Source organism: Solanum verrucosum, unplaced genomic scaffold (assembly GCF_900185275.1).
Source record: "Solanum verrucosum unplaced genomic scaffold, falcon-dt-bn FXZP01000268.1, whole genome shotgun sequence".
Lineage (NCBI taxonomy): Eukaryota > Viridiplantae > Streptophyta > Magnoliopsida > Solanales > Solanaceae > Solanum > Solanum verrucosum.
Window position 1 is genome coordinate 760,067 of NW_026019957.1, and position 54,061 is coordinate 814,127.

Genomic DNA, 54,061 nt, shown 5'->3' on the forward strand with positions numbered 1-54,061 from the left:
TTATTCGAGTATGTATGATTAAGATGGTAATACGTAAAATAAAAATAACATAATTTTGGAGAAGTTACACGATAGATCGGAGATGGTTGTCTAGCTAGGGTAGAGAGGCATGCACGTTGACGGATATTTATTTTTTGGCGTGAAATACTCATTCATTTTACATGATGTTTGAAATTAGAGTACTTCATAATTTGATATAATTTTTAATATTAAATTATTTGATTGTGAACATTTTTATAAAATGAATACATAAAATTTAAATTCTTGGTAGATTTATGTAAATATCTCTTTTTTAGGTTAACTATTTCTATTTTTAATATTGTGCAAATACAACACTTAGAAAATTGTCCTTCTTATTAACACTAGACTCAAGTCTAATAATGTTTACTCATATATTACTTAACCATGCATATAAAATATCAGATTGTCAACTAATGCTGGTAAATAATTTGTAAAAATTTAGATCGTGCCAAACTTTTTTTCTTAAAATTTTTCAATTTGTTCATGTGAAAATTTTTAAATTGTGATTTTAAAATTCATAAACTATAAAAAGAAATAAAGTAAGAATCATTTACTAAACAGTTCTCCAAAAAAGGAATAATTTGCGAAAATATCACTCAATTCTTACGAAATTAATTAAAGATGGGACCATTTCTAGTTCATCACTAGTGCGTTATTACCATATCGATTACGTACTAATTAATTAATTACTCTTTAGATTTTAAAATAATTGCTGTTTTAGCTTTTTAAATTTTCATTAAGAAAAATATAAATATAAAGTATCACTTACTAATTTGCTCGATTTATTAAATATTTTTTTAAAGTTAGTATTTCAATAAAAGGGTATAATTAAAAATAATTAGCAATTATTACCTTAATTTTCTGAAGAGAAAATTATTTTAATTTTTTTTTCCACTGAAATGACATTTATTTTGGAACGAAAAGAGTACAATTAAGCAGCCATATACTTCCAAAGGAAAAATGCTTTTTTAATTCTATGTTCTCTATTTCATGGAAATTTCTTCCCCACAAGAAAAAAATAATTGAGTCAAAAACAAAGTATTATAAATAGGTCATTCACTTCATGTCCATTCTATCAACTAACATTTCAAAGTCTCTTTAATTTGAACCAAAAAAAATAAAAACTCTCTATATTAGCAAATTAGCCACCAACAAAAAGAAATTTCCAAACCTGTTTTGATAATTTTTGAGTTTTATCAAGAAAAAAATGGGGTTAATTTCAGAAAATTATAACAAGAAACTTCTTTCAAAGATAGCCACAAATGATGGTCATGGAGAAAATTCAGCTTATTTTGATGGTTGGAAAGCTTATGAAAATGATCCATTTCATCCAACACAAAATCCTCATGGTGTTATTCAGATGGGTTTGGCTGAAAATCAGGTATGAGAAATTAATAATCCGTATCAGTTTGGGTGCACCTCAATTATTTTTATCGTAGATCTGATTTAATGTATCGGTAATTCTATCCAGTAAGACTTAGACAAATGATTAAAAGTTACCTAGAGCCTCTATATACCCTTTTCTTGATAACAGTTGTTCAGATCAATTTGCGTGCATCTGAATTGTTTCATCTGATACCAGATAATTCTATTCATCAAAATTTAGACATAACTAAAAAAAGAAAGAAATCATCTATAGTCTCTTTGAAGGGAGATGTAGCTTTTTGTTTTTATGAGTTGAACTGAATTCAGTATTTCAATAAGAAATATACACTACTAAAATATATAATGTGTTTAGGCTAAAAATATCTACGAGGTTGAACTCATCAAGTTTAAATCTAACGATTTGTGTTTTTTTTTTTTTTGCAGCTTTGTTTTGATTTAATTCAAGAATGGATAGTCAACAACCCAAAAGCCTCAATTTGTACCTATGAAGGAGTTCAAGATTTTCAAGATATTGCTATTTTCCAAGACTATCATGGCTTGCCAGAATTTAGAAAGGTATATATATATATATGATATAGGCAGAATTCAGTAATTTTGGTCTAAATATATGTGTTGACCAATCTACTAAATACGTACGTATAATAAATTGTAAACCTAGTGACATAAATTAAAAGAGGAATCATCAGAATCCATAAACGTTAAATTCTGAATCCGCTTGTTTTTCTTGGGAATTGTGCAGGCAGTTGCAAGATTCATGGAGAAAGTTAGAGGAGATAGAGTCACATTTGATCCAGAAAGAATAGTTATGAGTGGAGGAGCAACAGGAGCTCATGAAAGTTTGGCCTTTTGTTTGGCTGATCCTGGTGATGCATTTCTAGTTCCTACACCATATTATCCAGGGTAAGAATCCACTTTTTTTTTTTTTTATAAGAAAAAATATATTTAAAAAAAAAACATAATTTTTTCGATAAAAGATAACCGTTCATAATAAATGAAAACAATAACCTAATAAAATAACACCTGCCACATGTATCATCTACTACAATAAGTTAAACTACACTACTATACGATCAGATCACGTAAAAGGCAATTATATACCCTTAAAAAAATAATTTATGATGATAAGATTCTTTTCTTTAAATTAAACTTTAGTTTTCTGTTATATTGGTACCAAGTAAATTATTTAATTATTGGTGCGGGACATATATACAACTACTTGCAAGAAATTGAAAAAAAAAAAAGTAGTGATAACCTCAATAAGTTTGTGGCCATAAATGACAAATAACAAAAACAAAAAGACATATCATATCAACTTTCTATTAGATTGGACCATAATGAATTAATTATTATTTGTCCCCAATAGCAGCCATAATCAAAGGTGACACAAAAAATAAAAAAATGTCAAGATATATCTAGAGAAAGTTGACTTATTAATTAAATATTTCAAAGTCAAAATCAATGAATAGTCAAGTTGGAATAAATTTATAACTAATATAATTTTTATACTATGAATGTCTAAATAACAAAAATCAATCGTTAATTTTATTTAATAACGAATCGAGTACTATTTAACGACAAACTAATTAATTATTGTGTTGTATTGCAGATTTGATAGAGATTTGAGGTGGAGAACAGGAGTACAACTTTTTCCTGTTGTTTGTGAGAGTTTTAACAACTTCAAGGTAACAAAAGAAGCCTTAGAAGAAGCATATAAAAAAGCTCAAGAATCAAATATCAAAGTAAAAGGATTACTTATAAACAATCCATCAAATCCATTAGGTACAATTTTGGACAAGGAAACATTAAAAGACATACTTAGATTCATCAATGACAAAAACATACATCTAGTATGTGATGAAATCTATGCAGCAACCGCGTTTAGTCAACCTTCATTCATCAGTATATCAGAAGTCATGAATGATGTTGTTGGATGCAACGATGATTTAGTACATATAGTGTATAGTCTCTCAAAAGATCTAGGGTTCCCTGGATTTAGGGTTGGGATTATTTACTCGTACAATGATGTTGTTGTCAATATTGCACGTAAGATGTCAAGTTTTGGACTTGTTTCAACACAAACACAACGGTTAATTGCTTCCATGTTATCAGACACTATCTTTGTTGAAAATTTCATCGCGAAGAGCTCGATGAGATTGTTACAAAGACATGATTTGTTCACTAAAGGATTAGGACAAGTTGGAATTACAACATTGAAGAGTAATGCTGGCCTATTTATTTGGATGGATTTGAGAAGGTTTCTTGAAAATTCAACATTTGATGATGAATTGAAACTTTGGCATATAATTATTAATAAAGTGAAACTTAATGTTTCACCTGGTTGTTCATTTCATTGCTCAGAGCCAGGTTGGTTTAGGGTTTGTTTTGCTAATATGGATGATGCTACAATGAAAGTTGCATTGAAAAGAATTAGACATTTTGTCTACTTACAACCAAGTAAGGGAGTTGAAGTTGCAACAAAGAAACAATATTGTAGAACAAGGAGCAAACTTGAAATAAGTTTGTCATTTAGGAGATTGGATGATTTTATGAACTCTCCTCATTCACCTATGTCTTCTCCTATGGTCCAAGCAAGGAATTAATCGTGACGTTCAGATCAACTTGTCCAATTCAGGTTATATGGACATGTTGATTATTTCACTAAGTACCTGATTGTAAGTCTAGTTACATAACATAGAATGGAAGTTTAGAGTGATTCTTTGTATTCTTTTATTAAAAGTTTTTTTTTGCCTATAATATACTATGATTGCAAAGAAAAAAAAAAAAAAAAAACAATCAAGTTATAGGCTTTTATTATATTGTGAAATGTGAAATTCTTTATTTCTTGTGTTATTTTTTTCTGTATAGCTTTTTGTAAGTTGAGGAAACTCAATTTGTAACTTGAGTTCAAGAGGCAAATGCAGAGGATATATACCTATCAATTTTTTCAATAATAATTTCTCAGAGATTTTTTTTTCCTTATTTTGAGCGGAGAATTTAATAGAGACATTATTGTGAATACTCTGGTAAAGAAATTTAGATATTTTGTGCCTTTGGAGACTGTTTTGTCGTGTTACATCACTAACATATCTTTTTTGTTTTTATTTGATCCGAAGAATGGATTGGATCAAAACAACTTTTTTATCTAAGTCCTCTATGTCTGTATTAATTAATTTCAGACCTCATGAAATCTCCAAATTTAATTTTCCATTTTTGGTAGATTTTGTTGTTGTACCTATACTAATCTTATCAGTGGTGGACCCTAAATTTTCATTTTTCAGTCAAAAATAAGAGAAGCATACATAGTGAAAAAAACCTAGGATATTCAACATATAACATACTTCAACAACAACATATCAATGTAGTGTCATAATAATTCAGTCAAAAATAAAAGAAGCATACATGATAGATTTTACACAGACCTTACTCCTAATTCAGAGGTAGAGAGATTGTTTTATAATAGATCCCGACTAAAGAAAAACAGTTCAAAGCAGTCCTGAAAAAATAAGCAACAGAAATACAAAAAACAATAAATAATAACAAAAATAAGTAGAAGAGATAGTAACAGAAAATAAACTACAATAAAATAATATAATAAAATAATCGAGGAACATCCAACAACCAACAAATAGTAATAGAAATTGAAGAACAAGAACTTACAAAACAATACTACTACGACGAATATGAACTAACAACAATACAATGTACTACTATCACCTACTGACCTACTACCATAATCCATGTCTGATGATCCAGTACACCCTCATATCTTTACATCATGTCCTCGATAAGCTGAATTCATCAACATATAATATTATTCGCGAAACCATGCATGTTTCAAAGCAGCCTCAGCAATAATCCTTTTATTTGGATCATAAGTGAGAAATTTGTTCAAAAGATCAATTCCAGAATTAGACAATACAGTATATGTGAAGGATATTGATGGAAATCTCTTCCTTAATGAATAATTATGCTTTTTATTTACAAATTTAACTTTGTTTAATCCACAAAGTTTGGTAAATCCTGGCCATATTTTCTCATCTGGGGTTCCAAGAATTCCAAATATCTTATTAATTTGATCAATCTTCGATTTTCCATCGAAAATCGGTTTATTTGTTAGTAATTCAGCCATGATACAACCTATAGACCACATATTGATTGCATTCGAGTATTTTTTTCATACCCATTAATAGCTCGGGTGATCTGTACCACAAAGTAACAACTTCTTGAGTATAAGGTTTCAAGGGAGGACCACTTTGAGTACGTCGTGCTAATCCAAAATCAGCAATTTTCAACTCACATTTCTCATTTATAAGTAAATTTGAAGTCTTTAGGTCACGAGGAATAATCCAATTATCATGAAGGTATTTCACACCTTCCAAGAGTTGGAGCATAAGACATTTGATTTCCCTTTGACAGAATCGTCGTTTTTCTGTCAACACTTGCAAGTCGTTTTCCAAATATTCCATCACAATATAAAAAACGCAATTATTGAGTTTGGTTGTCGTAGTCCCTACGACGACTTCTTTAACATGTACAATTGAAGGGTGATGACAAGTGAGAAGAATTTCTATTTCCCTTAAAAATGTTAAACGAAACACTTTTTCCTCATCTTTTTTCAGTATCTTTAACTTTTTTAGTGCAACAAATTCTCCTGTCTTTTTTTCTCTAGCTTTGTAAACAACTCCATATGTACCTTCACCTATCTTGCTAAGCCTCTCAAATTCTTCTACACTTCTACAACGCTCAAACATGTTGTCTCGATTTAGCGACATACAAATTCAATAGCTAAACAGTAAAATTTGTTGCTAATAATTCTATTTCGCGGTTAAATGGCTATTTAGAAAAAAGATCGAAGAGGAAAGAAAATTTAATAGTCTCAAGGTAGCTATGTACGGTTAACATAGATAATTGGAATAGTTATAAGTAAATAATAAAAACCTACTTTGATAAGAAATAGGCAACCTAATTAGAATAGAATTAGATAAATTCCATAAATAAACTAGTAAATCCGAATCCTAAAATATTTAGGATTATTAATTACCCTTTTGAGTTTTTTTCTTTTATGAGGTGATGTAAATATAAAATAAAAATTGGTCACCTTAAAATACCATTTAAGTATTTAAAAAGGAAAATTACTAAATTGAAAAATAAGCACGTAATTTACTACAGTATAATATATATGTTAAATTTACATCAATAACACGTTTTTTTATATATCGTTAATGTATATATGTCAAATCTTTTCTTTTTTCTTTTAATAGTTTCCGATTTAAGGGTATGTTGTTGCAACATGGGAAAAATGATTTTCATGAAAAATATTTTCTGTTTAATATAATGTAAAAATGTTTTTGTATATATTTTATTATGTCTCACATATTCAACCATCCACCTGGTAAAAAAAATATTAATTAAAGAATAGCGACAAACTTATCCTATTTCGAATAGTTTAAAGACAAAATTGACCTATTTTTTCTTGTTTTTGGAGCAACCGTTAGTGAAAAGAGTAATTTTAAAGTTATTTTGTTTAGTTTCAGGGTATTTCTTAGCAAATAATAACAATAAAGGTTACTAACACGATCCATTTTGAATAGCTCAACTCGACTCTTGGGTATTTTCTTAAAATGGAACATCATATAAATTATAAATACTATAAAATAAGATTTGATGATATTCATGGAGATTTTGTGACTATTTCAACTATAACAAGTTCTACACAATTGAATCGAAATTGTCGATGTATATAAGTTAAGAGTATGAGTTAAATTGTTTTAACAAATAATACAAGCATATGAATTCTCCTCCATACTATAAACCCAATAGTGTTGTGTCATATTAGGATTATAGTTCTTGTAAAGCTTTACAAGTTCATCAACTTTTTCATTATGATCATTTTGCCCCCTTCATCTTTTTTTATTACACTTTCATCCATCTTCTTTTTTTTCTGGCTCTTTTGTTGGTCCTACTAATATTTCTGGATGCAATAATATTTTCTTCAATTTCCCCACAACTTGAACTAGATCAACATCTCCTATAACTGTTAATTTCTTCTCTTTTAGATCAATTGATAGAGTTTCAATTCCTGTAATGTCGTGACATAATCAAAATTTTCATTAAGGGGTTCAAAATATAAAGAAGTAAACATATGAACTAGTCAAATAAAATTTAATATCTACAAAAATATATATATATATATATATATATTATTTTAATGATCATATATAAATAATATAATTATTCATTGATGAGAGTTCGAATGAACCCCTAGCCTCAAGCTGGTTCTGCCCCTAATCCATGAATTGTTGAATCAGGTGCATTATTCTACATTACTTGGTTAAAATTAATGTGTATATAAAAACATACGTGTATATACAATAATTACTTATAATAGTAATTAAGTACCTGAGAGGGTGGAGACAGCTTTCATAGCCTTTTGTTTCCCTTTGTTATCATGCACCTCTAATTTCAAAGCAATTTTCTGCACAAAAAATAAAATCCTGAAAAATGCTGAAATAAATTGAAGGACAGAAATTTACAAAAGCAATAGTACGACTATTAATATGAACGAACAACAATACAATGTAGTATTGCCACCTATTGACCACCTACTACCCTAATCCATATGTCCGAGGATTCAGTAGACCCTTATATCTTTAGATAAATTCACCAACATATAATATTATTCACGAAACCATGCATGTTTCAAAGCAGCTTCGGCAGTAATCCTTTTATTTGGATCATAAGTGAGAAATCTGTTCAAAAGATCAAATCCAGAATTAGATAATACAGTATCAGTGAAGGATATTGAGGGAAATCTCTTCCTTAATGAATAATTATGCTTTTTGTTTACAAATTTAACTTTGTTTAATCCACAAAGTTTGGTAAATCCTGGCCATATTTTCTCATCTGGGGTTCCAAGAATTTCAAATATCTTATTAATTTGATCAATCTCCGATTTTCCATCGAAAATCGGTTTATTTGTTAGTAATTCAGCCATGATACAACCTATAGACCACATATCGATTGCATTGGAGTATTTTTTCATACCTATTAATAGATCGGGCGATCTGTACCACAAAGTAACAACCTCATGAGTATAAGGTTTCAAGGGATGACCACTTTGAATACGTCGTGCTAATCCGAAATCAGCAATTTTCAACTCACCTTTGTCATTTATAAGTAAATTCGAAGTTTTTAGATCACGATGAATAATCCAATTATCATGAAGGTATTTAACACCTTCTAAAAGTTGGACCATAAGAGATTTGACTTCCCTTTGACTGAATCGACGTGTCATTTTTTCTATTAACACTTGCAAGTCGTTTTCCAAGTATTCCATCACAATATAAAAAACGTCGTTATTGTGTTTGGTCGTCGTAGCCCCTACGACGACTTCTTTAACATATACAATTGAAGGGTGACGACAAGTGAGAAGAATGTTTATTTCCCTTATAAATGTTAAAGGAAATCCTTCTTCTTCATCTTTTTTCGATATCTTTAACTTTTTTAACGCAACAATTTCTCCCGTCTTTTTTTCTCTAGCTTTGTAAACAACTCCATATGTACCTTCACCAATCTTGTTAAGCCTCTCAAATTCTTCAACACTTCTACAACCTTGAACCATGTTAACAGGATTTAGCGATAGACAAATTCAAAGCTAAACAGTAAAATTCGTCGCTAATAATTCTATTTAGCAATAGATTTCTATTAGTTACGAGCAAATTAGAATAGTGAAAAAAATCGAGGGGGGAAGAAAATTTTAATAATCTCGTTGTAGGTATGTACAATTAACGTTAGAAAATTGGAATATTTATAAGTAATTACTAAAAACCTACTTTGATCAGAAATAGGACACCTAATTAGAATAGAATTAAATAATTTCCTTAAATAAACTAGTAAATCCGAATCCTAAAACATTTAGGATTACTAATTAACCGTAATTAGATTTAATTAAAAATAAGGAAATAATACCAAAAATAGTACGAAATATTAACGATACGTAATGATTAATTATCATCCGTTAAATACCCCTGGTGGAACGTTTAATTGGTGATTTTTTTTTCTTTTTGAGTTTTAATTTTTATAGGGTGATGTTAAAAAAATGGTTACCTTAAAAATAATTACTATTTTATAAGTAATTGTCCCATGATAATAAGTAAAATTACTAAACTGAAAAATAAGCACGTAGCCCACTATAGTAGGTTAAATTATAATGATTTAACACAATTTATTTATTTTTATATTGGTAATGTATATATGTCAAATCGTTTCCTTTTAATTGTATGTGGAAAAATATTTTAATGCAAAAAGTTTTCATATTTAGCATTAAAAATGTTTCTTATAAGTTATTATGTCTCACATATTTAAACCCCCACACCGAAGAAAAAAAAGAATAAGGGCAAATTATCCTATTTCGAACCGTTTAATAAGAGCAAAACTAATCTATTTTTTCTGATTTATTTGGAGCAAGCGTTAGTAAGAACTAAGAAGGGTATTTCATATTTGTAAGCTATTTTGCTTGTTTGTGGGTATTCTTGAGCAAAAAAGAATAACATTAAGAATATTTTAGAGAAGAAAACGTACTAAAAAATAAAACTGATCCATTTTGAATAATTCAGAGGTATATTATTTAACCTTTTTTCCCATTAATCTACTACAGAGAAAATGACATAAATAGTCTCTTAACTATAGGAGTAGGTCTAAAATGACCCCTTAACTATGCACTTAACGGATTTAGTCCTTTAACTACTCAAAAACTTATCAGCTTTGGTTTCTTAACTATACATTTACCGGTTTTAGTCCCTTAACTATACACTTATCGATTTTAGTCCTTTAACTACAAGCTTACCGATTTTAGTCCTTTAAGTATTTAAAAACTTATCAGATTTGATCTTTGTCCATTTTTTTAAATACAAATAGCTTAGGTTTATATTTACAAAATTCATGCCTCGAGAAATTAATTTTTTTAGCAATTTTTTCTGTTGTTTCTCTCTCTTCACTACGTTTTCTTCAAATTAACCTTATGCGAAGAACCTTAACCTCAACGATTTAAAATAAAATTCACGAGGAAAGAAAATATAAGTCATAATTTTATTCAAAAGAGGATAAAATGAAGCATATTTATTGGTACTAATGACTTGAATATGCTAAACTTTATTATAAAAAGAAAAAAATTACTACCCATTAAATTCAAAGTTTGTACTCCAACGACTTCATTGAACGGAATTTGTTTAATTTTTCAGAAATTGAAATTTATAAAATGGTAGATTTGCAATTTTTTTAATTCTTGTTAAAAATAGATCAATTTTATTATTCTATTCATTTTATTTTACGTAAAGAATTTGAGTAAATTAAATAAAATCCGCACTGATTAGCATATTCAAGTGCGGATTCAAGTCATTAACAACAATTATATGCTTAATTTTATCCTCCATTGAATAAACTTAGGACTTATATCTTCTTTCCTCATTAATTTTATTTTGAACCGTTGACGTTATTGTTCTTTTTATAAGAGTAGTTTGAAGAAAAAAGGCGGGGATAGAGAAAAAACTTTAAAAATGGGTTAAATATTTAATTTCACGAATATTTCCGTTAATATAAACCTAAGTTATTTGTATTAAAAAATGGACAAAGACCAAACCTGATAAGTTTTTGAATACTAATTAAAAGACTAAAATCGGTAAGTTTATAGTTAAGGGACTAAAACCGGTAAATGTATAGTTAAGGAACCAAAGCTGATAAGTTTTTGAATAGTTAAAGGACTAAATCCGTTAAGTGTATAGTTAAGAGACCATTTTAGACCTACTCCTATAGTTAAGGGACTATTTATGTCATCTTCTCCAATATATATGTAATGTTGGTTTTCGCTCTCGAAGACTTTCTTAAAAAAGGAACTTCATATTTACAAATATCATAGAATAAGATTTGATTCTATTCATGAAGATTTTGTAACTATTTCAAAAATAAAAATTCTGACTCAATTGAATCGAAATTGTCAGTATATATAAACTAAATCATTTCTAACAAATAATACAATCATTTGGATTCTCCTCCATACTATATAAACCCTGTAGCGTTGTGTCATATTAGGATTGTAGTTTTTGTAAAGCTTTACAAGTTCATCAACTTTTTCATTATGATCTTTTTTGCCCCGATCATCTTATTTCTTATTACACTTTCATCCTTCTTATTTTTTTTTAGCTCTTTTGCTGGTCTTACTAATAATATTCTGGATGCAATAATATTTTGGGGAAAATAAGCAAATACTCCATAAAAGCAAAATAATTATAAACATATACCTCTTTACATTCATACCCCACTAAATAATTACACTATACCCCCTTACTAATTTCGATTAACTGATACTAGATCAGTATCATATACTGTATTAGTATCATTAAGGCTGATAATTTCGCTTAACTGATACTAAATCTGAATCATATATTGTATTGGTATCATTAAGGCTGATAATTTCATTGAATTGATACTAAGACAGTATATATATATATATATATATATATATATATATATACTCTTTTAGTATCATTGACTAATGAGTAATTTCTTAACAAAAAACCTTAATGATACCACAACAATATACATATATCCTCTTATAGTATCATTGACTAATAAGTAATTTCTGAACTAAAAACTTTAATGATACCAATACAATATATATAAATGAAATTATCTACCTTAATGATATCAAAACAATATATAATACCGATTTAATATCAGTTAAATGAAAATTATCACCCTTAATGAATGGGGGGTATGAACTGTAATTATTTATGAGAAAATGGGTATTTCAAGAATTAGTTTGAATTTGGATATGAACTTGTAATTACTTTGAATTTTATGGCCCATTTATATAGTTTTCCCTAATATTTTCTTCAATTTCCCCACAATTTGAACTGGATCAACATCTCCAATTACTTTTAATTTCTTCCTTTTTAGATCAATTGATAGAGATTCAATCCCTGCTAGCAAAAAAAATCATTTGCCATCCATGTCTTGTTGAATAAGGTGTCACTTTACATCGCTTCGTTAAAATTAGTATGTGTATATACAAAAATATTTTTTAGAAAAAATAATGTGTATATAAATAGGGAAAATTGTATATAATAGCAAACTATTAATTCAAATTAAATGCTATAAATATAGTTTGATTTAATTGTACCCCATAGCAAACTATTGTTATTTAACCTCTCTCCTGGTGAATCTCGCTCGCCACTCGTGTATAAAGTGTGTTTGTGTTTGTATAAAGTGAGAGAAAATTGTATATATACATATATTTACGTTCCCCTCTCTCCCCTCTTCCAGATCTCGCTCGCCACTCTCCCAGATCTCGCTCTCTCACTCGTCTCTCTCACTTTATACAAAAACCGCAAATTGTATAAAATGCGTTTGTGTTTGTATAAAGCGAGAGAAAATTATATATATACATACATTTTCGTTCCTCTCTCTCCCCTCTCCTAGATCTCGCTCGCCACTCTCCCAGATCTCGCTCTCTCACTTCCCTCTCTCACTTTATACAAAAACGCAAATGTATAAAATGCGTGAAAATTGTATATATACATATATTTTCATTCTCCTCTCTCCTCTCTCCCAGATCTCACTCGCCACTCTCCCAGATCTCACTCACCACTCTCCCAGATCTCGCTCGCTCACTCGTCTCTCTCACTTTATACAATTGATCTTTTTGTATATGTATACCAAAGCAGATTATACAACTGCTTTCTTTTATATATGTATAGCGAAATATACATATTTATGTTTGCTATGGAGCGCAATTATGCAAAGTTTGCTATAGCATACAAATATGAATTTTGTGTTTGCTATATGTGAAAGTTGCTCATATAAATACAATAAGTTAACACTAGCTTAAAACTAATACAGAGTGTATGTGCATATCAATTTATTACATTATTATGAAGAGATCGAATTTACAAGTCGAATTGTTATAATAGATCGACATTATTTGCACAGAATTATGTGTATGACTTCTAAAATATGTCAAAAGGAAGAAGTGTTTGATTGTTGTGACAAGTATTTCCTCTCTACAAGTTTAATTTGTTCGAAAAAAATATACTTTTATGTATTATTAGTGTGGTACAAGTTTTTTTTTGGGAAACTAAGTAAATATCCCCATAAAAGCAAAATAATTATAAACATATACCCCTTTACATTCATACCCCACTAAATAATTATACTATATACCCCTTTCAACTAATTTCGCATAACTGATATTATATCAATATCATATATTGTATTGGTACCATTAAGACTGATAATTTTGCTTAATTGATACCATATATACTGTATTGATATCATTAAGATTTCTTGTTCAGAAATTACTCATTAGTCAATAATGGAAAAATCAAAATGAAAATTAGAGACTATAAAATATAAAGAAAACGATAAAAATATGTTCACAAATAGATCTTATTATCAATATGTAAACACAACATTAAGCACCAAATAGTCAATCTTAAAACCTCCATTTTAATATTGTGAAAATAATTGATTAATTTAAAATTTGAGACGATAAAATAGATTTTATTTCTACCTCGTAAAAATAAAAATTGTTTCCCATAATTCTCAACTCAAATAATAATATTATTAAACTTATCTTACAAAAATCTTTATCTTTAATTAAAAAATTTGCATTTTCATTCTTGAAAATGAAAATCTTTGATAAAAAGTGTTTCACTTATACTTTGCGGAGCCAGATTAACAAAAAAAAAAAATGTTTCTGATAACTCTCAACTCAAGTAATTTAAAAAATAAAATCTTTTACTCTATTTTTTATGCAATATATCTATTGCCATGTGTATTTGTATTTATATTTGTTGCCTAGTGTATTTGTATTTTGTATCATTGAATATACTTTGTATCAATTAGTACAATGAATACAATTTATATGTGAATAGGATATGTATCAATCAATATAATGAATACAATTGTATTAGTGAATATCACTTCGGTTGTACATTTTTATTTGTTACCATTTGTTGCTTTGAGAAAGTTATCATTTGTATATGTATATCGGCTGTTAATATTTGTATTTGTATTTTTGACGGTTAATATTTGTATTTGTATTGAAAAGAAAGGAGGAGGCGAGAAAGAAGGGGGCAAACAGAGGCAAGAGAGAAGAGAGAATTACTATTTATATTTGTATATTGACTGTTAACATTATATCAATGAATATCACTTTGATTTGTATACTTGTATTTATAAAATTTGTTGCCTTAAGAAAGTTATCTTTGTATTTGTATATTGACTGTCAATATTTGTATTTCTATTGTTGATAGTTACTATTTGTATCTGTACTGAGATAGAAGAGAGGAGGAGCAAAAAGAGGAGAGAGGCGAGGGAAAGAAGAAGAGAAGAGAGAGGAAATTGCTTTAAAATCTTAACTATGGTTACAAACTGTATTTTTTTCAAATTACAGTAGTGTACAACAAAAATACATATTATACGTTTTTTCTTTATCTTTTATCTGGGCAAAAGAGATTTATGATATGTTTTCTACTTTTAAATTCTATATCAATTGATTGTATGGAAAATAAAATTTTGTATTATTACCCCAACTCCAATGTTAAAAGAGAAGAAAAAGCTTGTGAAAGGACCAAAAGTATTATAATGTTATAAACATATAAAAGATTATCAATGTGTTATGTAAAAGAGTAAGGATGACTTTAATTCTTCCAAATATAAACATATATTTTAGATTTTTACTCTTATAATCACTATATTATTTTGTTAATTATGTTCAAATAAGATATTGATAATTTGACAATAACAATCAAATTAGGAGTTAATATTATTTTTGGTCCCTTAGTTATTGTTAAATTATGATATTAGTTCCTACGTCACCGATTGAACTTTCAATTAATTGAATTGTGTGCACTTTTATTCCTTGCTCATACCTATTACAAATTTATCAAAATTAGTAACTGTTCTATCACCTAACTATTCATGCTCCTGATTAAATTTGTATCATTACTTCATATTTTATGATAATACATATTTACAATATGCTAAATAAAAAACACATTTTCTACATGAATGTCACATTTTCGAGTAACAACAAAATAATCAAATCAATGTAATTTAATAAATTAATCTAAAGAAGGTGATATGTGTCCAGTGTTATTCCTGTCTATGAAGGCAAATAGACTGTCTTAGATAATCATACGACTTAAATAAAACATATTGAAATTAAGTACGAAAAATGACATACAATAATAAAGAAAATAATAAAAAATGAAACAACTACAACAACAATATATCTAGTGAAATCTCACAAACTGGAGTCTTGAGAGGATAGAGTGTTACACAGACTTTACCATTACCTCGTAGAAGTAGAGAGAGTGTTTCTAAAAAATCTTCGGCTCAAATAAATAATAAAAACGACAAATAATTTGATAATCGAAATTTTTAACAAAAAATCATTTCGATTTGTTAAGATAAAATATACAGAGTCATATATCACAATAACCAAAAGAATTACCAATAACATATAGACAAAAAAAAAAAAAAAAAACATTATTTCTCCATATTTTATTGAGACAAATAAGTTAGCCAATAAGAAAAGGGGGAAGTTTGACATTTTCTTCCAAGATTGAGGGCTAAAGTGGTCAATAAAAATGTTTTTAGGGTTAATTACGTTCATCTCTCTCAACCTCAAGTGCCAAAGTAGACGCCATTCACATCTCCAAAGAGTTTAATGGAAATCTCTCTCTCTATTTTCATGCAAATCTTTCTCTCTTGTTAAGAGGTAAAACAAAAAATTACTAAAATCCCATTTGAGTATTTATCAATTCTTGTTAAAAGAATTTCACATTGTCTCATGAATTTTCTTGAATTAACGTTGACCAAGTACTAGGTGATGAACCCATGTTGTTGTTTTTGCACTTTTATTGCTTCAGATTTTTATTTTTTTTAATCTTGATTAAGTGTTATTTGATTTTCTTATTGTTTTTTTTTGTTTTTATGTTGATTGGTATTCTTGATTAAGTTTGTTTTTTGGTTTTGTTTTATACCTGTGGTTACTTGATTACTACTACCTAATAGTTCAAAGAATTGAACTTTATCTGTTTAATTGGGAATGTAGGTTGAGTTTCATGGTTCTGTTAAGCAAATTTTCTTATGGGGTTTTTGTTTTAAGCTTAATTATGCTCCTGGTTTACTTGATTATCCCTTCTTGATATTCCAAAGATTGAAACTTTAGTTGTTATATTGGAAATGTAGCTTGATTTTCATGAGCCCGTATTTATTGTTTTTTCACTAGTCTTTTTCAAGTTTCAGAATAAGTTTTTTTTTTTTTATGTTGATTGGTATTCTTGATCAAGTGTTATTTTATTAGTCTTTTTTTGTTTTTGTTTTTGGCTTTGAACTTTCCCTGTTTGATTATGCCTGTATGTACTTGATTAGTGCTTCTTAATAGTCCAAAGATTTGAGCTTTATCTGTTTAATAGGGAATGTAGGTTGATTTTCATGGTCCCATTTAACAAATTTTCATCTGGGGTTTTTGTTTTTAGCTTAATTATGCTTTTGGTGACTTGATTATGGCTTCTTCACATTCCAAAGAATTAAATTTTATTTGTGCACCCAAAGGATGAGTCGAGGGTCTATCAGAAACCGTCTCTTTATCTCCATAAGATAGGGGAAAGGTATGCATACACTCTCCTCCCCAAACCTCACCTGAGGGATTATAGTGGCTATATTGTTTTTGTTGTTGTGCGATCAAGGGTGTGGCCTAGTGGTCAACGAAGTAGGCTGAGAACCATGAGGTCTTAGGTTCAATTCCGCAAAAACACTAGGTGATTTTCTTTCCATCTGTCTGAGCCTTGATGATGGACAGAGTTACTCAGTATACATGCTGGTGGAAGATAGCATGTGCCTTGTGTAAGCTTATTATTTTGTTGACTTGATTATACCCTCTTAACATTCCAAAGAGTTGAACTTTATTTATCAGGTTGGGAATGTAGCTTGATTTTCATGGTCCCATTCATTTATCTTTGCTGGTGCATCCATCATCTGCCTCTGCATAACAAAATTTTCTTCTGGGGTTCTTTGTTTTTAGCTTTAAACTTTTCCTGATTGATTGTGCCTATGGTTACTTGCCTATTGCTTCTCAACGTTCAAACGACTTCAACTTTAGTAATTGAATTGGGATTTTTCTATTTGCAGTTGCAATATCATATTTTGGGCTGTGTGACAAAGGAATATCCGTTTAGCTGGTGCAGTTTATTTGGGTGAAGTTTTTTGGCCGGCCTAGTGATGGCCTCCAAGAAAATAATTGCTATATGTCAATCTGGAGGGGAGTTTGTTGCCAACAATGAAGATGGATCTTTGACATATGTTGGCGGAGAGGCATATGCACTAGACCTCGATAACCAGACACTTCTGAATGATTTTAAGCAAGAAGTAGCGGAAAACTTCGAGTGTGGCACTGATGGAATGACCATCAAGTATTTTCTCCCTGGGAATAAGAAGACACTCATCACAATATCTAAAGATAAGGACCTCAAGCGTATGATCAACTTCTTCAAGGATTCTGAACAAGTAGAGGTGTTTATAATTGCAGAAGAAGGTGTTGCTCTAAGTACTCCGAATGTGACTGGCAGTAGGTATTTACTTCTCTTTAGATTCAGTTCAGTTTGCTTCTTTTGTTTTCTCATTGCATTTGTCACACCTTGGGTATTTCCTTGAATCCTAGCATTCTAAGTTTCTATTTCTTCGGATTGTAGTAGGTTTTTATACTCAATGTGTTCCAGGGAGCGCTTTGTTTTGCTATATTTGTTTGTTGATGACTTAAATTTCTCTATGACTTGTTTAACTTTGAAGGTCAAGCAGGACCAACGTATCCGAGCCTGAACATACTCCTGTTATACCCATGGATATGATCCATCCTGATGATCTGTTTCAAGCACCTGTTGAAATTAGCCCCCCAGGTGTTTATCCGAGTAGCAATGATGAGAAGCATCGCAAAGCAGCTATGCAGTGGGAGAATGCCATTACTGGCGTGGGCCAAAGATTTAACAGCTTTTCTGAATTCCGTGAAGCTCTGCATAAGTACTCTATTGCCCATGGATTCACTTATAAATACAAGAAAAATGAAAGTCGCAGAGTAACTGCTAAATGCAAGTCAGAAGGTTGTGCTTGGTCAATATATGCATCAAAGTTGCCTACCACCGAGCTAATATGTATTAAGACGATGAACCCGAAGCATACATGTGATGGAGCTGCAGTAAAAGCTGGGTACCGGTCCACAAGGGGATGGATGGGAAATATAATAAAGGAAAAGTTGAAGGTTGCTCCCAATTACAAACCTAAGGATATTGCAAATGATATTGAACGTGAATATGGCATTCAGTTGAACTACTCTCAGGCAAGACGTGCGAAAGAGAAGGCAAGGGAGCAGCTTCAAGGTTCTTACAGAGAGGCATACAGTCAGTTACCTTTACTATGTGAGAAAATTAAAGAAACTAATCCAGGTAGTGTTGCTATAGTTTATGCAAAGGATGACTCAAGCTTCCATCGTTTATTTATCTCGTTTCATGCCTCAATAGCTGGTTTTCGACAAGGTTGTCGCGCTCTTCTGTTCCTTGACAGCACTCTTCTCTATGCAAAATATCAAGGAACACTATTGGCCGCCGTAGGTGTGGATGGGAATGATGGTGTCTTTCCTTTAGCCTTTGCGGTTGTAGATGAGGAGACGAATGACAACTGGCATTGGTTTCTTTCGGAACTTAAATCTACTGTCCTGACTTGTCCAATAACATTTGTTTGTGATTTCCAAAGGGGCATAAGAGAGTCATTGCATGAGATATTTAATGAAGAGTGTCACCATGGTTATTGCCTGCGCTATCTTGCAGAAAAATTGAATAATGATTTGCAAGGACAGTTTTCTCACGAAGCTAGACGTCTTATGATCCAAGATTTATATACTGCTGCTTGTGCCCCAACACTTGAGAGTTTTGAACGTTGTGCTGAGAATATAAGAGCAATCTCACCTGATGCATACGATTGGGTCACTCGAAGTGAGCCCGATCATTGGGCAAATGCCCTTTTTGGTGGGGCAAGGTATGGCCACTTGACATCAAATTTTGGACAGCCTTTTTATGATTGGGTGATGGAGGTGAATGAGCTGCCGATAACTCAAATGGTTGATGTATTACGAGGGAAGATAATGGAATTGATCTATACTAGGCGTGTTGAGTCCAGTCAGTGGGCTACGAGATTGACACCATTGATGGAAGAAAAACTTCAGAGTGAAACCTCAAAAGCAGGGTCACTTCATGTGTTACCCTCGCATGGAAGTACATTTGAAGTTCGTGGTGAGTCTGTTGACGTAGTTGATATTGATCAATGGGATTGTAGTTGCAAAGGTTGGCAATTGAATGGGATGCCTTGCTGCCATGCTATTGCTGTTTTTGAATGCATAGGAAGGAGTCCATATGATTATTGTTCCAGATACTTCACAACCGAGAGTTACCATGTAACATACGTTGAATCAATTAACCCCATTCCTAATCTGGAAAATCCAGCAAGCGCCGAAGTTGATGCGGCAGTTATTATTACTCCCCCGCCATGCAAACGTCCACCTGGCCGACCTAAGATGAAAAAGGTCGATGCTTTTGACATTGTTAAACGGCAGATGCAGTGTAGCAAGTGTAAGGGCCTAGGTCACAATAAGAAGACATGTGGGTAAGTTTACTAAACTCTTATCTGATGAATGTATCATGTTTCTGCTGAATCTTATTAGATTTTAGTTCAATAACTATAATCAATCAAAATATATATACTTATATATGTCAACAACGACATTGCCAGTGTAATTCCTCAAGTGGGGGCTGGGGAGGGTATTACCTTTTCTTCCAAGAAGTCAACGGCGTTACCCCATTGGGATACTTCGAATAAACATATGAGGTAGAGAGGTTGTTTCTGATAGACCCTCGGCTCAAAAGAAATGTTTCCGAAGCAGAACTGCAAGAATAATATATACTTATATGTGTCGTATTATACTTTTATTGGTCGTATCCCTGCACCCGTATCTGCACATCCATAACGCCAAAACCTAAATTTATGTGTTGAAAAATTCGAACTTCTAGATCTGCACCTATATCAGGTCCTTCACCAGAGTCTGAGGAACATAGATGTGTACACAACAGGTGAGGACTGAATAAATGTCTGAAATTGAACTTGAAGCCTACAACTTGATTTCTACGAAACTAGGGCAGCCTGTGCACTAAGCTCCCGCTATGCATGAGGTCCGTGAAAGGGCCGCACCGCAAAAGTTTATTGTACTCAGCTTCCCCTAAATAGCTTTCAAATATTCTACCCTTTTACTCTTGAATTATATTTCTTTGTACAGTGAATTTCAGTAAGGGAACTTCACAGTAATTATAACTCTTGCATGTTTTGATTTCATCATAAAGTTGTATATTGTTTCTGCTATATTAAAGTTTCAAGAACTGCATTCTTCCATACTCGAAGTCTTTGCCCGGGCAGAAAAGACTTCGAATTTTTAATTTTTGTATCACTGTCTGCAAATATTGCTGTCTAGGACTGAACAGTGTTTCATTTTCTTGAAACAGGAAAGTAAATAAGTTCGAGGAATCGGATCCTCTACTCCTCACTGGCTTGGAAACTGAAGACCTCGAAGGCGCAGAGTGATGTTTGGTACCTTGTCTGTTCGAGTTTTAAGTTAAATCTTTTAGTTAGATTTTGAGTCCAATTATAGAAACATCTGTCATCCTCTTCTAGTAGTTGGCTTCATTAGCCAGAATTTGTTGCTTAAAAGGCGCGCATTTCGGTTTTATTGTTGTCCCTCTCCCTTGAACTGGAAATAAAATTGTAGAAAAGCATTACATAAAAGGGTAGAGAGGATATAACAGTAGTGTCAAAAGTGAATGCATTTTGATATTGTCAAAGAGTATACTTTGTTAATGAAAAAGAAAAGGCTTTATACAGAATTTCGATGCCCGGTGGATTAGTCGAGGTGCATGCAAACTGGCCTAGACATAGTTGTTATCCGAAATTTATATTTTGGCTTGGGGCATTATAAGTGCCTCAATTTACAGGTTTCGTGCGTAAATATCTGTGTGGTTTCTCTCTTTTGCCATCTCTTGTTTGTGATTTCTGTTAACTGCATGTTGTTCCTTTGGCCGCGGTTATCCTATTATCTTCTTGTTGTTTCTGCTTGCGGCTACTGCCTCTTTTGATCGTTCTTTGAGCTGAGGGTCTATCAGAAACACATCAATTTACATGGTAGCACAAGCATGTGCAGATATTGGTCAATCTCCATCGTCTTCTTGCTAGACATGTACGCGCTCATGCTGCTGTCCCGTTATGCCTCCATCGTCTTCTTGCTAGACATGTTATGTGAAAAGTTGAAATAAAAGAGTTGCCAAAAAAAAAGGAAAGAAACATTTTTTTTGAACTCCTTCGTTCCCAGATTGTTCACCAAATCTATTAACAGAACATAAACCATTTCTTCAAATTACTCATAACACAACACGCCAATTCACCAAAGTACTATCATAGTATTATCTGTCGACACTCATGCTCCAAAAAAAACTAAACAATGCACTTGGTTGAACGCAAGCTAACGAACAGGAATCAATTCCTACTTGCTATGCACCCATATTATAGAAACTCTAGATCCGCCTACGGTTGATAATTCATACACACCGACTATCCTATCCATGCCTACATATAGGATGGCTAAGCCAAGAAGTTCATCATTGTTTCATATATACAATATAATTTTTCGACAAATGGTGATCAACATTGCCTATGTATACATGTCATACCTGATTTCGTCATACCGATACCGCTGTCGATGATGGAGAGTGTGTTATTCACCTTATCAGGAACAATTCTAATGAAAAGCTCAGGCTGTGCATCCAGTTTACTCTTATCAGTCAAGCTCTCAAATCGAATTTTACCCAATGCCTACACATATAAAATTCAAAACTATACTCAAAACAAACAGATAAATTAAACTAGAACATAATTAAATAAATAAAAGTGCGCTCTCTCAACGACTTAATTAAGAAGCTTTGCTTTTGCATAGGACCAGAACAAAACCATAGCTTTAGCGCATATTCTATATTTGTATTAAAAAGTCCACTTAACAAATATAGATAATTTATTCAATATCCAATGAGTTGCCTCTTTTAGAATCTAGAACGTATAAAACTTTTAAACGTGATAAAAAAGTTAGAACCTATAAATTTAAAATTCTAAATTCGTCTTTATAAATAAAAACATCACACTTTAACATGATTATAAACTCATAATTTTTTTTAAATAATATAATATATAAAATAGACACCTTAACTTGATCTTAATTACAATTTACAACTAAACATTTCAACTTTAAGAATGTACGTCTATATACTCCAACTTGTCTCTACTATATGGATTAAACACTCGAACCTACAAAATAATTATCTCGACAGCCTCTAAAATTTATATGTCAGGTCAGCATCGAATGCCTAACATGATTAGGACAAATTTGAGGTGTGTTGATGTACATTGTTTAGTTATCAATTGAGAACAAATTAGAGATAATATACAAACGTATCATTTAACTTGTATTCAATTAACATCTATACCTTTCAACTTTGGCGTGCATAAAGAAACATTTAAACTCATATAAAATTGAACAACAAACACATGTATTCTACGGGATAATTTGCGTAAACTAAAACTCACATCAGAGGAATTGCTGATTAATTCACGAAGGAAAATTTCCTTATTAGTGTAAAAAGTATTGATAATTAAACTCAATAGCTGGTTTATTTCTGCTTGAAATGCAAAAATCTCAGTTTCCCCCATTTCTACATCTGCCATTGTATTTCTCTCTAATTAAAATGTTTGATTTTTTCTAAACAAAAAAAAAAGTGAAGATTTGAACAAAGAAGAGAGAAAATTTTGTATATTATTTTTCTTTTCTGAGTATGATAAAATGGAAAATTTAATAAGGTATTTATATGAAGGCGACGATTAATATTAATAATATTTTTGTGCATATGCCGTATCTGGATTTCTCTACATTTCTGTTCGGGTGTTTTTACTGTTTTACCCTTGATTCATACAGAGTAATTTTTAATGATGAATATGTTTATTATGTGTTTAATGTAAAAAAAATTGTGAATATTATTATTTATGTTGTGTGAAGTTTGGTTTGACGACGCCTAACTTTAGGTAGAATGTTTGAATTTTTATATGGTTGAAGTTCAAACATTTTTATTTGAACTTCAATCATATTGATTGAGATTTGTGTAAAAGGAAAAATGACTGAACTTCAGTAATATGAAGTAAAATTACTGCATGTCCATTTAAATCAAGATGAGATATTTAAACGTGTCACTAAAATTTAGAACTTGTTTTCTTATCTATCTAAAAAAAAATTATGTTTTATCGATATTCGATTGAACATTGAGGTCCCAAATTACTAGTAATGTTATCCTTTTTTAGTTTTTGTATGACTATAATCACTAAGACTCAAAGCTTGTTTCCTTATCTATTCAATATTTCTCCTTTATTTTATCGATATATAATTGATTATTGAGGTTTCAGACTACTAGTAGTGTTGTCTCTTGAAATTAGACCCGCATCACTTTAAAACGTTTTACACATTCTAGGTGAAAAATCTTTACATTCATTAGTATAATAAACTTTAAAAAAAAATTCTATTAAGTATAGGACTTTTAGTGGTCTATGCTTGAAAAAGTAGTGGGCCTGACTTGCTTCTCCTCAACATTTCTATTGGGGAAAATTATATATAATAGCAAATTATTAATTCAAATTAAATGCTATAAACATTGTTTGATTTAATTGTACCCCATAGCAAACTGTTGCTATGTCGCCTCTCTCCCTAGTGAATCTCGATGGGCAGTCTCGCTCGCCTCTCTCGCTTTTATACAAACACAAATGTATAAAAATGTGTTTGTGTTTGTATAAAGCGAGGGAAAATTGTATATATACATATATTTTCGTTCCCCTCTCTCCCCTCTCCCAGATCTCGCTCGCCACTCCCTCATATCTCGCTCGCCACTCTCACTCGCCTCTCTCACTTTATACAAACACAAATATATACATTGCGTTTGTGTTTGTATAAAGCGAGAGAAAATTGTATATACAAATACAAATGCATATATTTTCGTCCTATACACTTATGATTATACAAATACGATCTCCCCCTGCCCAGTTTTCTTTTGTCTTTCTCTCTTTCTCGCTTTATACAAACACAGATTATACAATTGATTCTTTTGTATATGTATACCGAAACAAATTATACAATTGCTTCTTTTGTATATATGTATAGCGAAATAGCCATAGCAAACATAAAATTTGCTATGGAGCGCAATTATGCAAACTATAGTTATAACATACAAATATGATTTTTGTGTTTGCTATATGTGAAAGTTGTTGTTCTTTCTATTGGACTTAGTTTGGGCTTTTCTACATTGTTATTCTCATTGCACCTTTCTTGGGCCTTGCTTTCTTACTCGAAATACCTAATGTTGACGGTTACAGATAGCACACTTATATTTACTTATAATACAATTATAATTACTTATAATTATATTTCTCACGTGATTCCTTACGTGTAAACTTGATTCTTTATGATGTGTTAAACATATAATTTTTTTAGAAAAAAATGTATGGCGATGAGACTTGAATTCAGGACCTCTATCTACCGATGAAGTGTGTGTATCACCTCATCAAAGAGTTTAAACTGATAGGGTAGATAACAACGCTTATATTTACTTAATTATGTATTTCACACAATTCCTCAAATGCAAATTTAATTTTTTTTTTATGATATATATATTAACCACGTGAAAATTCTTTTTTCTTATGATAAAGAGCGGTGAGACTCGAACAAAACCTTTACATAAATTGCTAACATGTTGAAATATGTGACTATCTAACCTAAAAATTTAAATAGTCAGGAATAGTAAATTTATTTATTAAAATTTTAAAATAATAAGAGAAGTAAAGTGTTTGGTGGTCAAGGGAAGATGAGTTCAATGATTTAAACAGTTAATTGAGAATGCTACTTACATTAGTTAACTTGCATTTTTTTGGACAAACATGAAAAAGGGGTGGTTGAGTAGGTACAAGAATTATCAAAAGAATATTTCACATGATAATATGACCCACAATTTTTTATAGAAAATTTTTACGCGTATTGAATGTATACATCAAATTAATAAATATAAAATATTATTTCTAAGGTTGAAAAAGGTTTAAGAATTCAATTATTCATCGATTTAGACCGTATATGAATTGATTTAAAACGTCAAAAGACAATTCAATTCCTATATCAACCAGCTTTCTAAGAAAAGCAAATTCAAATCAAGAACCAAAAAAGGAATTAAGAGTACAAAGTTCACATGGAAAATTATAATAATGTTTTTTTCATGATTGTTAAGGCATGGACTCAATGAACCAAGGGCAAGACCATTTTTCTCTTGTGGGGGAGATGTAGGAATAAACAAACAAAATAAATCACATTTGAATGTAAGTTATTTAAAGATTAATTTATTATTTAAGTTTTTAAGAATTCATTGAGAATGATTCTGATCTAGTTCATGATTTATTAAAATAAAAGACGTTTTGATGTTTAAATAAAAAGATCAGTCCATAATTAAATTATTTATACATGAAATAAGAATAAAAGCAAATAAGTTTATGTTTTATGCATTGATAATGTATATATTTTTAGCGTTTCATATTAAATACTGATTTATAACAATATGTAACCCTTGTTTATCAAGTTTGATGTGATACCTTAAAAATAAAAGATTAATATATATTTTCAATGTCAAAAATTATTTGGTTGGTGGGAAAAGAAATTAATCACCAAATAAAAATTCGCACTATTTTTTATGTAGAAATAATTATGTTGGAATAAAAATACCAAAAATAACCTTACACTCTTTATAATTCTCTTTTTCTTGAAAATATATTCAATATCATATATGTGTATTACAAGTGATGTATTATAACTAGAGTTGTCAAAAAGTGTCAGTCGAGCCTCACCCGGTCTAATTCTTGCGGATCAAGGAATTTGATGGGCTAGGGCAGGCTAGTCCTTTTTTTCAAACTTAAAATTCCATGACATCAAGAAAATGTGAAGATTTTCAAATCAAATATGGCGAACAATAGTGTTGTTTCAATAACAATAGCAAAAAAACTAGTGTGATTAGCATGTATCTAGGATACTAGATATGTGAGATACATGTATCTCGTGTGATGCATCTCAGATACGCGAGCGAGATAAGAGAGTGGCGAGCGAGATGGGAGGAAAGCGAGGGCGCGGGATTTGTCAATGTATTCTAGATACATGTGAATCCGCTTGGATAAAGTGTATCTAGAACAAATTAAACCTAATTTTGAGTATGTAACTGGACACACAAAAATCCTATAAGATTTGTACTATTACAACATAGCGGGCAACTAAGTATTTAGCTCATACACTAGTGAAATTTCTCTAAGTTATCCGTAAATAAATAGTTTGGTCTATGGGCCGACCCCTGCCCGACCTCGATCAAGCCTCGAGGGTCATGGGCTTATATGGGCCGGACTTATAAGCCCTAGTTTTAATGGGCTTGAAAAATCCTATCTCACCCTAACTCTAATAACTATTAGGTTACGTTGGGCCGATCCCATGGACTAAGCTCGTTTTGACAACTCTAATTATAATTCTGACATAACTTATGTTCGAACCAAACCATCGCTTAGTATAACTCTATACCAAACACAACATTTGTATAAAGCTCATTTATTTACGTAAATAAAAACGTGGACAACTACATTATTGTTTGTCTACATTTTGCTCCTTTATACTAAAGGGTCACAGACACAAGTGTTGTTGTTGCAGTATTTGCATATGCATATGCACATGTTGTGACTTGAATTTCGAGTCGGTTCATGTTTTGGGTTCGATTAATTTAGATTTGTGTAAAAAAAAATTACTTTAGAGGTAAAATAGAAAATCTATGAAAGTTGATTTCAGTTTTGGCACTTAAATTTGAGACCTTCAATTAAGAATAAAAAAGTATTTATCAGTACCCTACCATAGTCTTTGGTGGTGGTGATTTAAGATTTAATTTTCAAATTCACATAATGAAGTCTATTTTAGAAATAAGGCACTTTCAAATAAAAACAATTACATTTTTAGGATTAAAATTTGTGACTTTTGATTAAAAATAAAGCATGATACCTAAGTTTTTTTTCCTCCTAGATAAGATAGTACGTTTGGAAGATTTGTGCTTATCCTTAATTCATGTGCTAATCATATTTTATTTGTATTAAACTGTTCAAGGCGTGAATGCCATTATCTGCTAAAATCTAGTGAGAATCATGACTTTTTATCAATTAATATATCATATAATTGTCTATTAATTAAGCATGATTAAAAATTTTAAATAGTCAAGTTGTTGTTAATGTCTCACTAATAATAACATGGTAATTATAGTTTTTTATAATATTTTATCCAGGCGAGCTTTAGTACATCTCAATTAATTTTATGAAATATCTATTATTTTTCACTCTGTCCACCAATACTAAGACTGACTAGAAAAATCACGTACTAGTATTTTGATTATTTTTTTCTTAATAACTCATGATTATCAACTTAATCTTTTCTTAAACACATGTTTATCAACAAAGACACTTTTTGACATGCCTTGTAATCCTACACTTAAGCCTTATATGGCAGACAGCTTCTAGTAATATTTTATTTTAGTTTTAGTCTTAATAATTTTTAATTATGATAATCATGATCCAAATACTTGGAACTAATTAATTAACAACCTAAAAATCTGATTTTGATCATCATTGAAGTTCTCATTCAATATTTTTAATCTAGGTTGTCTGGATATATAAGGAGGAATATATTTAATAATTGTGGTTTTCGAGCTAATTTGTGGACATTTAGATATATTTTATCGGATACTTTTCACTTTTTCATATATCAACAATATATATCATTTAATCTTTTCCACTAAGATTAAAAAAGAATCTCAATATTGATTACAGATTAATTATGCAAATCTTTGTAATTTTTGTTCGATCTTGTATATTTATTAACAAATTAATTCACAAAATATTTTATCATAAATTCAACTATTATTATAAAAAAAATCACTTGAAATTAGGCTAGGAACCCATAAATTTCTTGGGGAGAAATTACATTTTCCACCTTCATGAACTACATAAATGTATTTAAACTTTAGGAGCCAATAAACTAACTACTAAAAGCTTATTTGTAATAATCATCTAAGAAACTAACAAGTACTTTTCTTGAAAAAGAAATTAATTAAAGTGGATAAAAACCTTATTAGAAAACTTTCATCTCCTAGATTTATTTGTTTTTTTAGAAGAAAAAACCTTGTCCTACTATATATATATATATATATATATATATATATATATATAGTCTCACTATATATATGTTGCAGGCCAAGCTTTTAAATACAATTTACACACTTTTTCATCCAACATATTGCTTTTAAGTTTTGAGTATTCTAAATAAATACTACTAATAATTATCTCCAAAAATGCTACTAAAAATGAATACAAATTAATACATGTCACCTAATTCTTGGAATTGGAACTTTTTTTTTTTGAATAAACAATATGTTCACTTTTGTTTCCCCAATTCTTTAGAGAAATCTCATAGGACAGTTTTTAGGTATGCAGAAAGGAAGAATATTTTTAAAAAAAAGAAAAGAAAAAAAAGCATATACATAAACAAATTCTCTTGCAAGATATAACAAGTTATTAGTTCGATTACATAGGTACAGGGATGGTCAGTTAAATATTTAAATATATTTTAATATCTAAAAAATTATATTTTAATATATATATATATATATATATAAAAAATTAAAGTTGGATATCCCTTAATAAATTTTTTGACTATACCACTAAATTACACTTAATGAAGTGGTTAAAAACTATGGAACGATAAAGTTTAAAAATCTCAATATAGAAACCAGAACAATGCTTTGGTAACTTTACTTTATCTGCATAAGTTTTGGGGTACAAAAGTATAATTTGTAATTGTGCTAATACTGGTAGAAGAAGAGACATTGTAAACTAATTAAAGCACATACAAATTAATTCGAATATCAACGTTATTTTTATATAAAAAAAAAGATATATAAGTTACTAACAACCAATTTAAAAAACGTATTCATGATTTCAACTTGATAAATTTGATCAAATTCATAATATACACTATTCTCCTTGTATTTTTAGATTCAGATGAATCCAATATCAAAATATCACTACCAATCAATCACACAAGGACAAAGAAGGGGGAAAAAGAGACTCAACAAAATTGAGTGGAGATAGTGAAATCTGACAAGTCACATTATTTATCGAATATAATAAAATAAATATGATTTTACTGCAATGAACAAAGAATTATGCAGCAATTTAGCAATAATAATAAATATAAATATTTATAACTAACACTCTACATAAATATTATTAATATTTTTAACGATTTTAAATATAACGATATTGACTCAATTACCACTAAAAAAATTTGATTGTCACACTATTTGGAAAAAATAAAATATTACGTAAAACAATAATTGGTCGGCGGTGGAGGGCCATAAAATAGTGATTGTAAGCTAATAATTATAATAATTTCTATTCTTATATGGGTCACTTTGTCTTTGCCTTTATAAGACATGGTGAAAAGAGGGAGGCTCCTATCTTTTTTTTAAAAAAATAAATAAATTATTTTACTTAGTTTTTTATCAGAGGGATAGAATGAGGAGATTTAAATTTGTATTCGATATTTACATCAATAAATGGAAAAATAAAAAGTATTTTTATTCGGTCATTTTGAAGAGCACTCTCCCCCCCCCCCCTCCCCCCCCTCAAAATTATAGTAATATACTAAACTAATTCTTCATTTCATCATAATTGATCAACGAGATCAGTCACTATCAGAAGAGCGCTAATTTTGTACAGATGTCTCATTAGAATTTGGCCTGTCAGATAAGAAATTTTGGATGAAATTTTCATCATAAACAATATTGTCAAGCCAAATTTGCAGGGTTTGTCATAAATTACTGATTTATTAATAGTAAGTATTATTAGAATACTTATCTCTTCTCCTTTTTGTTGAAAATTTCTTATCAACGAGTCAAATTTCAATGGACACGTCCGTTGAAAATTAAAAAAAGAACATAATAACATGAGTACCCTACCCACCCACCATAGCCAAGAAATTGTCATGCTTCACACTTGATAATCCTGCCCATGATCTTTGTCTGGTTGGGCAAGACTCATCAGTCACTAATTACTAACATGCTCCGTTGGTGTGAGCTTGCATACATGGTCGGTTTCACATACATATAAAAAAAAAGATGAATTATAATAGATTAACAATCAACGTAAAACATATTTATTCATGACAAATCTTCATAATACAGAATTATATGATCCCACTTACTTGGACTATTGCATAGTAATTCATATTATTCTATAAATGACTTACCTTTTTTTTTTATTCCCTCTTCATATCTATAAGATGGGACTAATACCACATTAAATTATTTATGTACCAAAAGAAATGCAATTATTATTAGGCACACCTAGTATGGGTAATAATAAGGATCAACATATTGTAAGCATGTTGCCTTGTATATATCATTAGGGGAAACCTACACACTATTTGGGACACGACGTGACACCAAAATATATCATAAAATATGACGGAATCAGAAATTTTAATAAGAGAATTTTTTTAAAAAAAAATAATGTACACATGAAATTTCAATTGGCATATTTTGGGTTTACGAGATTCAATGTCTGCTCTATCGCTACATAATACAAAGAGTAACAATTATGTATATCTTGTTATAAACCATAAATTTCAAATAAAGTCCTTTTTAAACTCTATATTTGCATTCAAATACCACTACATAAATTAAGACGAAAATAGTATATTCATAAGTAAAATTACGTGAAACACAACATGAGAACCTAAATATTAATGTTCAATTATTATACCCACCAGTTGGAGTTTTATCAAGAAAATTTAGTATATCGATGAGAAATTGATTCCACAAAAGAATTAATAAATAAGTTGTAAAATTAACCAATATCTTTTTTTATATTAATTGAAGTATTTTCAGAAATAGATGAAAGCATATACTAATGATGTGTTATTATGTTCTATAGACTATATATGACAATTGACAGAATAGATAGAATCACTTTATTGTTAACTGGAGATTTTGATGTGAGAGAGATCTAAGATTCGAAGTTTTTTATTCTTCTAATGATTTTAAGTTAATATATAATAGTTGTCTTCACAACTAACTATTTATAGATATTTAGTAGATTTTTTTCAATATATATATATATATATATATTGGAGTTAATATCTCAAAAGGTCATTCAACTTAGAGAATTTATCTAATAAAATCATTGAACTTTATTTTGTATCAATAAAATCAATCAACTTAAATTTTTGTATCAACAAAAATCACTTAACCAAATTTATCATTAAAAAAAATGACAAAGCAATATAAATTATGTTTATGCCATATAAATATGAATTTCATAAATAAATAAAATTAAATAAAACTATTAAGAATTTCTTACCGATAACATTAACTATTAACAAGAATCCTCTGCCTTACGGTAGCAATAGAGATTAGCGGGAAACAACAATAATTATTTTTCTATTAAATTCAGTATCGTAACAATATCTTTCTGAGCACTTAATTCAGTATGCCCAAACAGAAGTATTGATGCTTTTGGGTAACATCTGGATTTTTTTATGAATTATCCAACAAAAAAATATTCATATACTTTTTTTAAATCTGAATATTAATTTTAACTTTTCAAATATATAAAATGTTCATCCATTTTTGTTCTGTCAATTACTCGGCCGAATTGTAATTTCTTCTCCAAATCGGACAATGATTTTGTTATTGTTTTTGTGTGATGGTTATAGTGATTGACTGGAAACTTGATCTAGGAGAGAAAATGAATGGTGATATAATAAATTAAATTGAGTGATTTTATTGATACAAAAATCTAAGTTGAGTGATTTTACTGATACAAAATAAAGTTTAATGACTTTACTAGATAAATTATCAAAGTTGAATGACCTTTTAAGATCTTATTGAAATTTTAAGCTATTAGACGGAGCACGTTTTTTATTTATTTAATTATATTTACAATGGTGGTAAGTATTGAAAAGAACTTATTAGGAAGTGTTTCTCCTTTAATAGGTCATAACTTGTACGTTGAACAAATTCGAATTAGTGTGAAGATGACTGGTGGGTCTTCAATTTAGTTCACTTAAGTGTTTGTGGGCTTGTGAAAGGGACTATTGCATTTGCAGGAACCATTTACCCCCACTTGATGCCTTTGGATATTGCACAATCCTTTGGACATTGCACAATCCTTCATGACCTTTTTTTTTTTCATTTTGGCCCCATGGCCTTGATACTTCCAACTTCTTAACAAAACTATTTGAAAAAAGAAATTCATACATATATATATATTCGGTGTCTTCTACCTGAAATTGAAGTCTGGCTAATCTGAATTTGCCTAGAAAATTTCACATTATGATCAATTATTCCCTATCAAAAACTATTTCATTTTCAAAAAGATTCATTGTATGTTTATCTGGTACATTTTATTAGTTATTGTTCGTAAATAATAAAAAAGAATAGTATTATTTCAGATGAAATTGTTCGTTCAGCTTAGGTGCGTGATTGTGTAGTATAGTCACATTGATCAACACGTAAACTTGTGAAATATCTTATTTAACGTGCACTTCACTCTTTTTCTCCTCCTTTCCGACGTAAGAATTCACCTCCTCTTTAGAAATTTTTCAGCCTAGAAGCATGCCATATCAATCTTTCTATTTGAATCATTCTTGTCAGCTCGTTCTCTGTCATAAGCATCACATTCCTCGATGGGAGATAACCATTTATTTAAACAAGTTTTCTCCTCTTTTTTCTTTTATTTATGAAAATAAACTAGAGTTGTGGTCAATTTACAATATTCCAATTAGGTTTGTGGTCAATTTTCAATCAATGTACTTGATAGATTGATAATACTAGTTTTGAAAATACATATTTTGGTCTAGTGGCTTTCAAATGAGTCCTTTTCTTATGTTCCTTCATTGGTACCTACTAATAACAAGTCAAAATCATTTGATTATTTGTGTTTGAGCATTTGAAAATGAGAAGCTACCTAAGTTGTTGTCAAAAGAGTACTATAGTACCTATAATTATAAAGAAAGTTAAAATGTAGCACATGAATTTGTATGAAAATTAGTACATTATACACATCATCATGGCCATATGACTATTTGTCAATGGCCCCAAAGAAAGTAATCTCAATTTTGTGTACAAATTTAGCACAAATATATAAATGAATTTGATAGAGTTTAATAGTTCTGATACAAATTATGTATATGTTAACACATATGTATATAAATCAAATTCAAAATTTAGTTAGCACTTAAAATCATTGTCCTAAACTCGTAGAACAAACTTAAAAATTTCATGATCCTAAAACAATTAGTAGTTTTTTTTTTCTTTCTACTTGTTAAAAATTGACATTTCAAAGATTGGATTTTATTCTCCATCATTTGTACTTTCCAAAAAATAAAGTTTAATTCCTTTGATTTTAAAAATATAAAAAGAATTTATAATTTTATTTTTTATTACAGATAAAGTCTGATTTATGAAGATATAAATTGACAATTCAGAATGTTAAAAGGTGAAGAGCCCAAATCATAGGACAAGGCTCCTACGTCTTGGAATGGGACACACATACACACTTGACTCTCTCACATCCCTGTCACTAATAACCCCCACACCCCCGCCCCCCCCCCCTCCCCACTTACCCACACACCCCACTCCAAAAATATTTTCTAAATTATGTATTCATTAAAGTGATCTTTTATTTTTAATTACTGATCTCAGATTCGAGTCTTGTAAATATAGCTATCTTTGATAAGGCGTATTTCCTTCCAAAGCATGACTTTTAAGGCATAAATCTAAATTAGTTAGGCTAGAAATTAAATATCGGATATTAAAAAAAAAAAGCCAAAAATGCTCATTATTATTCAAAATTGAGCAACTTTATAGTTTGTTCAACTTTTAGTCTAATATTATCCATTATACACTATCAGAAATAGAGATTTTTCCCACCGCAAATTAATGAGAAATGTATATTACAACAATAGCAATAACATACCTAATCTACTTCCGTAAAACAAAAGCCAAAGAGAATAAAATGTACACATACCTTACAACTCATTATCTCATCAAATTGATTCACTATAATTTCATATTTTTAATTCGATTTTAGTATTCTACGGTATGACAAAATAAATAGTCATAATTTATTAGACTTTGATTTACGCAGAATCATATTTGCTTTTCAAAAAATATTTTATTTTCAATCTCAATATAATAATTTATATTTATCATATCATGGCCACCCGCGGAGGCAAATAGAACTAAGGGTGTTTATCCAAATTCTCTTCGATAAAAAATTATGTTATATATACATAATTAAAAATTATTATTTTTTAATGTTGAACCCCTACGACTTCTCCGTGAGTAGTGGACACATTGCAAATTTGATTACTTTAGGGGCAAATTTGAACATTTCCCCCAAAAAATTGCCACTATATAAACCTCCCATTCCGCCATTAACAAGGAATCTCAGGTCAGTTCAAATCTCCATTTTTGCACACACTAATTACTCACAAAAACACCTTTTTAATGGGTTTTCCACTAGGCTATACAGATCTCAATTTCCCCAAATTACTTCTCCATCTTCTTTCAATTCTATTCTTCATCAGAAAACTCATCTGTAATCTCTTCACAATTCTCGGTCTCCCCGATTTCCTCGAACCCGACTTTCCTTACCCGACCCGACCCGGAGAAGAGAATACCCGGTTGTGTTCGGTGTCGGCGGCGATAATCCGAGAGATATTACCGGTAGTGAGGTTTTCCGAAATAGTTGACCCGCCGGAGAGCTGCGCGGTTTGTCTTTACGAGTTTGATTCCGGCGACGAGATCAGGATGTTGATGAATTGTCGACACGTGTTTCACCGGAGCTGTGTGGACCGTTGGATGGATCATGATCAGAAGACGTGTCCACTTTGTAGGAAGGAATTTGTACCGGAGGATATGATGGGGATTTTTAATGAGAAGTTGTGGTTGGCTTTTGGGGTTAATGATTTTTGTGAGGAGTAGTCGTGTTATACCGTCAAACCTCTTTATAGCAACGTAACCATGTTGATAGCTTTGATAGTTTTTTTAGTTGTTATAGTGAAACGTTATTATGGAAAATATACGAAAAAATTGAATGATATCCTTTGTTCCGACACTATTTAGCTGTAATAGTGAAATGTTATTGCAGATGAGGTATTACTTCAATTACACGCGTGTATGAGAAAAAGATTGTAAAACAATTTTTTTAGTGGTGATTGGGATTTTTTGATTTCTCCCTATGTCTGACTGATTCAGGTATGCATCGAATAAATTTACGTAAAGTATTCTTGTTAAAAGGGAGTGAATGTATATATAAGGTTTGAATATGAGATTTTTGATTAAAAATGAAAAAAATACGTATTATTTTATACGTTTGAATTTGAAAACTCTTGTTAAAAATATAGAAAAATTCATCATTCTATCACGACTTTAATGATTGTGGTTGGATTTGGCATATTAATCAATTTTTAATAGAATTATAAAATTTTAATAGAAATTATTGAATTATGTCGATCTCATAGCTTTCCCTCTAGCTCCGCCCCATATTCATAACTTTGGTTTTTTTATTTCTCCATACAAGTTAGTGTCATCCTCAAAGTAAACATTTGCTTCTACACTTGGAGTTTGCTTATAGGAGCTTAGGTTTTAGGTTTTTATATTTAGCTTACCCAACCTAGGATTCCTCGAACAAAAAAGAAAGGAAAAAGATTGTATCCTAGCTAGGTCTTTGATGAGTAAGTAGATCAATCAATAATCCTAGTTCATTTTATCGGAAATAGCTTCAATAAAAAACGTCTGAAATAAATATTATGAAGGTCACAATTTCAATTGAAAATATTTGAAGTTATTCTTGATAAGACACAACAAACTTTAGGTAAAAATGTTTGATATTTGATCTTTACAATGCTTTATTTTATATAAATATATTCGAAGTGAGATGTGGATTTTCAACTTGTTGATGTTTAACATCGAATATAAACTAAATCATGGTCTCATAAGCGGATATTTTTGCATTTTGCCCCTTCTAATTGGGCAGGTAAATGGACTCGGACCACGACTTGCATATGGGCCGGAACTAGAACAAAATCATGGGCCGATTGTAGTCCTCTTTTTTTTTTTGGGCAATTTGTTGGGTTACTGAATTGACCCAACTAACTTGCAAGGTATGTAGCCCACTATCGTCCTAAAACAAATTGTGAATATTAAGGTGTTATCTTCAAACGGAATGAGGTATATTTTTGGAGTATTTAATACGAGTGCGGTAATACTTTTTGTGAGTCCGAGCAACATAAAAACACGTTAGGCAAAATATAGGGGGTGCTTACTGAGCTAAGGCAAAAGATAGAGATGTATTTTAGAAATTTGCATTGGATAAACTATAACTTTGTTTCCTCTCGAGGTTTTGGTCTAACGGCAAATGCACAACACGTGATAAGTGAGTTAAGTACATGTCATAGGTTTCAAACTCTACTGCAGAAAAAGAACTTATTTTTTTAAGTGAAGAAAATTAAAAGTGCACCCATTATCCATCAAGTTTTGAATTGTACGCTCAAAAAAAAAATTCAAAAGGGGCTTCCTTTCAATTTGGGTTTTTGCCTATATATAAGCAAAAAGGTAACTTCATACCGACAACATCGATCGTAATAGTGAAATAGTAATTAGTTTTTCATTTTTAATTAAAAGTTTTGAATTTGAGTCTGAATATAAAATTGTCTTTATCAAGAAGCATTTCACCCCACCCCACCCACCCACCCCCCTCCTCTTCTCCCAAGCAATGTAGGACATTTCAGTACAAAATCAAAAAAAAAAATTTACTCCAACAATTGTTTTAACAAGATTTTAAAATTGGTTCCTCACAAAATTTTAACATTTTTTAAGTGAAATAATACATCTCCAACTTTAACTTTAATTCCATATAGTATTATTTTTTTAAAATAAAATATCATTCAATTCATGTCCAAACGTTTACGATATCTTTTGTAAAGGAAAATGATACAGTGCACAGCTGTGACTTAGCTGTGACTTGATGATAACGATGTTGTGAGTTGTACATATTTAACCAAACTCTTTAGTCAACTTGTATTTAACTAAAGTTTGGTAAGTATGTGGTTATTAGCTGGTAGGTTATTGTTATGGATATTTTAGTTGTGTTTCGGGTTGAATGTTAGAATTTTTATGACAACGTTCAATCAATCATCTTTTGTTGATTATAACTCCGTCCCTAATAGTGTTTATTCCAATTTATTTGTTTTTACCTATTTTTTAATTGTCGGTACTTAATATGTATTCGAATTAATAAATATCATATATCTATATTGTTTCATGTAAATCATTTATCTCAATTTCAAAATATGACAATTGACATGTATTTGAGCGAGCACATTTTAACATAATTCCTCTCGATTAATTTTATGTTCACCATTAACCTACCATAATCTTCCTTCTTTATTTGATATAATAAATATAAATTAACAAATATAATGCTTACATTAATGTTTTAGTTGTACATGAAATTAAATTGGCAACCAAAGATAGGATAAAGAATCTTTCAATATTAAATCACATAATTACAATTGTTTTTTCTATACTTCATTCCTCCAACCAAATGATGAAAATTAAGTGTGGCCCATAGGATTAAAGATTATTAGATTATTACTTTTTTGTTGAACTTATGAATAAAATATTTATACATATTAAAGAGTTTGATAATGTATACGTACAAAATATTTGTGCTAAAGTTTTCAAATTTTATTACGTCTGTACCTAATATCGTGGATTCGCTTTTGTTTCCAACCTTAAAGGGGATTGAATATATACCTATATAACTAATATATTTTATTAGTATTGATTTTTATATTAAAATTGTATTTCCACACAACCAAACATGATACAAATTAATAATGAGTTGTATTTGGAGATTATATCTACTCTCACCTAATTATGGTGATTGGACAAGATATCCACTTATAAATTCTCGAGGATACGATCCTAGATAGATGACTATGAAAGTCAAGAATTAGGATAAAAGGTATCAGACAATCAAGCGTCATCTAATTTTCCTTCTATGTACTATTATTATTATGCTCCTATTGTATCTTATGCTTCATTTTTATTATTACATGTTATTTTCTTTGCCTCAGTTAGCGTGTTATTTGTTGTTACGGGTAAAAATGTTCGATATTTGATCTTTACAATGCTTTATTTTATACAAATATATCTGAAGTGAGATGTGGATTTTCAACTTCAGTCACCTATGTCTGAAGTTGATGTTTAACATCGAATATAAAGGAAAATTACGCAATTAAGCAAATATACTACTTAATTAGTCATCATAGTTATAGTTTGTTATTATTATCACTCGCGACTAACATTAATCATTAATTATGTGGGTTGACTTCGAGTTTGTATAATTAGTCACGTTTGTATAATTCCCCACATTTGTATAATTCTCAACTAACAATTTTTCGTTTGATTTGTATTTGTATATGATGCTGATTTCCTTTAGTTTTTCAGTTTTATCACCATATACATTCAATCTTTTTGTATATATCTTTTAAAAGTTTGTATAAACGTGTAGTTTTTGAATTTTATATAATATAATTTATATAATGTAATTTGTATAATATAATTTGTATTACTGTTTAAAGTTCATATGTCTATGTTTTTATTAATTCGTTATTTCAAGTTTGATCATATTTGTATAATTCCAGACTTTATATTACTCAATTGTACAAAAACACGCGAATTATGCAAATGTACCCGCAAATTATAAAATCTAGAAGCGAATTATACAAATTATTGCCCTCTCTCGCTCACCTCTCTCCTTCCTCTCCCAATCTCGCTCGCCACTCTCCTCACCCTCCAAAATCACTCGTCAGATATACAAATACATATGCATACCAGTTACATATATACAATTATCTAACTAATATACATATACAATTCACCTCTCTCCCACTCTCTGCCCTCTCTCACTTGTCTCTCTCCTCCCTCTCCCAATCTCGCTCGTCACTCTCCTCTCTATAACATGTAGCTACAAATCGTAATTAGCAAACTATAGTTATGGAACGTAAGTAAGCTATTTTTTAGTGGCTATGTGCGAAAATTCCCCTAAACTAAATCACGATCTCATAAGTGGATCTTTGTGCATTTTACCCCTTCTAATTGGGCAGGTAAATGGACTCGGACCACGACTTGAATATGGGCCGGGATTAGACCAAAATCATGGGCCGATTGAAGTCCTCTTTTTTTTCTGGGCCAATTTGATTGGGTTACTGAATTGGCCCAACCGACTTGCAAGGTATGTAGCCCACTATCATCCTAAAACAAATTGTGAATATTAAGGTGTTATCTTCAAACGGAATGAAGTATATTTTTGGAGTATTTAATACGAGTGCGGTAATATTTTTTGTGAGTCCAAGCAACATAAAAACCATCGTCAGATGTTAGGCAAAAGATAGGGAGCGCTTGCTGAGCTAAGGCAAAAGATAGAGATGTATTTTAGAAATTCGCATTGGATAAACTATTACTTTGTTTCCTCTCGACGTTTTGGTCTAGTGGCAAGAGCATAACACGTGATAAGTGAGTTAAGTACATGTCATATAGGTTTCAAAACTCTATTGCAGAAAAAAAACTTATTTTTTTAAGTGAAGAAACATAAAAAGTGCACTCATTATCCATCTAGTTTTGAATTGTACGCATTGACCCTCAAATTTTTTTCAAAATGGGCTTCGATTCAATTTGGGTTTCTTCCTATATATAAGTAACAAGGTAATTTCATACAGACAACATCGGTCGTAATAGTGAAATACTAATTATTTCTTCATTTTCAATCAAAGGTTTCGAATTTGAGTCCAGATATGAAATTGTCTTTATCAGTGAGCATTTCACCCACCCCTCCCCCTCCTCTTTCTCCCTCGCAATGTAGGACTTTCCAGTACAAAATCAATTTTTTTTACCCCAACAATTGTTTTAACAAGATTTAAAAATTGATTCCTCCAACAATTGTTTTAACGAGTTTTAAAATTTGGTTCCTCATAAAATTTTAACATTTTCCAAGTGAAATACATCTCCGATTATAACTTTAATTCCATATAGTATTATTTTAAAAAAATAAAATATCATCCGATTCATGTCCAAACGTTTACTAGATCTTTTGTAAAGAAAAATGATACAGTGCACAGCTGTGACTTAGTTGTGCCTTGATGATAATAATGTTGTGAGTTGTACATATTTAACCAAACTCTTAGTCAACTTGTATTTAACTAAAGTTTGGTAAGTATGTAGTTATTAGCTGGTAGGTTATTGTTATGGATATTTTAGTTGTGTTTTAGGTGGAACGTCAGAAATTTTTCGAAGTATAGTTTAGAATTTTTATGACAACGTTCAATTAATCATCTTTTGTTGACTATAACCTCGTTCTTAGCTAGTAGTGTTTATTCCAATTTGTCTCTCTTTGCGTGTTTATTTTTATTATCGATACTCAATATCTATTCAAATTAATATATGTCATATATCTATGTTATTTTGTGTAAATCATTTATCTCAATTTCAAATTATGACATGTATTTGAGCGAGCACATTCTAACATAACTCCTCTCGATTAATTTTACGTTCACCATTAACCTACCATAATCTTCCTTCTTTATTTGATACAAATTAACAAATATAATGCTTACATTAATGTATTCGTTATTCATGAAATTAAATTGGCAACTAAACATAAGATAAAGAATCTTTCAATATTAAATCACGTAATTACAATTGTTTTTTCTATACTTCATTCCTCCAACCAAATGATTAAAATTAGGTGTGGCCCATAGGATTATAGATTATTAAATTATTACTTTTTGTTAAATTTATGGATAAAAAATTTATACATATTAAATGAGTTTGATAATATATACGTACAAAATGTTTGAGCTAAACTTATCAAATTTTATTGCGTCTATTCCTAATATCGTGGATTCACTTTTGTTTCCAACCTAAGGGGATTGAATATATATACCTATATAACTTATGCCTATATTATTTATGAATAAAACACAAAACTAACAACTAAATATTATATAATTTATTATTGAATTTTATATGAAAATTGTATTTCCACAAATACAACCAAACATGATACAAATTAATAATGAGTTGTATTTGGAGATTATATCTCCTCTCACCTAATTAAGGTGATTAGACAAGATATCCACTTATAAATTCTCGAGGATACGATCCTAGATAGAAGGCTATGAAAATCAAGAATTAGGATAAAATGTATTATCAGACAATCAAGCATCATCTAATTTTCCTTCTATGTACTATTATTATTATTATTATTATTATTATTATTATGTTCCTATTATATCTTATGCTTCATTTGATTATTACATGTTATTTTCTTTGCATCAGTTAGCGTGTTATTTGTTGTTACTACAATTCTTTTATCTAATATATTTTATTTTCACAAAAAATATATATATTATATGTTCTTATTTGAGCCAAGAATTTATTGAAAACATCTTCTTTATCTTCACCAAAAAAAGATAAAATTATATACATACCATCCTTCCACTTATATAATAGATTAAACTGAATATGTTGTTGTCGTGATGTCCTCTCCCCCACCCCCAAAACAAAGAAGGAACAAAGAAAGACCACAAATTTGGTCCACATTGGACTCCTTTCCTAATGACACTCAAATGGTAAAAGGAAATCACTAAGAAATCTACAAGACTTAGGTCATTCTTGACCACTAGCCACCATTTTACCCCACCCCCACCTAATAAATTCCCACATTTGTCAACCATTCTTGATTCATCTTCTAACAAACTCAACAACCCATAATTTAATTAGGTCTCTTATTAGTTTTTGGTTTGTGTTCTTTCTTGTTTTCTTGAGTTTCAAGTTAGCATAATTTTTCTTGAAATTTGTTCTGTTTTTTCTCATAAAAATGCCACCTTTTGTTGGATCAAACCCTCTTTCATATGGTTTCAGACACAACAACAACATGGATTTAAATTCCAACATAGTCACCATTGATGTTGGTGGCCATCTTTTTCAAACAACTAAACAAACCCTAAATCAAGCAGGTTCAAAATCTCTTTTTTCTACAATTTCAAGTAATTTAGAAAATGATTCAGTTCCATTTATTGATAGAGACCCTGAAATTTTCTCTGTTTTACTATCTCTTTTAAGAACTGGAAATTTACCCTCAAAAGCTAAAAACTTTGATATTCAAGATTTGATTTTTGAAGCAAAATTTTATGGTGTAGAACAACTTATTTTGAATTCCCAGTCAAACCCATCTCAGTTTGAGCCTTTTGATCTTGAAAAATCTCTTCTTTTACCTTTAACTGGTAGAGATTCACCTTCAGCAATTTCCACAACAGAAAATGGTTCAGTTCAAGTAGCTCATGGTTGTAAAATTACTTCTTTTGATTGGTCTTTAAAGAGAAAATCCACAATTTTAACTCAATTTCCAGCTATTGATTCTATGTTGTGTTTGAATTCAAGAACTGTTGCAGTTGGTGCTACTGATTTTTCGGGTTTACAGATTCTTGATCTTGTTAAGGGTTCTGTTAAAAAGAATCTTAATTGGGAAAATGTGACTAAGTCTGGTTCAACAGTACAAGCAATTGGATCATCAGGTGAATTCTTGTTTACGAGTTTCGAATCATCTAGGAGGAATTCGAATTGTATTATGGTATATGACGTTAACGATGATTTTAAACCGGTTACTAAGATTGGTCATTATGAAATCTTTGGTGCTGAATTGGATTCAGCAATTCCAGCTACTAAGTTAAGATGGTTACCTAGTCATAACTTGTTAATGTCTGCTGGTTCACATAGTGGTCCTTCTGGTGTACTTGGGAATATTAAGTTTTGGGATTTAAGGTCTGGGAATACAGTTTGGGAAATTAAGGAAAACGTTGATTGTTTCTCCGATATCACAGTTTCGGATAGTTTGTCTGGTATTTTTAAAGTTGGAGTACACTCGGGCGAGGTTTTTCTTGCTGATTTGAGGAATATTGGTTCTGAGAATGCTTGGATTTGTCTTGGTGATCAAAGAAAGGTAACGAATGGTAAAAAGGAAGGAATTGGATGCAAAATCGAGAGCCATGGGAATCAAGTTTTCTGCACTAAAGGAGGAAATGTTGAGTTGTGGTCTGAGGTTCTTATCGATGGTTCGATAAAAGGTAGGTTTGGATCAGAAGGCAGAGTTTTTAGGAAGAACTACATGGGAAGAGCAAAAGATTTTTGTGGAAATCGGATAACTCACTTCAGCTTTGGAGGGAATCGAATGTTTGTTACACGAAAGGATCAACAATTTGTTGAGGTTTGGCAGAGTTCAGTTAGGGGATTTTAGGTTTTTTTTCGCAAGCATTGGTAGGAGTAGGTCGTGGCATTGAAGCCAACTTGTTTGGGACTGAGACGCGGTTCATTGATTGATTGATTGATTTGTAAGAGAAGGTTAGTTGCTAGCTTTATTATTTGTAAATGTTTATATAGTTCATCAAGCCTGTTATGTGCACAAGAATTGTATTTATACAATGCTAATGAAATGCCGAAATGTGATTCTTTTTTTGTTTCAATCTTGTTCATTTCTTCACCATTAAGTCTTTGTTGAATGTATGTCTCTTTTGTTATGTAGTTCTTGTCTTCTTTGCTTAAAGTTAACTTCTAAAGCTGAGGTCGGGTAGGTTGAAAAAGCTGCTAAGAAGAATAGTTTTCTTTTCTCTTGCAACCTTCCACGCCAAGTAAAGTTGAAGGGATCGATCCCAATAGCCTTTCACACGGGGAGATCCATTATAGTCGTTACAAAAGCCCCAGAAGAGAATTAATCAAGTTGCTCGAAGATAGTATATATTGCTGTACCTTTGTGCTATCCAAATATGATTTAGTATTAGTATACTTCCTGGAACAGTTGCATCTTCACTCCAGTCAGGACATACTTTTAAGCTGATGGGATTTCTTTTTTTTGTCAAAGCATTTCTTGTTTTGCTATGACTTTGTCATTTTGAACTACTTTTTTGTTCGTTTTGGTTTTGTAGAATGCCATTGTCACATATTGCATCATTCCCAGTTCGCAAATGTTTCATGCATTGTAGTCAGCTATATGAATATGTTGTCGCCTGTTGATCTTGTGACCGGAGAAACTCATTGTCTTTGCTAGGAACTCACATTAGTTGAGGCCTTGAGGGTAAGAAGGGGTAACCCGGTGCACTAAAGCCTCCGCTATGCGCAGGGTCCGAGGAAGAGTTTATTGTATGCAGCCTTACCTTGCATTTCTGCCAAAGGCTAATTCCAAGGCTTGAACACGAGACCTCCTGGTCACATGGCAACAACTTTACCAGTTAAGGCCTTGAGGGTATGGAATTTTATCTCTTTATATAGTTTTGAACCATCCTCACCTCACGAGGAAGTTTTTGGGGTTGAGCGAGGCCAATCTCCATTTTCTTAATATAGTATTAGAGTCGGACTAATCCTTGTTCTTGGTTTACCCAACATAGCGCCCTCATTTGGTTGAGGATACAAGTTGTAGTCTCATTATGGTCTTGGCATACATTGCTTCATAAGACAAATTTTGAAGTCGAGTCAGGTCTAAGGTTCATTTCTTAATAGTCGTGAAGCTTTACAAGTGGACTGACATAGTGGCATATTCTTATTCAATCATGAAAACTCATGGACATTTGAATGGTAACTGCCACTTGATCTTAACTGGCATCAAAAGGTGTTTGAAGAGAATGAGATTTGTTTATATTTATTGATATTGTAATTCCTGCAAACTGTCATGAGTGTTGACATTTGGATAATCGTGGTGTTCAAGTCAGTTTGGGCATAACTCAGCTAATTCTATAGGAAACCTGGTGAAAATCTATTACCTTCCATTAGCACAGGTATCAAGGTCATTTTGTTCAAGTTCAGATCACTTTGTGTGCACCTCAACTAATTTCGCAGGGTACTTGTTACCTTTCACCAGCACAAATATTGAGTAATTTTGTCCATTAAAACTTGAATATAAATAAGAAGAAATTATCTTAGTATTTTGTTGCTGCCAATCAATGTATATATTATATTGGATAGGTGAAATAATGTTTGTTTGGTTTGGTTCTTTATTGTCATCTTGTTCTATAGCCATAAAGTGGCATCAACTTAACCTAAAACCTAGAAATCCTCTGGGAGTAATGGTGTACGGTTCAAAACTTGATGGATTATTGATCGACCCATCTACCATTCTAATGGTGTGAGGCTTTTGAGAAACCGTGTGGACGTGGTCCAAAACAGATAAAATCACACTATGTTAAAAATATATTTGGATCGACTTAGCCCAACAAACAAAATATAAAGACAGGGAAAGAAAGACATGATAACATAGTCAAATTAGAAATTGATGAACTGAGGTTCTCAACTAGGGGTAACAAAATTAGCTCATGAAAACACACCTCGCCTAATCAATTCAAATTTAACCTGTCCATTTATTAACTCATTACATCTTGATTCATCCAGATTCAACCTGACTCACCCATTTGACAATCCTATTTGGTCAAATCCAAGCTAAATTCCCACAATTTCTTTGCTAAATCTGAATCCTTAGCCAAAGAAGTTGTTTTGTTTGTAGCTATGTTGTTATCTGAAAAGTACTCACCACTTACTCCTTTCACTTGTGGATGCAAAGCCACATAACATGTAGTTGATGCTCCCTATAATCATAGGATAAACAATGTAGGGACAAAAACATGGTGATAATCATACGTAAGGGCGGAGCTATAATATTAAATATAGGGGGGGGGGGGGGGGGGTTAAAGATTTGGCGATAAATACAGGGGCGGAGCTATAGTATTGAATATCAATGTAAGGAGAAAAAAATTCAAGTACCTGTTCAATATTCTTTAGCACATATCTCCCAATCCAGTTAACTATTCCTGTAAAATATGGTTAGGGAGGGGGAGAATGTAGTGTCAAACTAAAGATTAAGGGTCCGTCTGGCTTAGCTTAAAAAAAGTAGTTTTTAAAAAGTCAAAGTAGGGTACCTACTTTTAACTCTTTCTAATTCGTTTTTAAAATATCCAAACATTCTCGAGGGCTGAAAACTACTTAATAAGCTAAGTCAAACACCCTCTAAAAGATAACTCAATATGGACTATGGATGACTTCCTACTATATTTGAACAAAAATATAGTCAATGAAATTTTAAATAAATGGTGGAATAAATGTTTTTAAAAAGTGAGTTAAAATATTTTACCATGAAGGATATTGTTGTAACGCATAATATTGGTAGCAATTGGCCCAGGATGAACAGAATTAGCACTTATATTCACCCCTTCTTCCTATTTGGGTAAATTTTTTTATTAATAGAGATGGAGTCAGAATTTTAGCTGTATCGAATATGAATTTTATAATGACGACTTAAGAGATGATATCTTTAAACGCTTTGCGAGTTCATTTGCATACAGTATATTAGCAGGCTTTGATTGACCATAAGCATGGAATTTGTTGTAGCTACAATTCACAAATAAATAAGAAATATTAAAAATTATAAAAATAGGATGTATATACAAAATATAAATATAACACATGTGTTTGATTTACGATATAAATGAATTGGCCGATGTACTTTTATTTTCAATTTTAACCTTAATTTTTTCAGACGACTTTGATGAGAAATAAACACGAAATAAAATAATTTTATATTTAATTGAAATCAAATATTCAATTAAACACGAAATAAAATAATCTCATAAAATTTTCAACTAAAAAATGATAATTGAAGAAGTTACTTAATTGTGTACTATATATATACCTCTCTTTGTCATTAATTTTATCAAAAATTATTCCTTGAGAATATGCAAAATCATGTGCTGCTGATGCAACATTTACTATCCTTCCTTCTTTTTTGCTATTTTTAGCTGTATTTTTCATGTTTTCCAATAAAAGATTTGTCAAAAGAAAATGGCCTGTAAAAACAAAATATTAACACATTATATTTGATCATACATTTGAATAATGTATTCATCTCGAGAGTCTCATCGTAACTGATAAAGTTATTATAATGTGATTAGAAAGAAGATCATTGATTTGAGATACAAAAACAACTTTATTGCAGAAATATAAGATAAGGCCGCATAGATCCTTGTGATACAATGTTTTCCAAAATTCCACACATAACTGTTATTTATTGCATCTAAAATAAGGATAGAGTAGATTTTCATTTACTTTAGTTTGTATCTTCAAAACGATAAAATGTCATCAAATGTGAGTTTGATTACACTTATATTTACTTAATTATATCTTTAATATGTCGCTTTTGCACACGTATTGGAATTTGGAGCATATGTTTTTATTTACTTAACGGAACAGGGTCAAAATTGCCCCTGAACTATGCGAAATAGACCACTTATACCCTCCATTACATTTTGGGATCAAAAATACCCCCGCAGTTATCCCAGGAGACCACAAATACCCTCAAGAGTTAACACCCCCATTTTTTAGTGACGTGGCAAGCCACATGAGACTAATCCCTCCACCTAAGCATTGCCAACTAAGATTCACTACAAAAGAACTTGACTTTTAGTGGCGACAAAGTCGCCACAAAATCTCAAAATATTGCCACTAAAGGTTATGAGTGATTTTTAGTGGCGACTAAGGCTCCAACAACCATGCGCTAGTAAAACTTATTTTTTCAACAAAAAAATATGATAATAAATTTTCGATTGCGACCTAATTTTCTAAAATAAATAACTTGCAATATCCATATTAAAAACATCCAATATTATTACGAAAAATAATCAAAATTACTTCTCGATTCAAATCTCCTACTATATATATATAATGCATCATTGTACATTTTATACATTTACATATGACATAAAAATAAAAAATATAGTGTCTTCAAACTCCTACTTAATCGATATCATATTTGATTTTTTAAAAACAATAAAGAAAAAATCACAAAATTAGAATTTAATGTTAAAAACTTTTAGTGACGATTTTCTGGGCTTTTGTGGCGACTGTTGTTGCCGCTAAAAGTCAAGTTCTTTTGTAGTGAATCTTAGTTGGCAATGCTTAGGTGGAGGGATTAGTCTCATGTGGCTTGCCACGTCACTAAAAAATGGGGGTGTTAACTCTTGAGGGTATTTGTGGTCTCCTGGGATAACTGCAGGGGTATTTTTTATCCCAAAATGTAACGAAGGGTATAAATGGTCTATTTCATATAGTTCGGGGGCAATTTTGACCCTTTTCCGTTTACTTAATCGTATCTTCAATATATTCTGCATATGCGAACTTGGTTCTTTATCATGGGTTAATTAATCACATGATCATTTTTTAATATAGTTTTTGTGAGACTCGAATCTATGATGACGTTTGCTCCGATATTATATTAAAGTGTGTGATAATGTTATCTAAAAGCTTAAATTTATTAGAAAAATCACTACTTTATTTTATTAATTTAATTATATCTTCAACAAATTAAACATAATTAGATAAACTGAGTTACCTAAATGGTTAACTGCAAATTGTAATTCTATCTTGTCTTTGAGAAAGTGTAAATGGTGGAATCATAACCCCTGCATTATTACTTAGAAAACCAAAAAAACAATTAAATAATATTTATTGATATTATTATCAATCTTTTTTTGAAAAATATTTTCCACTCTCCAATAAATATTTAAAATATTTTTTTTAGAAAATATATCATTCTCTAAAAAAAAAATCATAAGAAAAACATTTTCTAGAAAACATCTTTTTTCAAAAACAATCAAACACAAAAAATATTTTTCATCAAAGGGAGAAAAATGACTTTCTGTTTTTCAATTAAAATAGTTTATGAATTTTGTAAAGTGTTGAATAGTGAAAAAAAAACGAAAAATATTTTTCGTCATATCAAACACAATATAAAACTTATAAATATATTGTTTTCTTACATTAAAAGGTTCAAAGGATGGCCAGCAGAGTTATATTCTTTGGCAAATTTTCTTATTGACTCCATAGAACTCAGATTTAATTCCATAAAATCAATTTTAGCATTTGGAATGGATATATGTATATTTTCTTTAATTTTTTTGCCATTTTCCATATTACGTACTGCCATAATTACATGCACACCGTGCAAGGCGAGGACACGTGTCGTCTCCATGCCAATGCCACTTGTTGCTCCTGAGATAAGTAAAAACGAAGACAAAATTTAGTCGAGTTGAATTTCCTACGTTGAAAACTTATACTATGAATAGAACTAAATGAGTAGTTTTTTGTTTCCACTAACATTGTTAGAAAACAGGGAATTATGGTTAGAAAACAAAGAATTAGTGGTGTGCAAATTTTTGTAGCTAAGCAGCAAAAATTTCATGATAATCTCATTTATCGATAGAATATAAGAAATCAATTTTAACTAAAAGCTATATAGCTACGGATTAGCTATGTGGATGAAATTTATCATGCTTGGGCCCTTTCTTTACTTACCTGATGAAAGAGTTTCATAAATAGGATCGTTGACAACAAATAAAACGAAGAACAAAACTTTACGACAACTTTTTTGTTATCAAACATAGATAAAAAGTGACCTGTAACAATGGCAGCGAGGCCAAATCCATTAATTCCTTGAGTAACTTCCTCAGCAGTTGACCAACATGAGAAACCAGATGTTCCTTTTCTTCCAAATATCCACATTTAATTTTAATTTTAATTTTAATTTTAGTTTCACTCTATAAGTTATATTCTTGGAGAATTCACTCATAAAAATTGATGATAGAATAATCTATATAATAGTAGACTATATATACTTCTTTCTTCAGTTCGTGTGTTTTATTTTCCTTTTAATTCGTTTAGAAAATAATGTTTTTTTTTTTTGGATAACTCTATAATTTCAACTTTTCACGTGGTATGTTTAAGACTATAAAATTAAAGAATCTTTTGATATATTTTATGTATCTTTAAATTAAGACTTCAAGATTGTAGAGTTTTCTTTAGCTTCTTAAACTCTGTATCAAGTTTAACTCAGACATACAAATTGAACCAAATGGAGTAGTAGACTAATTTTGTTTGTTTTACTTTACTTTTTAGTCTGTTTTGAAAAGAACGTCTCTCTTCTTTTCTGACGACTCTTTAATTCTAACTTTTCACGTGATATGTTTAAGACCACAATATTAAATAACATTTTGATACATTCTACGTATTTTCTTTACTTTCTTAAATCCCATATCTAATTAAAATTAGACAAACAAATTGAAATGGAGAGAGTATATAATAAGCAATAATATTGGACTAATTAATCTCTTTTTAATTGTTTCTTGTTTTAGAGGGAGAAATCAAGGAAAACTGAACAAAATCACAAGGGGTATATGACAACAATGAACATAGACAGACACGATTATCAAAGTTTTCTATAAAAATATATTAATTCTTCTGTTTTAATTTACTTGTTTTACTTTTCTTTTTAATACGTTTCGAAAACAACATTTCTTATTCAATTATGAAAACTCATGGCCATTTGAATGGTAAGTGCTGTTTGATCTTAACTGGTGTCAAAAGGTGTTTGAAGAAGTATGATCTGGATATATTTGTCTTTACTTTATTGGTGAAGAGAATTAGTTTGTGCACAACTCGACTAATTTCACAGGCTACCTGGTGTATCGAGGTCATTTTGTTCAAGTTCAGATCAGTTTGTGTGCACCTCAACTAATTTCACAGGGTACTTGTTATCTTTCACCAACACAAGTATTGAGCAATTTTTTCCATTGAAACTTGAATATAAATAAGAAGAAATTATATTAGTATTTTATTGCTGCCAATCAATGTATATGTTTGGTTCTTTATTGTCATCTTGTTCTATAGCCATAAAGTGACATCAACTTAACCTAAAACCTAGAAATCCTCTAATGGTGTACGGTTCGAAACTAGATGGATAATTGATTGACCCGTCTATCATTTTAATGGTGTGAGGCTTTTGAGAAATCGCGTGGACGTGATCCAAAATAGATAATATCACACTATGTTAAAAGTATATTTGAATCAGACTTAGTCCAACAAACAAAATACAAAGACGGGAAAGAAAGACATCATAACATAGTCAAATTAGGAATTGATGAACTGAGGTTCTCAACTAGGGTAACAAACTTAGCTTATGAAAACACAACTCGCCTAGTCAATCCAAATTTAACCCGTCCATTTATTAACTCGCTACATCTTAATTCATCCAGATTCAACCTAACTCGCCCATTTGACAATCCTATTTAGTCAAATCCAAGCTAAATTCCCACAATTTCTTTGCTAAATCTGAATCCTTTGCCAAAGAAGTAGTTGTGTTTGTAGCTATGTTGTTATCTGAAAAGTACTCACCACTTACTCCTTTCACTTGTGGATGCAAAGCCACATAACATGTAGTTGAAGCTCCCTATAATCATAGGATAAACAATGTAGGGACGAAAAAATGGTGATAATCATACGTACGGGCGGAGCTACAATATTAAATATAAGGGAGGGGCAGGGGGGGGGGGGGGGGGGTTAAAGAGTTGGCGATAAATACAGGGGCGGAGCTATAGTATTGAATATCAATGTAAGGAGAAAAAAATTCAAGTACCTGTTCAATATTCTTTAGCACATATCTCCCAATCCAGTTAATTATTCCTGTAAAATATGGTTAGGGAAGGGGGAGAAAATAGGATCAAACTAAAGATTAAGAGTCCGTTTGACTTAGCTTAAAAAAAGTAATTTTTAAAAAGTTAAAGTAGGGTACCTACTTGTAACTTTTTCTAAGTCGTTTTTAAAATCCAAACATTCTAGCTCGAGGGTTGAAAACTACTTAATAAGCTAAGCCAAAAACCCTCTAAAGATGACTCAATATGGACTATGGATGACTTCCTACTATTTTTGAACAAATATATAGTCAAAATTATCAGAGATGGATTCAAAATTTAAATTTGACGAGTTCATGCTTAAGATTCTTACAAGTGAACACACTACACTTCTAAATTTGTAAGTCCAAAATTTTAAATTTATCTAAATACTAAAGAGATTTTACATAAATGGTGGAATAAAAAAAAAAGTGAGTTAAAATATTTTACCATGAAGGATATTGTCGTAACGCATAATGTTGGTGGCAATTGGTCCAGGATGAACAGAATTAGCAGTAATATTCACCCCTTCTTCCTATTTATGAAAAAAAAATATATATTGATAGAGGCGAAATCAGAATTTTAACTATATAAATTTTGAATTTTATAATAACAATTTTAAGTGATGATAATAACTTTAATTACCTTTAAGCGCTTAGCGAGTTCATTTGCATGCAGTATATTAGCAAGCTTTGATTGGCCATAAGCATGAAATCTATGGTAGCTGCAAATAATTACAAATAAAAAAGAAATATTAAAATTCTAAAATAGAATGTATACAAAATATAAATATAACATATGTGTTTGATTTACTATATAAATAAATTAGGATGTACTTTTATTTTCAATTTTAACCTTAATTTTTTTCAGAAGACTTTTATGGGAAATAAAAATGAAATAAAATAATTTTATATTTAATTGAAATCAAATATTCAATTAAACATGAAATAAAATAATATCATATTTTATTCTTTAAATAAGAAATTTCAATTAAAAATTATAATTATAATTAAAGAAGTTATTTAACTGTGGACTATATATATACCTCTCTTTGTCATTAATTTTATCAAAAATAATTCCCTGAGAATATGCAAAATCATGTGCTGCTGATGCAACATTTACAATCCTTCCTTCATTTTTGCTATTTTTAGCTGTATTTTTCATGTTTTCCAATAAAAGATCTGTCAAAAGAAAATGACCTGCAAAAACAAAATATTAACACATCATATTTGATCATACATTGAATAATGTATTCATCTTTATCTAAACGATGTAGGAGAGTCTTATCGTAACTGATAAAGTTGTTGTCATGTGATTAGGAAGGAGGTCAGGGGTTTGAGATACAGAAACAATTTTTTTTTTGTAGAAATACAAGAAAAGGCTGCATAGATCCTCGTGATACGATCCTTTCTAAAATCCTACACATAATAAGAGCTTAGTGCATCAGACTATTATTTATTGCATCTAAAGGACCAAGGATAGTGTAGATTTTCATTTACTTTAGTTTGTATCTTCAAAATGACAAAACGTCATCACACTTATATTTACTTAATTACATCTTTAATATATTGCTTTTGCACACGTGTTGGAGCATATGTTTTAATTTACTTAATTGTATCTTCAATATATTCTTTCATATGTGAACTTGGTTCTTTATCATGGGTTAATTAATTACATGATCATTTTTTAATATTTTTTTTGAGAGACTCATCAAATCTATGATGACGTTTGCTCCAATATTGTATT

General features: G+C 30.4%; 8 protein-coding genes and 1 pseudogene across 9 annotated transcripts in view; 4 read left to right on the forward strand and 5 right to left on the reverse strand.

The window, feature by feature from the left end:
* Nucleotides 1-1,228: 1,228 nt before the first annotated feature.
* LOC125814504 (1-aminocyclopropane-1-carboxylate synthase-like) lies at nt 1,229-4,381 on the forward strand. The gene is made up of 4 exons (XM_049493957.1): nt 1,229-1,402; nt 1,831-1,962; nt 2,147-2,307; nt 3,014-4,381. Exons 1-4 carry the CDS (start codon nt 1,229-1,231, stop codon nt 4,005-4,007), a joined length of 1,461 nt encoding a protein of 486 aa, XP_049349914.1. The 3' UTR covers nt 4,008-4,381.
* An 837-nt stretch (nt 4,382-5,218) lies between these two features.
* On the reverse strand, nt 5,219-6,158 carry LOC125814732 (cyclin-dependent kinase G-2-like). The gene is given in 2 exon segments (XM_049494194.1): nt 5,219-5,581; nt 5,583-6,158. Coding segments are annotated over 2 exon segments (939 nt in total).
* Nucleotides 6,159-7,328: 1,170 nt separating this feature from the next.
* On the reverse strand, nt 7,329-9,028 carry LOC125814733 (cyclin-dependent kinase G-2-like). The gene is made up of 3 exons (XM_049494195.1): nt 8,092-9,028; nt 7,807-7,911; nt 7,329-7,486 (listed from the first exon to the last, which is right to left on the reverse strand). The coding sequence occupies exons 1-3, from the start codon at nt 9,026-9,028 to the stop codon at nt 7,329-7,331; spliced, it is 1,200 nt and encodes a 399-aa protein (XP_049350152.1).
* A 6,976-nt stretch (nt 9,029-16,004) lies between these two features.
* Nucleotides 16,005-21,389, forward strand: LOC125814499 (uncharacterized). 2 transcript variants are annotated; one of them, XM_049493951.1, is made up of 4 exons: nt 16,005-16,186; nt 17,602-18,041; nt 18,259-20,121; nt 21,012-21,389. In XM_049493951.1, the coding sequence occupies exons 2-4, from the start codon at nt 17,692-17,694 to the stop codon at nt 21,088-21,090; spliced, it is 2,292 nt and encodes a 763-aa protein (XP_049349908.1). In that variant the 5' UTR covers nt 16,005-16,186; nt 17,602-17,691; the 3' UTR covers nt 21,091-21,389. The 2 variants fall into 2 exon arrangements, with proteins under 2 accessions (XP_049349908.1, XP_049349909.1); XM_049493952.1 differs by lacking the exon at nt 16,005-16,186 and adding an exon at nt 16,217-16,294.
* A 342-nt stretch (nt 21,390-21,731) lies between these two features.
* Nucleotides 21,732-23,259, reverse strand: LOC125814734 (heat shock protein 81-1-like). The gene is made up of 4 exons (XM_049494196.1): nt 23,137-23,259; nt 22,230-22,371; nt 21,845-21,885; nt 21,732-21,785 (listed from the first exon to the last, which is right to left on the reverse strand). The coding sequence occupies exons 1-4, from the start codon at nt 23,257-23,259 to the stop codon at nt 21,732-21,734; spliced, it is 360 nt and encodes a 119-aa protein (XP_049350153.1).
* An 11,918-nt stretch (nt 23,260-35,177) lies between these two features.
* On the forward strand, nt 35,178-35,696 carry LOC125814523 (brassinosteroid-responsive RING protein 1-like). Its single transcript, XM_049493974.1, has one exon. It carries the CDS (start codon nt 35,220-35,222, stop codon nt 35,694-35,696), a length of 477 nt encoding a protein of 158 aa, XP_049349931.1. The 5' UTR covers nt 35,178-35,219.
* A 6,853-nt stretch (nt 35,697-42,549) lies between these two features.
* Nucleotides 42,550-44,290, forward strand: LOC125814505 (BTB/POZ domain-containing protein At5g41330-like). Its single transcript, XM_049493958.1, has one exon. It carries the CDS (start codon nt 42,658-42,660, stop codon nt 44,071-44,073), a length of 1,416 nt encoding a protein of 471 aa, XP_049349915.1. The 5' UTR covers nt 42,550-42,657; the 3' UTR covers nt 44,074-44,290.
* Nucleotides 44,291-46,243: 1,953 nt separating this feature from the next.
* LOC125814515 (short-chain dehydrogenase TIC 32, chloroplastic-like) lies at nt 46,244-50,372 on the reverse strand (annotated as a pseudogene).
* A 1,558-nt stretch (nt 50,373-51,930) lies between these two features.
* The window catches only part of LOC125814516 (short-chain dehydrogenase TIC 32, chloroplastic-like), a 3,439-nt gene continuing 1,308 nt past the window's right edge, over nt 51,931-54,061 (reverse strand). Inside the window, exons 4-8 of the mRNA XM_049493968.1 lie at nt 53,361-53,514; nt 52,961-53,039; nt 52,766-52,850; nt 52,282-52,328; nt 51,931-52,095 (exon numbers count right to left, since the gene is read on the reverse strand). Coding sequence (XP_049349925.1) covers nt 51,931-52,095; nt 52,282-52,328; nt 52,766-52,850; nt 52,961-53,039; nt 53,361-53,514 — 530 coding nt within the window. The remainder of the gene's footprint in view (nt 52,096-52,281; nt 52,329-52,765; nt 52,851-52,960; nt 53,040-53,360; nt 53,515-54,061) is intronic.

What these genes read in the sequence shown, in the direction of transcription:
- LOC125814504 (XM_049493957.1), top strand. Translation starts at nt 1,229, where the DNA reads ATGGGGTTAATTTCAGAAAATTATAACAAGAAACTTCTTTCAAAGATA. An exon ending in GCTTGCCAGAATTTAGAAAG is followed by an intron (nt 1,963 to 2,146) that starts GTATATATATAT and finishes GGAATTGTGCAG; the next exon opens with GCAGTTGCAAGATTCATGGA. An exon ending in CCTACACCATATTATCCAGG is followed by an intron (nt 2,308 to 3,013) that starts GTAAGAATCCAC and finishes GTTGTATTGCAG; the next exon opens with ATTTGATAGAGATTTGAGGT.
- LOC125814733 (XM_049494195.1), bottom strand. Translation starts at nt 9,028, where the DNA reads ATGGTTCAAGGTTGTAGAAGTGTTGAAGAATTTGAGAGGCTTAACAAG. An exon ending in TTTGAAACATGCATGGTTTC is followed by an intron (nt 7,912 to 8,091) that starts GTGAATAATATT and finishes AATTTATTTCAG; the next exon opens with CATTTTTCAGGATTTTATTT. An exon ending in AGCTGTCTCCACCCTCTCAG is followed by an intron (nt 7,487 to 7,806) that starts GTACTTAATTAC and finishes ACGACATTACAG; the next exon opens with GAATTGAAACTCTATCAATT.
- LOC125814499 (XM_049493951.1), top strand. Translation starts at nt 17,692, where the DNA reads ATGGCCTCCAAGAAAATAATTGCTATATGTCAATCTGGAGGGGAGTTT. An exon ending in CCGAATGTGACTGGCAGTAG is followed by an intron (nt 18,042 to 18,258) that starts GTATTTACTTCT and finishes TTAACTTTGAAG; the next exon opens with GTCAAGCAGGACCAACGTAT. An exon ending in CACAATAAGAAGACATGTGG is followed by an intron (nt 20,122 to 21,011) that starts GTAAGTTTACTA and finishes TTCTTGAAACAG; the next exon opens with GAAAGTAAATAAGTTCGAGG.
- LOC125814734 (XM_049494196.1), bottom strand. Translation starts at nt 23,259, where the DNA reads ATGGGGGAAACTGAGATTTTTGCATTTCAAGCAGAAATAAACCAGCTA. An exon ending in TAATCAGCAATTCCTCTGAT is followed by an intron (nt 22,372 to 23,136) that starts GTGAGTTTTAGT and finishes TTATATGTGTAG; the next exon opens with GCATTGGGTAAAATTCGATT. An exon ending in CGAAGGAGTTCAAAAAAAAT is followed by an intron (nt 21,786 to 21,844) that starts GTTTCTTTCCTT and finishes TAACATGTCTAG; the next exon opens with CAAGAAGACGATGGAGGCAT.
- LOC125814523 (XM_049493974.1), top strand. Translation starts at nt 35,220, where the DNA reads ATGGGTTTTCCACTAGGCTATACAGATCTCAATTTCCCCAAATTACTT.
- LOC125814505 (XM_049493958.1), top strand. Translation starts at nt 42,658, where the DNA reads ATGCCACCTTTTGTTGGATCAAACCCTCTTTCATATGGTTTCAGACAC.